Source organism: Vipera ursinii (genome assembly GCF_947247035.1).
Source record: "Vipera ursinii genome assembly, chromosome: 12".
In the NCBI taxonomy this organism is placed as follows: domain Eukaryota; kingdom Metazoa; phylum Chordata; class Lepidosauria; order Squamata; family Viperidae; genus Vipera; species Vipera ursinii.
This window is the reverse complement of record NC_139525.1, coordinates 9,328,739-9,390,023: the sequence shown is the minus strand read 5'-3', so window position 1 is coordinate 9,390,023 and position 61,285 is coordinate 9,328,739. Positions and strand designations below refer to the sequence as shown.

The 61,285-nt window shown below is 44.3% G+C and overlaps 5 protein-coding genes across 6 annotated transcripts; 3 read left to right on the top strand and 2 right to left on the bottom strand.

Annotated features, from left to right (window-relative positions):
* Positions 1-15,313: 15,313 nt before the first annotated feature.
* FUNDC2 (FUN14 domain containing 2) lies at positions 15,314-26,353 on the top strand. Its single transcript, XM_083371990.1, has 5 exons — positions 15,314-15,553; positions 20,734-20,884; positions 21,435-21,510; positions 22,122-22,259; positions 23,467-26,353. Exons 1-5 carry the CDS (start codon positions 15,379-15,381, stop codon positions 23,542-23,544), a joined length of 618 nt encoding a protein of 205 aa, XP_083228116.1. The 5' UTR covers positions 15,314-15,378; the 3' UTR covers positions 23,545-26,353.
* A 1,543-nt stretch (positions 26,354-27,896) lies between these two features.
* On the bottom strand, positions 27,897-30,401 carry CMC4 (C-X9-C motif containing 4). The gene is made up of 2 exons (XM_083371834.1): positions 29,598-30,401; positions 27,897-28,330 (listed from the first exon to the last, which is right to left on the bottom strand). The coding sequence occupies exons 1-2, from the start codon at positions 29,842-29,844 to the stop codon at positions 28,161-28,163; spliced, it is 417 nt and encodes a 138-aa protein (XP_083227960.1). The 5' UTR covers positions 29,845-30,401; the 3' UTR covers positions 27,897-28,160.
* Positions 29,599-35,780, bottom strand: MTCP1 (mature T cell proliferation 1). 2 transcript variants are annotated; one of them, XM_083371833.1, is made up of 6 exons: positions 35,692-35,780; positions 31,678-31,856; positions 31,390-31,560; positions 31,221-31,272; positions 31,079-31,097; positions 29,599-29,665 (listed from the first exon to the last, which is right to left on the bottom strand). In XM_083371833.1, the coding sequence occupies exons 2-4, from the start codon at positions 31,792-31,794 to the stop codon at positions 31,225-31,227; spliced, it is 336 nt and encodes a 111-aa protein (XP_083227959.1). In that variant the 5' UTR covers positions 31,795-31,856; positions 35,692-35,780; the 3' UTR covers positions 29,599-29,665; positions 31,079-31,097; positions 31,221-31,224. The 2 variants fall into 2 exon arrangements, with proteins under 2 accessions (XP_083227959.1, XP_083227958.1); XM_083371832.1 differs by lacking the exon at positions 35,692-35,780 and having other exon boundaries at positions 29,600-29,665; positions 31,678-32,492.
* A 114-nt stretch (positions 35,781-35,894) lies between these two features.
* On the top strand, positions 35,895-44,712 carry BRCC3 (BRCA1/BRCA2-containing complex subunit 3). Its single transcript, XM_083371827.1, has 8 exons — positions 35,895-36,156; positions 37,723-37,843; positions 38,202-38,288; positions 39,120-39,208; positions 40,232-40,287; positions 42,462-42,593; positions 43,465-43,508; positions 43,779-44,712. The coding sequence occupies exons 1-8, from the start codon at positions 36,052-36,054 to the stop codon at positions 43,928-43,930; spliced, it is 786 nt and encodes a 261-aa protein (XP_083227953.1). The 5' UTR covers positions 35,895-36,051; the 3' UTR covers positions 43,931-44,712.
* A 5,177-nt stretch (positions 44,713-49,889) lies between these two features.
* Positions 49,890-59,703, top strand: LOC310645812 (transmembrane protein 47-like). Its single transcript, XM_083371831.1, has 3 exons — positions 49,890-50,190; positions 58,998-59,138; positions 59,239-59,703. The coding sequence occupies exons 1-3, from the start codon at positions 49,989-49,991 to the stop codon at positions 59,418-59,420; spliced, it is 525 nt and encodes a 174-aa protein (XP_083227957.1). The 5' UTR covers positions 49,890-49,988; the 3' UTR covers positions 59,421-59,703.
* Positions 59,704-61,285: the final 1,582 nt, after the last annotated feature.

Genomic DNA, 61,285 nt, shown 5'->3' with positions numbered 1-61,285 from the left:
GGCCGATTTGATGAAATGTTGGCAAGCCTGGTTGGCATTGTGCTAAGCAAGCCACAATCTTTCTTAGACACCAACCACAGTTGACGAAGAACCGTTTGGTCAAGTAGAATGGAAAGGGATGAAAGGGGCAGGGTGGAAGAAAGTGTCCTTCAAGTCCACAAGGAGGTTGGCCTTTTGAGTTTTCTTTTCTGCATCGGATATTTAGATATCAAATTAGATCCCGCCTGTCTCAAAATGTAGATGTTCTGTCTATCTGCCAACTGATCTCTCCTTATCTGAGTTACTCCCTTCTGATATATGAGCACCAGGGCTAGATAAAAATCATTTTCAAAAGATTTGGTATCATGGGGCTTAATCATTCTGTAAAATGAAGAGCAGGCAAAAATGTTGGGTTGTGTCTGTGTAGGTCAGTTTGTTCCATGCCCCTGTTCTTAGAAAGATGAACAAATGGTGTTTTTTTAATTGTATCAAAACTAATCATCTACTTTTATGTTATTTTACATGATGCTTATGATTAAATGTGTTTTCAGTCGCAGTAAGGTGGCAAAATAAGCTAACACACAATTAAGTATGGAGGGAGAGGCAATGCACAAATCGTAGACATCATGGTTTATCATCACAAAATGGATCTTCTGGGTCAATGAGGGCAAATGAACTGCGAATGAACCCTTGTAAAGGACAGCGCTAGTGAGTCACAGATCGAGAATGGATCTCGGAGTTTGTTTCATTGACCTCACTGCTCAGGAGGAGATCCATAATATCAATTGAAAATGCAACAATCCTCAGCGTTGTGCAGATCAGGGGTCTCTAACCTTGGCAATTTTAGGACTTGTGGACTTCAACTCCCAGCATTCCTCAGCCAGCATGGGATTCTGGGAGTTGAAGTCCACAAGTCATAAAAGTTGCCAAGGTTGGAGACCCCTGGCATAGACAATTCCTTTTATAATGCCAGTCTGGCCCTTTACTCATCATTAACATTGGAGATTATGTTATATATTTCTACTCACTTAAATGTAGTAGTTGGCTGTCTTGGGAGTGTTGCTTAGACTGAGTGATGTCCTTCTCTCTTTTTTTTAAAAAAATATGATCTTATTAAGTTTCAACAAAAGATAAAATGCAGGGAAATGGAAATGAAAAATTAAGAAAAAAAGGAGGTCAAGGAAAAAACAATTTGGAGTGCAGAAGAAGAAAAAATATATAGAAAAAGAGTAACTTTCAACTTTCTTCGGTACAGATATAAAAAGAAGCTATAGTACTCTTTTGCTCTAAAACTAGCCCTAATGGACAATACTTCTATCATCACAAGCAGTTCTAATCTTCAGATCCCAAAGTTAAAATTTCATTTCTTTGAGTTTCAGGCAAAAAGTCTCAAAGTGGTATCCAAGTCTTTTCTTTAATCAAAGCAGCCAGTTTCACTATCTCTGTCAACTTCACCATCCATTCATCCATTGTGGGACTTTGTAAGGCCTTCCTGAGCAAAGGTCTTCTCAAAGACATTCATAGAAACCGAAAAATAACTTGTTGAATATTTCAAGTGTTACAGCATTATAAGGTCCCATAATTGTGACTGACTTAAGAGTAATTTTTTGCAACTCTAGGAAAAATGCAGTTGAACTTTCAAGGTATTGGTCCAACTTCCCTATTAAGGAGGTGTACAGTGTTATGGGCTTTTTAACTTAGGTGGAAAAAACCCAAGACATTTCGGGGAGGAAACCTGATTGTTGTTGTTGTTAGCTGCGAAGTCGTGTCCGACCCATCGCAACCCCATGGACAACGTTCCTCCAGGCCTTCCTGACCTCTACCATCTTCTGGAGTCCATTTAGGCTCACGCCTCCTGCTTCAGTGACTCCATCCAGCCACCTCATTCTCTGTCGTCCCCTTCTTCTCTTGCCCTCAATCTTTCCCAGCATTAGGCTCTTCTCCAGTGAGTTCTTCCTTCTCATTAGGTGGCCAAAGTATTTGAGTTTCAGCTTCAGGATCTGGCCTTCTAAAGAGCAGTCAGGGTTGATGTCCTCTAGGACTGACTGGTTTGAACGCCTTGCAGTCCAAGGGACTCGCAGGAGTCTTCTCCAGCACCATAGATATATAAAAGATTTTATTTCACGGAGAAAACCTGATCAGTTATATAAAAGTTTTTATTTCAGGGAGGAAACCTGATCAGTTATATAAAAGTTTCCCCCCCCTCATAATGCAAGATCAGGCACGAAACTGAATGTTGGGAGATTCTGGACCAATAACAGAAATACCTTGGCTCACAATGAGCAATTAAAAGATGGAATTTAGCAAAGTCATGATGAAGTGATAACTACACACTTGGACAGCTTTAAAAAGTCATTAGACACATTCCTGAGTGCAACCATTGCTTAGGGCAAGTATTAGAGTACATTAGCATGTACAACAACAGCATTAATTAATGAAACGTGTAGCAGCGTATTAATGCCTTTCATTATAAAATGCCTCACCTAGTAACAATAACTAGCTTTATTTCAGTGAATGGAAATGTACAAAAGACAACCAACAGAGTCAGTTCGAGTTGAGGGGCATCAAAATCAAATAAAGCGAATCAACCTACCAACCAAAAGGGAAAAAGTATTGCTCATGTAGATTTTCGCTTATGCAACATTGAGGAGAGGATGATTTTTAAAGAAGACTCAAATCATGATGGTCAAAAGAAGCAGAGTCTAATGAACTGGATGAAGCAAGAGCTCCATGATGAAAAAGGATCAAGAGGTATGCCCACAGGTGCTTTTCCAAAAGGCAACTGGTCTTTCTTGGGGATTTTTTTTCCCCTTGAAACCCTTTTGCTTCTCATCCAAGAAGCTTCCTCAGTTATATTCTGATCTTTAGCTTCTTGGATGAAAAGCAAAACATTTTCAAGGAAAAACCAAAAAAGTCCAGTTGCAAAGAGCACCATTGGGACAACTGTGACTGGATGACTGAGAACAACTGCATTTGAATAGTAATCCTTGGGTACCATCACATAAAACATGGGTTCCAGGTATACAGTATGTCCTACCTTGATTCTTCTGGAACTTGGTACATGCTTAATCAGGCTAGCTAAACCTTGGGCTGGACAGTTATGCATGAATGTGCAGATAAGGGCATTCTGACTTTAGGAAGTCCTCAGTAAATATTGTAAACCTGGGTTTGTTTCTATGCCTCTGGATTCCTGGAAGAAAAGGTATTGGAGATGCTTTCTGGCCATTAATGGGGTGGGAATAGAGACCAAACATTGCCAACACTTTGCTGTTCAGCCTCTGCTGCTTGAACACATCAAGACAGAGGATCATTCTATCTCATTCAGCCACTAGTTCTATTGTTGAAATGCTCATATCCATAGGAACGTTTTCTAACAATCAGAATTTGCCTTCCTGTAAGTCCATTATGTCATATCCTATGGTCTCAGATGATAAGAAACCAGCCATCAAGATTCTTCCATATTGTAGGAGGTCAGCCCGCTCAGAGAAGGAAATATTAAAAGGGCAGAAAAATACATTTCCTCAAAGGATCTTAAAGAGGCAGAAAAGCATGCCCAGTTTTTCTTAATAGCCCCAAGTCTCCCTCCCCCAAGCAGAAACCAGCTCTGTAGAAATGCAGATGTAAATAATCCAGGAAGGTTGGAGGCCCCAGCCAGAAGATTGAGAAGACAAAGACACCTAAAATCTACCCACCCCACCCAAACTCTAAGACAGGACATAATAGGATTAACCCACCACCATCAGAATACCAGAAAGGCACACTCAGACTCAGGCAAAAAGTTCATGCCACAGGAACAACTCCAAACAAAAGGCTCAAGAAGGTATAAAAACCCACTCCCTACATGTGCTCGCTCTCTTTTCTTCCAGAGCCATCTTACTGTCTGGCTCTCCTCTTCAATAAACTACAACCTTCTTTCTAAAGCAGTCGCCATGTTGTTTATTCCCAGCTTGGACTGAACCATGATGAAGACTTTTCCTTCAACAATATGTAAAGGTAAAGGTAAAGGTTCCCCCGCAAATGTGTGCTAGTCATTTCCGACTCTAGGGGCCGGTGCTCATCTCCATTTCAAAGCTGAAGAGTGAGCGCTTGTCCGAGGACGTCTCCGTGGTCATGTGGCCAGCATGACTGGACGCCAAAGGCTGTTACCTTCCCACCGTAGTGGTCCCTATTTTTCTACTTGCATTTTTACGTGCTTTCGAACTGCTAGGTTGGCGGAAGCTGGGACGAGTAACAGGCACTCACTCTGCTATGTGGCACTCGGGATTCGACCTGCCAAACTGCCGACCTTCTGATCGACAAGCTCAGCATCCTAACCCACTGAGCCACTGCATCCCCTCAACAATATGATATCTCTTCAATTGCTTATGCAGGGCATCCTTTATCTCTCTCTCCCTCTCTCTCTCTCCCCCCACCTCTGGTGTTCTCTCCCCAGATCCAGCTGTAATTTGCAGAACTTCTCATTGCTTCTACTTCTGTATCTGTTTACAGATGGTTTCTAGAGTCTTCCTACATGGATTGGCCATCATGAGAACAGAGATGTTCTTTTGATTTGATTGGTTTGGGGTTTTTTATGATCCTTTGTTTCCAAGAATCAACAGCTTGTGGGTTTTTGACATACCCGATTTCCCCTTTCTTCAGTCTTAAAAGATATTCTCTCCTTTGGGCTGAATTACTGAATTTTTCTACATGTTTTGCAGTCTCTGGAAGATTATGTGGGATTGGGCTGAGTTTACCAAGGCCACCGCTATGCAGAAATTCTATCTGCTGGTTAGAAAACCCACTTCCTCCACACTCCTGCTTCCTAGGTCAGAGCTCTCAAAAGGTGTTTATTTTGTAAATGCAGTCAACACAATTGGAAATTTCACAGATGTTGTTTTGCCCATTTGGTCCCTAGCAAGGAAACATCTGGGTCTGGAATTAACAGGGGTTTTTGAGTCATTCCTCAGACAGAGACAGAAGAGAAATGAGGAATTTCCCTCACAATCTTTTCACTTTTTACTTGATCAAAACCCCTTTTTCCTCCTTCAGACTCAGCAATGGGTGATGTGAGATGATTCATTCAAAGTTTTATGTAAATCACATGCTCATGTTAAAATGACGGTGGAAACACAACTCCTTGTATTAAAAGCATACCTTGGTTCTTAACTGTATAGGACAAAAAGATTTTGTATTCCTACGCAAAACAGACGCATTACGCAGTCCCAGGATGGGGACGTGTTAAAACAACGTGGAGCATTGTTCTTTTTGGTCTTCTGGTTTATGTCAAAAAGAATCCCAGTGTTACAGATTGGTGTAGAAAACGTATGCCCTTGTTTTGAGCTACACAACCTTAGAGATAATCTGTCAGGCGAGTCCAAAGTCATTTCCTCCCTAAAGACTTGCAACATTTTGCCAGACCCTGTCCCCAAAATAACAATAACAATGACAGGGTTGACAAAGCCACAACCAAGAGCTGCTGGTGCAAGCTGCTATAAATCACTAGTGACAGAAGGGCCTTGGACTTTTTTAGTTTTACAGTCCAAAAGACAAGGCAAGAAAGGAAGGAGGGAAAACAGCAGATTAGACACAATTTGTAAAGCTGTGTTCTAAAGGTCTAATGATCAGGTTGGAAGGAAGTTACCGTAAATGGTTGGAACATCAGGGTCCATAAACAACAAGGTCCATAAAGTAACTTTACTTTACATTACTTTATCACACAAATGTTGGAACTGCCTTGGCCCATCCTGGGTCTGACACAAGCTAATAAGGCATGGTGTTGTGTGATGAGGTCATCATTTCTACCCTTGTCCCTATTGGTTCGATGTGACGGCTATCCCTAGATAATAGATGAGGAACAGGGAACCTCAGACCAAACTTGCAAAAGGGTACTAGATAAAGTTACTTATCCAAATCCTTTACAGTCAGAGCTTAAATCTGGATACAGATAGTCCTTGAATTATAGCCATTCTTTTAGTGGCCACTCAAAGTTATAACAGCCCTGGAAAAAGTTACCTACGTCTGGTCCTTGCACTTATCTAGACTAGACTAGACTAGACTAGACTAGACTAGACTAGACTAGACTAGACTAGAACAGAACAGAACAGAACAGAACAGAACAGAACAGAATAGAATAACAGAGTTGGGAGGGACCTTGGAGGTCTTCTAGCCCAACCCTCTGCTCAAGCAGGAAACCCTATACCATTTCAGACAAATGGTTGTCCGATCTCTTCTTAAAAACTTCCAGTTTTGGAGCATTCACAACTTCTGGAGGTGAGTTGTTCCACTGATTAATTGTTCTAACTGTCAGGAAATTTCTTCTTAGTTCTAGGTTGCTTCTCTCCTTGATAAGTTTCCATCCGTTGTTCCTGGTCTGGTCTTCGGGTGCTTTGGAAGATAGGTTGTCCCCCTCTTCGTGACAGCTCCTCAAATATTTGAACACTGCTATCTCATGTCACCCCTGGTCCGTCTCTTGACTAGACTAGCCATGCCCAGTTCCTGTAACTGTTCTTCATATGTTTTATCCTCCAGGCCCCTAATCATCTTCGTTGCTCTTCTCTGCATTTTTTTTAAGAGTCGCAACATCTTTTTTATATTGTGGCGACCAAAACTGGTTGCAGTATTCTAGGTGTGGCTTGATAGGGCAGTATTAGTACCTCATGTGAGCTTGATTCTTATTGGACATGACTGCTGCACATTTTATAAAAGTTTTATGAGGGTTTTATGGATTTTTCGAGTGATGTGGTTTTTGATTTGGGTGTCTGTTTGTGTCTAACTATCCAGAATAATTGGACTGAAGCAACAGACAAGTCCTGAAAATAAGCAAGGGAAGATATGCGAAGAATATGTGATTGGTCCGTGACTCTCTAGATCTCTTTATTTTTTATTTTTTTTATTTTAATTCCATTTATATCCCGCCCTTCTCTGAAGACTCAGGGCGGCTTACAAGCTTAGCAGTAGCCTTCATTCTATGTATATGCCTGCTTATTAGGGCTTTCACACACACCCCAAGCGGCATTATTACAAAGTCAGCTTAATTGCCCCCAACAATCTGGGTCCTCATTTTACCTACCTCGGAAGGATGGAAGGCTGAGTCGACCTTGAGCCTGGTGGGACTCGAACCTGCACTAATTGCAGGCAGCTGGTGTTACTGAAGGAGGCATTAGCCCACTGCTCCACCAAGGCTCCACCAAGGGTCTCTTGGTGTCCATTCCTGCAGTCATCAAGATAATGTACAGATTGGCCTTTCTTTTTTTTAAAAAAAAGATAAACTCATCCCCCAACTGCTTTGTCGAACAGACAATCTATTGAAATTTATTTAAAACAGCCGATGGTGATCATGTTGGCACTTATTTAAAGCCTAGTTTGATTCTCTGGTTCCAGTTCTTTGCATTCTTTTGATAGTTCTCGTAAATAGTTTAAGGAAACCAGTCAAAACTCCAGAGAAAACTCAAAATATGAATAATTTTAAAAAAAGAAAGAATCCCCCTCCATTTCTTTCTTTCATAGGATTGCCAGTAAACATCTTTTTAATTTGGTCTCTGGTTCCACATTCAGGACCAGAAAACCCTACCCCCCACCCCAAGCTTCTTTCCCTGAAGAATGAATGATGGTTACAGATACTGGGTATTATTTCCCCAGATAATAAGCAGGAAAGTGTAGGTGGCTTGTGAAACTTGATGTTTCTGACTACTCAGATGGGACAGTCCCTAGAAAAATTTGAGGGGCCCTTTTGGGGAGCCCGAAGCAATGACCCCATGGCCTCTGCCAATTTCCCCCTTGGTTTCCAAAACCTCATCTTGGTCATGCATGGAGTATACTCTGCTGAGAAGCAAAGAGGTCAAAAAGAGGGGACTGGAGGCTAAAACATGTAAGGAATGGCTGCTGGAATTGGGTATGTCTAGTTTAATGAAGAGAAGGACGAGGGGGGACATGATAGCAGTCTTCCAATATCTCAGGGGCTGCCCCAAAGAAGAGGGAGTCAAGCTATTCTCCAAAGCACCTGAAGGCAGGACAAGAAGCAACGGATGGAAATTAACCAAAGAGAGAAGCAACCTAGAACTAAGGAGAAACTTCCTGACAGTTAGAACAATTAACCAGTGGAACAACTTGCCTCCAGAAGCTGTGAATGTTGCAACCTTGGAAGTTTTTAAGAAGAGACTGGCCAGCCATTTGCCCGAAGTGGTATAGGGTTTCCTGCCTGAGCAGGGGGTTGGACTAGATGACCTTCAAGATTCCTTCCAACTTATTATTATTAAAAATAACGTCTGTCATTTTTTTTCAGGTGATTTCTCCATTTCCTTAGCTTTAGCACAGGAAATCCTCATGGCTTAGTTTGTATCCTGCAATGTTCCACGAACAGATGAAAAAAGAGAGGACACCAGGTAGCCAAGCACCCTAAGGCACCTTGCCACCTACGTCAGTTCTAGGCTTTGGAGATGATGGAACACAATCCCACCTGTAGCCTTAGTTGAAAAAAAAAAAGTTGCTTAAGAGAGAGAGAGATTCCAGGCAGTAAAGTTTATATGACGGGTTTATATCTCCCGAAATCCTCTTTTTTCAACTGAGCTATTAAAAGTCTGGAGATATGCCCTCCTTTATTCATGTATCTCCTTGTCCAACCAACCCATTCAGCCAACAATTCTAAATATTTATATATTTATATCCTGCCTTTCAGGAAGGAAGGAAGGAAGGAAGGAAGGAAGGAAGGAAGGAAGGAAGGAAGGAAGGAAGGAAGGAATCCTGCCTTAGGCATGAATGTTGGCTGGGTGACTTTGGGCAAGTCTCAACAATCCATACATGATGGTTGTCGTGGGGGAAAATAGGAGAAGGAAGGTGTGTTGAATATGTACACTGCCTCGAGTTATTTATAAAAATAATAAGGTGGGTTACAAATTAATTGCTGCTGTGTTTCTGAGAGCCAAAAACTTGGTCAATGGACTACAGGGAAGGGCCTGATCATAGGAATTTTGAATCCAAGTGTAAGTAGCACCAATGTAGGCCCATTGTAACTTCAAACGGTTGCTAAGCAACCAATCACATATAGAGGATTACCTGTAGTACATGACTGTCAACTCAGCGAAGAATTGCATCCATCCTTTTAGCTACTGAATCGCAAAATGTATTCCTAGCCTAGCAGCCCCCATCATACAATCTTTCTGAAACGGCAAAGCGGTTGCAAAGTTGAGCTTTGCAAACATCATCCAGGTATCTCTATGGAGATTCTCGATCATCCAGATCATGGTTGACCCAAAGGTGATTTGCAAAAGGCAACTGGACTTACTTTATTTTTGTTTTTGTTTTTCTTTGAAGACATTTTGCTTCTTATCCAGCAAGCTTCTTCAGTTCTGAGAACTGAACTGAGCCAGAAATGAAGAAGCTTCTTGGAAGAGAAGCAAAACGTCTTCAAAGAATAAAGAAAGTCCAGGTGCCTTTTGAAAAAGCACTTTTGGGTCAACATCCATGTTATGTATGCAGGCACCTGCATAGCAACAGCCACCAGGGGACGTTGGCCTGAACGGTTTTGGCGGGAAACCCAGTTTCGGCGGGAAACCTAGGGCCAAGCCCATTGGCTGTCCGCTTACCTGGCTAGGTATTTAAGGAGGCCAGGTAACCCTCATTCCCCAGTACGCTACCCCCTTCCAATAAAGAGCTGAACACGTACTCCAGCTGGCGTCTCTTCCTTGCGTCGGACCCACTACACAATAATCCATGTGTCATTTTGTGTCTGCTTGCTGTTTGTTTTCTGGGCAAAAACTGGATAGCAAAGTCATTCCCTGTGTTAGAAGCAGCCATAACAACAATAGGAGCAGGAAAAGGGGGCAAGGGCATCAAGATTTTCGCTCCAGATTTTTGCTCATTTCCCCGATTGCTCAGCCCAGCCCTGAAGGAACACAAAAGGGAATCAAATCGCAAGTCACAGCCCTGGATGTGTCATGAGTGACTCAATCGTTGCATTTCTGGAATAGAACCTAATGTCCAATTTTACAGAGAAACCCGTGTTTTTCAGTTGAATGCGGTTTTACTCATCCAGTGAATTTCAGTTCTAAGAACCAGTTTTTTCAGGCAGAAAATAGTCTGATATGTGTTTTTTTCTAAATTCAGGCATGGAAGCACGGCATGGCAGACACAAGTAGACCTTGACTGACCAACCAATTTCTGTTGCTGAGACAGTTGTTAACTGAGTTTTGGTCCGTGGTATGGTACCTTTCTTGCCACAGTTGTTAAATGAATCACTGCAGTTATTAAGTTAGTCACACGGCTGTTCAGTGAAACTGGCTTCCCCATTGACTTGGCTTGTCAGAGGTTTGTAAAAGGGTATCTCACAATCCCGGGAGTGTGCAGCCGTCATAAATACGAGTCAGTTGCCAAGGGTCTGAATTTTGATCACAAGACCATGGGTATTTTGCAATGGTCGTAAGTGTGAAAAAAAGGTCCTAAGTCACTTTTTTCTCAGGGTGGCTGTAACTTTGAGTGGTCAACAAATGAATTGTTGTAAGCCGAGGACATCGTGTACTATTTTTCCAGCCAGCAAAGCTCACCAAGAACAAGTGATCAAATCTTCCCAAGAATTGAGAGCTGTCAAGGGCAGAGGTGGCAAACAAAGTTCCTCCCTCTTCCCTGTCTGGTATTGTATGATGCATAATTTAATTAAGAATCCCGCCGCACCTCTCCAAGCATTACCTTCCCCTTTCTGATAAATAGCAGCTTAAAAAGGGGGATTAAATGCAGTGTCAAGTTAAAAATTCAATTTGAGCACGATTCACCTGCGTCTCCGGATCACATCAACTTTCTGAACCAGATGGAATCAAATAAATGTAACCGCTTCCAACTGTTTCACCTCAGGTCAGATTAACCAGTCCGTTAGGCTGGAGCATAGCCCTATTAAAAAAAAGCATGTGGCTTCAGGAGATGCTCTGTCTCCCTCAGAAACCTTGGGAGCTACGTCTCATTTGATTCAAACAGTTTCTCACCTTGACAACTCGAAGAGATGTGCACTTCAACTCCCAGAATTCCCCAGCCACTTTTGCTGAATTCTGGGAAATGAAGTCTAATCAGGCAGGGCAACACAAAAAAAAATTAGCTACCGGTTCTGCCGAAGTGGTGCAAACTGGCTGAATCCCACCGCTGCCCGTAGTGCTCTTGAAGCCGCTATCCAACACTCATTTATTTATCAGATGTACTTATCAAGGAAGGAGTGCAATGGCTCAGCACTTCAAGACACTAAGCTTGTCAGCTGGAAAGCAGACAGCCCAGGCTGGAGACACGAGCGCCACGAAAAGGGGTGAGCTCCTGTTCCTTGCCCCCGCTCCTGCCCAATAGCAGTTTGAAAGCATGCAAATGAGAGTAGATCAATAGGTACCAGTTCGGGTGGGAAGGTAACAGCATTCCATGTGCCTTTGGTGCATAGAGGTGCTGGCCACATGATCACAGAAAATGTTTTTGGATAATGCTGGCTCCTTTGGCTAAGAAACAGAGGTGAACACCGCCCCACAGACTCGGAGAAGATTGGACGGGCGGCTGGGGGGGGGGAAACTTTACCTTTTATTTATCAAGGACTTTAAAGCCAACTTGATCCACAGACCCCTGAAAATCCCCCAGCGACATCAGGACGAAGCATGTTCATTTCCAGAAAATGAAAGAAGAGAAAAACTCCGCGAGCTTCTTTCTGTTGGCTGTTTTGAAGATCACACTTTGAGGTGTCTTAGAAATGCTCGGCTAGCAGTTGTGAATAGTAGGGGCTGTCCCCAGTAGGATGAGTAAGAAGAACAGAGATGGCCTAACCAAAGAAGGGGAATTCACAAGCTTTGGGCAGCCCTACTAATACCCTGGCTCTGTCCTGACATTCTGGTCACAAGAATCAGAGCAGGATGATGGTGACCGGGATGGGATCAGCAGAAGCTTTCACGTCTTCCTTCTCTTGGTACACGGTGGGATGGTCTACAGTTCTTCGGGCTGAAACTGGAAAGCCAGCACCAAAAAGGCTGCAGAAGAAGATGACCTAGGAGGGCTTCAACCTCTCAAAGTCTCTCTTCCTGGACTTTTCTGCACTCAAGATTTGAAGAAGCACTACTCTACCCTGAGGTTAGTTGTCTCCCCTAAGTTGGCCAGATGCCTTCATAAAAATGTAAGTTCTCGCTTGCCATCTGTAGTGCTGCAGTTAAGAACAATATGAGGAAAAGTGGCAACCTGGGAAAGATAGTTTAAGAGCCAGCCCTTGGTTTCTGTCATTGCTCCCCACAGCTGAGGAAGCGCTAGGCAGGCCAGCCTTGACCCACAGATCATGCATCCCCTTCTTACCCTTCTTTCTTCTTGCAGCAGGAAGGAAGACCCTCCCACCTCATCTGTGGCTGCCAGACCACAGCCGAGCAGGTGCATTAATGCTTCCTCTCTTAAACCACTTGAATGGAGCACTGTTATACTCCATGAGTTCCAAGCTGGATGGATAATCTGTAATGTTCTCTGTACTGAGAGAGAATGGGCATTTACATCAAGCAAACAGAAAAAGGCTGGCTCTTGCAACCTTCTGAGGGTAGTCCTATGTCTTGGGATGTCAGAATGGTCTTGTGGGTTTATGGCTAGAGCTGATATGTTGCTCGGTAGCCAGAGAATCTGGCTGGAGAATCTGAGAAATGGTCCAGGTTGGGCCACTGCAGGCAAGCTTTGATTGTTAGTACAGTTGAATCCAGCTGCCCAATATGCTGGAATTTCTAGATCAGGAACCAGTTAATTCTGCCTGCTGTTGTAAATTTCCAGATGGCCTGGGTTAAATCAGCAAGGTTTGGGGGTTCCTACATATGGAGGCCAGATCCTGAAGTGGAAACTCAAATACTTTGGCCACCTAATGAGAAGGAAGGACTCACTGGAGAAGACCCTAATGCTGGGAAAGATTGAGGGCAAGAGAAGAAGGGGACGACAGAGAATGAGGTGGCTGGATGGAGTCACTGAAGCAGCAGGTGTGAGCTTAAATGAACTCCACAAGATGGTAGAGGACAGGAAGGCCTGGAGGAACGTTGTCCATAGGGTCGCGATGGGTCGGACACAACTTCGCAGCTAACAACAACAACACATATGGAGGTGCCATTCCACTTACTCAGACCTTTCCCATTGGGGAAAGGAATGAAGTTTGGGTGAACAGGAGTAGGGGGGAGGATTACATAGGCAGTTGATATCTCTGTTGAGTTAGCATTTTGATCTTATCTTGATTTAATTTCATTTGAATTTATCTTGATTTTATTTTAAATTTAATTTAAATATCTAGTTTGGATTTAAGGGCTAAAGATTGTTGAATTCTAAGCACAAGCACCAGGTCCATTTGCTGGGATTGGTGTGGGTGGGGGTGGTCTACTCTTTCTGTTTCAAAGTTAAAGTAGACCTTGTTGAAGTGTCTTCCATACAACTTCTAAATAAGGCATAATTTTTTAGATGTTCATCAAGCTTATACATATCTACCCTCTTGAGGGATTTTCAATCGACCAAGCAACACTTGTTCATTGGCAGTCATGATTTATTTTCTCCTTCCAAGCTGAATAGCCTGATGAGCTTACAGGAAGAGGCTAGCACTTAATGTTGGTACCCCGACTTTGCTAGAAAAAAAATTGTCATTCATATTTTTAAAATCCACTGCTGTTATTTTTCAGAACTGTACCATCTCTTCTGGGACTTAGGAAGTCAGCATCTAGTACAAGCTTTCTAGAAATGCCAGGGCAGGAACCATTGACTTTCTTCTACCAAGCGGTCTCTCTTTTTAACCAGGAATGTTGTTTTTTGTGTTTTGGGGGGTTTTTTTGTTCCAAAAGCAGTGGAGAAAACTCCAGATCCTGATGTAAACAGGCTGCTCAGTAGTTGGTGTAGGATCTGTCCGATAATACCAACAGCTACATCTGATTACTGGGTCTCCTGTGGCATCGCAGCCTACTGCAATCCTTGAGACACCAAACAACTGGATTTGTTCCTTCCAGAAGTGACTTTTCAACCCCTGTGTTTCTCAACCTCCAAGCAAGGAAAGAGGGGCAAACTTAAGAAATGTGTCCCGTCCACCGTCCCATTGGAGATCCTCGTGGTAAAGTGGATTCCCCTGAAAATGTCCTTCGGGAAGAAAGGTGCAGTGTTCGGATATGATGTGAGCCATCAGTGGACTTGATCAGTAGAAAAGACCACAGTGTCATCCCAGTTAATGTTTCTCAACCACAGCAACTTTACGATGGGTAGACTCGGACTCCCAGAATTCCCCAGTTAGCATGCTTCATAAAGGATGGGCTTCAGTTCCCAAAATGCTGGGAGTTTAAATCTACACAATTTAAGGTGACTGAGATTCAGAAACACTGTTCTAGCCTAGCCAGGAACTAGTTGACTAAGCATGATAGAACAATTAAGCAGGAGTTTCCCGGAGAATCTGATTTTTCCATCCATGGCAGCCAATCATGCTTTATTTTACAGGCTGTTGAATAAGCCAACTTAAGTGCCCTGCATCCCTGGAACTAACAGGTCCCGATGCCATAAACCCATTTAATGATTAGTATTATTCACAGTTAGATATCCTTGCAGAAGGATAAAGTAATTCTTCCTTTCTCACAGGATACGACACTAAAATCTTTTTTGTGTTGCACAGGCCAGGACTTGCAAATGTCATCATGCTGCAATAAATTAACTTTTTCAAAGAATGTTGCTTTGCCTTATTTACTCCCCCCCCCCCCCCGCAGCCTGTAGATATTGTGGGATGTTATTTGGATCTGGCTGGGGCCTTTCATGAAATCGGATGGCATTGGTTAATTCTACATATTGCGTAAATCATTCCACACATTAATGGCACTTTTTGAGGGCTGAATACAATGAAATTTCATGTTAATGTATGCTGATTAGCGTACATTCAAAGTGACAATAAAGGTCTATTCTATTCTATTCTATTCTATTCATGTCAAAGTTTTTAAAAAAAACTCTGCATATGCAGAGAGATAGGGCGGGATATAAATCCTAATAATAATAATAATAATAATAATAATAATAATAATAATAATAATAATAATAATAATAATAATAATAATAATAATAATAATAATAATAATATGCTCTGAGCCAAGCTAGTTCAGTGAGGCTGCTGCACAGTTAAGGAGGGCATTCAGCGGCACAGGTCGGTGAAGAGAGAGAGAAAAAAACAACAACAACTCTGCACACGCTCAGAGACACCATGTCGCCCAGATCCGGCTTCAGCCCCGCTTTCCTAGCCCCGAGGGGGCGGAGCCCAGCCCGATGACGCCACAACCCCACCCACGTCAAGCGCCGCCCACGAGGCCGTCGCCTAGGAGGTGATCCACCAAAAAAACCCCAAACAAAAACAAAAAGCGCCGCGTCTTGCCGGGCGGCGCGTGCTACTCCGCTCCCTCCAGGCGCAGGCAAAAGCGCGCATGCGCCCGCCGGAGCGCGATGGAGGGCTCCGCCTACCCGGGGGGGGAGGAGGAAGAGGAGGAGGAGGAGGAAGTAGGGCCGCCCTACGGCCGCGAGGCCCACTCGTGCTCGTCCCTCATCCGCCTCGAGCAGGAGGCCAAGCGCAGGAAGCGGGCGCAGCAGCAGCAGCGCCGCCTCTACACCACCATGCCAGGTGAGGGCCTCCCGCCGGCCCCTTTCCCGTTTGGGGTGGGGTAGGGTGGGGTGTAAAGGAGTGACGTCACCGCGGGAGAGGGAGGAGGGTCTTCGGCTGGCTCCGCCCCCTTAGGCTTTCCTCCCCCCTCCCCTTGAGGAAGGAGTCCCTTGGAGGTGGGTTGGCTTTGCTGCTGCGTTCTGCACCTGTTGGGACTCCATTACCCATCTTCCCCGGCCTCTGGGAGGGAGGGAGGCGCGCCTCTACCCCTTGCTGGCTGGTCCTACCTTGCAGGGGTGTCAGGAAGATGCCACGAGGGGCAGGGAATGGAATCAGGGCGGTTTCCCTTGAAAGCTGCTGGAGGAAATCCATTTCCAGGGATGGTTCTAGAGGGGCATCGAAATTAGTATTGCTAGTATTGCTTTTATTATGCTATTATTACTAGTATACTATTACTATTAGTATAATTATTACTTTTTTAAAAAAAAATCAATCCCTGGCTGGGCAATTCTGGGAGTTGAAGTCCACCTGTCTTAAAGTTGCCGGGTTGGAGAAAAAAAAAACACTGAAGTAGACAATTGTCCTAAATTTGAAGCTTGTGCTACTCTGAGATCTGCCTAATAGTTTATTTGGAATCACCTTACTATTTTCCTTTTTTTTTAAAAAAAAAAAGCTTCTCTCCACTAATGTTTACTTAATATAGTAAGTGGTGGAGCAGTGGGCTAATGTCTCCTTAAGTAACACCAGCTGCCCGCAATTAGTGCAGGTTCGAGTCCCACCAGGCTCAAGGTTGACTCAGCCTTCCATCCTTCCGAGGTAGGTAAAATGAGGACCCAGATTGTTGGGGGCAATAAGCTGACTTTGTAATAATGCCGCTTGGGGGGGGGGGGCGAAAGCCCTAACAAGCAGGCATATACATAGAATGAAGGCTACTGCTAAGCACATTGATTTGTGCTTTAGATTGTAAGCCACCCTGAGTCTTCGGAGAAGGGCGGGATATAAATGGGATTAAAAATACATATACATATACATATACAGCCATGGACAGGAAAGTATTACAGAGGGTAGTGAGCACAGCACAAGACATTGTGGGCTGTTCCCTGACACCACTGGATGACCTCGCCAGGGCTCGTTGCCTTGGAAGAGTGAGGAAGATTCTCAGGGACGACTCACACCCTGGACGGTATCTCTTTATTCTCCTACCATCCGGTAGGAGATATAGGAATATAGCCAGCCGTACCAACAGGCTGAAAAATAGCTTTTATCCGTGGGCTGTTAGGCTTTTAAATGGGACATAATCTTATGCAGAATTGACTTGGGAGGCCGGTGTGTGATGCAGTTGGTTCACATAGTGTGGTGGGATGGAGGGTTTGTTGTCACTGTGTGTTGGGGGGAGAGAGCACAGGGGGAGGCTCAGCTAATCTCAATATACACATGTTGTACTTTGACAATAAAGGTTTAATATTATTTATTATATACATATACATATATAAAACTATATCCCACTTTATTTTGTACATTTGTACAACATCAACATTAAGCATCCAGGGAGGGTGGGGGTTTTTTTGCATTTATTTAATTGCCCAGAGATTTCTCATGGCAACTCAGAACATTCCCCAACTCATTTAACCCTCACCATAACTCTGTAGGGCAGCCGTCCTTAAATTGTAGGCAGTTGCCCTAAAGGGCAAGTCTGTGGGTGTGCACACGCGCGTGTTGGGAGTAATGACAGTATTGGAGACCAGGAAAAGGGATAATTGGATCAAACCATTTAGAAACCACTGCTGCAGTTCTAGGAGTTCTAGGTTTCCTTTATACAGGTCTTGCGTATTTAATATCAGTTGTGTTGAACCAGAGCTGTGACGTCCTGCTTGTGGCTTTGCCACATCCAAAGTGGAGTTGGAATTGGGAAGAAGCAGCAGCCGCCATCAGTTCAGGACTGCCCTAAAGCCCAGTTCATTCTTAGTCTGTTTCAACTCGGCTATCAGATTTGTAGCTGGAAATAACAAAAGCCTTCACTTTGCTTTTATTTCGCTCCCCGCTCATCCTTTTGGCTTGTACAGTAAAAAATAAAACGGTGTACTTTCCTTAGTGATTCAAAAGAAGAGCCTTGGTGGAGCAGTGGGCTAATGCCTCTTTAAGTAACACCAGCTGCCTGCAATTAATTTTAATTTAATTTTAATTTAATCCCATTTATATCCCACCCTTCTCCAAAGACTCAGGGCGGCTTACAATCTAAGCACAGGTTAGTGCAGGTTCGCATCCCACCAGGCTCAAGGTTGACTCAGCCTTCCATCCTTCCGAGGTAGGTAAAATGAGGACCCAGATTGTTGGGGGCAATAAGCTGACTTTGTAATAATGCTGCTTGGGGGGGGGCAAAAGCCCTAATAAGCAGGCATATACGTAGAATGAAGGCTATTGCTAAGCACATTGGTTTGTGCTTTAGATTGTAAGCCGCCCTGAGTCTTCGGAGAAGGGCGGGATATAAATGGGATTTTTTAAAAAAAGCCATTCTTGGTGAGATGTTGCTGTCCTTTGCATCAACCCAGCCCTATCCTTTTCAGAAATTCATTTTACTCATTTATATGTACATTTTCCTGGGGGGGGGGCAGGGCTCAAAAGGGATTGCTCAGAAAGTCCTGCCCAGTGTGTTTCCTTCAGAGTGTGTGACTGATGATCAAATGTTACTCATCTCTGTGTATAAATGGGGCATCTGACGTACCATAGCTGCATCCTAGGTATCGGTTTACACAGCCTTGGCTGCACTAAAAAAAATACTGCTCTTGAAAATTTCTCCACTCAACTAACTTACGGGCTCTTCGTATGATTTAGCTGGAGACTAAGCATATGAAGACCGCTTGCAGGAATCGGGCATGGCTAGTCTAGAGAAAAGAAGGACTAGAGGTGACATGATGGTGTGCAAATGTTTGAGGGGCTGCCACAAAGGTGCGTGTGTGTGTGAGAGAGAGAGAGAGAGAGAACCTATTTTCCGTAGCACCAGAGGACAGGACAAGTAGTAAGGTGGAAGCTCATTAAAGAGAGAAGCAACCTAGAACTAAGAAGAAATTTCTGACAGCCAGAACAATTAATCAGTGTAATGGTTTGCTTCCAAAAGTTGTGGGTCTTCCATCACTGGAGGATTTTATGAGAAGAGTGGACAGCCACTTGTCTGAAATGGTATAGGGTCTCCTGCTTGATTAGGGGGCTGGACTAGAAGACCTCCAAGGTCCCTTCCAAGTCTGTTCTTCTCTTAAGTTCTGTTAGAAAGCAGAGGTTCTCAATATGTCTCTTTGTGGTTTTGCAACTTGAAAGTAGATTGTGGGAAGCAGTTCAAAATCCATGATTGAGTAACATCTTTAATAGCGACAGACCAAAGCAGAATAAAAGAATGTGCAATCTTCCAAATTCTTCAGAACACCTATTTTTTCCCCTGTTATTCCTTTGCGCCTACTTTTTCTCTAGTGTTTTCCTTTTTTTAAACGTTTTTCTTTTTTATATAAATTTTCTCTTTGGCAGAAATGTACCAAAGTGTATTTTTAAAAAACTGAGACACTACAGAGGGAAGGAAACATGCATAGCAAGAAATACAAAAATAACAATACATTAGGTCACTTGCAACAAACAATACTGCAAGTTTAAAACCATTAAAAAGTGTGGCAATGAGATCAATATCAAGAACTCTGACAAATTTTAGGACATGCTCATTTAGATTTATCGCAGCTAAATTTCTTATTGAAACCTCAGTGAAAACAAGCACAGTGCAAAACAGCTCAAAAGCTGTAATCTTTAGCTAATAGTAACTCTAAACTAAAAGACAGTGATTCCTTTTATAGTTTCAGACATTTCTGGATTTCAGTTTACATTCATTTTCAGTACACATAGTTTTAGATGTAATGTTTTGGAAAGCAAAGTAGCGAATGAATAGAATAGAATTAGAATAGAATAGAATAGAATAGAATAGAATAGAATAGAATTAGAATAGAATAGAATAGAATTAGAATAGAATTAGAATAGAATTAGAATAGAATAGAATAGAATTAGAATAGAATTAGAATAGAATAGAATTAGAATAGAATAGAATAGAATAGAATAGAATAGAATAGAATAGAATAGAATAGAACAGAATAGCAGAAACAGGAAAGAATAGAGTAGAATAGAATTAGAATTAGAATAGAATAGAATAGAATAGAAATGGAATAAAATAAAAACAGGAATGGAATAGGAATAGAATAGAGAAGAGAAATAGAATAGAATCTTTAAATGTACACTAATCAGCATACATTAAAATGAAATTTCGTTGCATTCAGCTCTCAAAAAAATGAAACTTGTGTTTCCATTCTGGTCATTAATATATTTGCATTCCATGTTAGTGGATACAAATAAACTCTGTACAAAAACAACAACAACTAATTGTACCTTATGAATTGTGTTCTGGAGAACACAAACATTTGTGCACTTGAGCTATTTAGTTGGTCCTCATTAAGTATTCAGCATTTCTGGATTTTTCTCTGTCCCCTTGGCTTGCATTTTTTTGTTTTGTTATGAGCTAACACTTTCTGAAAGGAAGTTGAGATGAAAAGTTCTTTTCTATACCAGTCTATAATACTGGGACCTTGTGCCCAATACAATTGCAGGCATTGTTGTTATTTAAGAGGATAATAATTGAACATGTTTAACAGAAACAGATGCACAATGTTAGAAATGGAAAGTCCCATTTAGAGGAGCCTATGAAATAAGTCAACTTATTTATTGCAGTTCTACAAGCTCCTCTGTTAATAGATTCATCTCTATTAAATTCATACATTTACAGACAGACATAATAGGGACCTTGTAACTCCTGACAGCAGTGAATTAGCTTGCAGTGCTGCATTCTGACCATTGCATCAACATCGCTAAAATAAGCTAGGCTAAAATATGCTTGGCTTGTTTGTGATTTGATTATGATTCATTAATATTTTTGCCAGTGAGGCAAACCATTGCTTTTTTTTTGCAAATGATGTCATTTTTCATTTACTCAATAAATTATGGGGAACAATCCACGGATGAGAGCAGGGTGTGAGTTGCATCTGTGAAAGTAGTGTCTGCCATTTTGCTTCTTTATTGCATTATTGCTGCAGAGTAAACTTCCCTCTCCTGTCAGTCACAGACATTTTATTTTCTTTTTCTGTAATCACCTTATGGTTTCACCCTGATTTTTTCAGGGAGGCAGAATAGTGATGATGATGTGCTGGACCTGGCTGAATACACAAAGAATCAACCGTGGTGGCGCAAACTATTTGGGCCGAGTTCAACTTCCAGTGAAGAAAAATACAACGTGGCCACCCAGCTGGCGATTGGAGGCGTCACAGGATGGTGAGGCTGTTCTGTGTGCTGGCTGTCCTTGGATTGAATGATGGGTGACAGATGGCTTCATTCCCAAGCCAGGATTAGAACTCACTGCCTCCTGGTGATTGGCCCAAAGTCACTCAGCTGCCTTTCATGGCTAAGGCGGGACTAGGATTCCCAGTCTCCTGGTGATTGGCTCAAAAGTCACCCAGCCGCCTTTCATGGCTAAGGCGGGACTAGGACTCCCAGTCTCCTGGTGATTGGCTCAAAAGTCACCCAGCCGCCTTTCATGGCTAAGGCGGGACTAGGATTCCCAGTCTCCTGGTGATTGGCCCAAAGCCACTCAGCCAACTTTCATACCTAAGGCAGGAGTAGAACTCACTATCTCCTCCTAACTGGCCCAAAATCACCCAGTTAGTTTTCATGCTTAAGGTGGAACTCCGGGTGATTGGCCCGCTTTTCATGCCTAAAATGGAACTTCAGTCTCCTGGGTTCTCTGCGGCTGCTCTGAACCACGACATCAAACTGACTCTCATCTAGCATGGTTTTATTTGACACTCTCTCTTTGGATTCGCAGGTGCACCGGGTTCATCTTCCAGAAGGTGGGCAAACTAGCAGCGACAGCAGTGGGCGGGGGCTTCTTCCTGCTTCAGGTGGGTTTGTGCTTGGGCTTGCGATTGGTGGGCAGGCAGCATAGGGGGCATCCGATCTGTCTTCAGCAGGTTTTATCTCAGTACTGATAGTCATTAGGATAGTTTAACGGAGCCTCACGTCCCTTGCATTTTGTCTTGGACGTACTGTGGCCCATTCAGATCTGACGTACTCCCCTTTGACTGCAGAACTTCTTTATAGACATATTCAGGCCAGGGACAGCCTCATGCTACTGTATGTCATGGGATACCCTGCTGTTCCCGATAGGACATCTTTGCTTGTAGAGATGAGGAACAGGCTACACGTGGCTCTTCCTGTAGTTCAATCACATCGGGACAGTTGCTGTCGTTCATACCGCAGCCAGTTTTGCACTTTGATTAGATAGAGATGGTGGCATCCTTTGGAGCTGCCGGCAAGGGTCAGGGATTTGAGATCCTGATCTGCAGTCGTCCTGCTTCTTCCTGGGCAGAAAATGTCCGCCTTGCATGCCTTTCTTCCTTTGTCATGAAGTGAGTCAACTAGGGAAGTGAGCAAATTGTCCAGGAAACCCTGGCTTTACCTGCAGACCTTTGCTTCATGAAACCTTCCCCTCCCCCCCCCCCCCCCGCTCCAGCTTGCAAACCACACAGGATACATCAAAATCGACTGGAAGATGGTGGAGCGAGATGTAACCAAAGCTAAGAAACACCTGAAGTTTTCCGGTAGCACCTCCAGCAAGCTGGCGCCAGAGATGAAGAGTCAATTTGATGAGGTGAGGCTGAAGGCCAAGCCCGTGAAAAGGTGGGCTTGGAGGACTGACTGCTGGGGTGTAGCAAAAAAAAAACGGAATAATTGTGCAGTAGAGAAGGTTGAACTGAAGAATTAGGGTGAGCAGTCTGCAATCCTCCCAGGACTTTGCTTTCCTTCCTAACTAAGCAACAGTTACACAGTCGTTGAATATCGGTGGCACAGTTTTCTCTAGCATAAAGGCAAGATACCCAGACATAGAATAGAGCAGGGGTCTTCAAACTTGGCCCTTTTATGACTTGTGGACTTCAACTCCCAGAATTCCTCAGCCAGCAAAGCTGGCTGAGGAATTCTGGGAGTTGAAGTCCACAAGTCATAAAAGGGCCAAGTTTGAAGACCCCTGGAATAGAGAATAGAGCTGGAAGGGACCTTGGAGGTCTTCTAGTCCAGCCCCCTGCTCAAGCAGGACAACCTATACCGTCTCAGACAGGTGATTATCTAGTCTCTTCTTAAAAATCTCCAGTGATGGAGCGCCCACGATTTCTGGTGGCAAGCTGTTCCACATGTCAGTGAATAAATAACCTTAACAAAGTTTCAAAAAAAAATCTCCTTCCCAAATCTGTGTACCCTTACACCATCACCTCCTCCTCCAGGCAACTTTGACAAAGCTCTGCTAGGTGACACGTGGCCTGTTAGATCACCTTTTGAGGAATCCGCTAGATTAGACAACTGCCAGTAGTTTTGCTCAATTCCCTTTGCTGACTTTTTGGGATCTTATCTTTTCACCTGCTACCGTAAGTCTTCCATGAGCTGATCAAGTCGGGTTATTAGACAGGACTTACACGTGTCAAACCTCAGCCTGTTTAAGCCCCAGAATTTTGGAGAAACCATAAACGTTGGTTCTGCAGCAGCTGCTCAAGTGCAAATGATGGTTTGTGAACCAGAACAGCAGGGTTCGCCCGACACGCTAAAAAAATGTCACTAAAGTTTACCTAAAGGGTCCCAAACTGCAAAAGAGTTGAGGCATTTTCTAAGTTGAACGAGGGAAGCCAATTCTGGAAGCAGGAGAGTTTTGCTGAGTGCTGCTTTTGGTCCAAGTGCTTTACTTTGTCATTTTATCTCCCCGCTGTTCCCAAAGAAATACTGATTGGCGAGGACTTTTAAACGCTCTAGCAGCGGAAGTACAAAGAGCCCAAGCCCAGCCCTTGTAAACTTTTCCTTTCTCACTCCAGGCCGTCAGTTTTCTGAAGAGGAACGTTCTGCTGTCCGGAGGCTTCGTCGGTGGGTTCTTGCTTGGCATGGCTTCTTAGGAATCCTGACCAATCTGCCTTTCCACCTGCTGGTGCTCCGGCCTTCTCCCGCTTGGTTCCTCCAGTGCCCGGTTAGCCCACCGAAGCATTCAGCCTCCTGACTTGCCTTTTTAATTATTTTTTTGGATGCCTGCAAAGTAGCACCTAGAAACACCACCAGTAGCCCTTCCCCCCCACCCCACCCCCGTTTGTTCCTCCTTTTTTATTCGATACAGGAGGGAAGTTGGATTAATCTTCAGGATGCACTCGATCCCTGGCTGAGATTCCAGAATCTGCAGAATTCCCCTTCCCTCCCACGACATTTCCCCCCCCCACCTTTACTGGCGTAAGCTAGACACCTTACTGTGGAAGGACCCCCCCTAGCATCTGCTTTTGCGTTCATCTTCTCATGAAGTGTCAAAGAGAACTTCCTGCGCCTCCTAGCAGACCACCGAAGCAAGCAGGTCCACAGGATGGGATGAGAGCATATCCTGAAATAACTGCCATCTAGAAATGGCTGCTTCTTCCTGGCTTCCTAGCAAAGTCAGTGCCCGAGAACAACAGCCCCTTGGACTCATCCCGAGTGTTTGTTTATGCTACAGGATTACTGGAATAATCTGTGGAAACTCTTTTGACTGCTGTGTGGGATTCTCTGCAGTCCTCCACGTCTTGACTGGAGGCCTGGAAGACGTGGCAGGGCTGCCTGTCAAGGAAAATTGATCTTTCGTGGTAGCCCTGCGAAGACGGTCGAAGTAAAACTGGCTTCTCTCTGGTGGGATGGCGGCAGGATTAGAGTCCGGCACTTGCAGCTGTTAAGATAAATTCAAGTCTTGGTAGCAACTGCTTGTGAATCACGGGAGTGGAATTGTGTTGATGGTCTCAACTCTCTGGTTGTCAGAACTCTCGAGCGGTGGGTTGCAGGGTGAAGAGGGAGCTGGATAGGTTCCCTTTCGCCCTGCGTTGGAGGAGTAACTTTAGCTCAAGAGTGAAAAGGGCAGAATTTGCCTGAACTTTGTTGCCCTTTATAGGAATGGATACGGAGCGGAAAGATATGACGCTTTAGGTCTGCTTTCTCCTGAGGCTCTTGCCATTTTATCCGTGGGATAATGGCATTAGCTCATAGACTCATCCTATTCCCCCCCAAGCCCCCAAATCCCTATAAATGCATGCATTATTGAATAGCGGAAGCTTTCTTGGCCTGAGACATCTTTCATAGATCTTAGGTAGAACTCCGTGCCGTAAAAACGTACACTGTCCTAACGAGTGTTTATAGCAATAGCATTTAGAATTATATACCACCCTGTAGTACGTACAACATTTCTCTGGGTGGTTTACAAGGTAGAAGCGTTAGTTGCATGTTGCCCCCATCAGTCTGGGCCTTCATTTCACCAGCCTCAGAAGGATGGAAGGCTGAGTCAACCTTCAGCCCTGTCAGGATCGAACTGGCGGTGGCAGAGTTGGCCTGCAGTACTGCATTCTGACCACCATCGGGGCTTATCATTGTAGGCGCCACCAAGGCTCATCATATGTTTCTAAGAACATGCAGGACTGTGTTTCACCTTGAAAAACTCCGTCCTCTAGCTTTATGGGACTATCGGAGGAAACAAACCAGCTTGATATTCTGACAACTTGGAATCTCCAGAGTTAAAGGCAGCCTTGCTTTCACGGCAAATCATTGATCTCCTGACCTGAACCAAGGCAACAAGAAATTAGCGTTTCTCAAACTTGGCAACTTTTTAAGGAACGAGGGTTTTGCCTTCCAGAATTCCCCAGCCACTATACCAACGTGTCTTAAAAATCGCCACGTTTGTGAAACACGGGTCTTGGAATAATGGCCTTTTCTAGTAGTTGAGCAAAGATTAAGGGCCTAAATTTGTGACTGCATGTATTCCTACCACGTGTTTTGTCATTCCTGTTTTCCAAAGGAAATCTATGATCACTGTAGTCCTTGGGCAGTAGAATTCTGCGTACTTGCAAGGTAGGTTTTAACGATTTCAAAGATCCTCAGAACTCTGGTGGATTTCACTGAGAGAGAGGTCAGTTTCAAGGTTTTTATTGTCTACCAGGAGATGCCTAAAATAATTTCCATGCTAGGAAGTCTTTAAACACAAGAGGGAGCTTGAATAAGCCGACTGACCTATTGAGAGAGAATAATATCGCCCTTTGGGGGGATACAGAATGGATGCAGGAAAGAAAAATCTTTTAAAAGCCTTTCAGTAGAAGACACTCAACTGACGGTTCTTTTATATAGCACTTTGGATTTAGTCTTCTGTATAAATGATTTTAAAAGATTTTTTTTCCCCTGCAGGAACATAAATGGCTCACTTGTCTGCAACATTTTAAAACCGATGCATCTTTCTCCCAGAATCGCACAACTCTTACTTACGATGCAAAGACACAGTTGCTTTGTGGTGTTGCAATTAGATACCATCTACATAATCCAAGCGCATCTTTAGATAATTGAAGATAAAACATTATAGAAAGTGGGTCAAATTTAACTGGTTGGGCCACAGTTGCAAAACTGAATGCTGAATCCTATCAGCTTTGTGTGTCAGACTTAGAGGAATCTATGGTTCTAGGTTTTTTATACAATATTCAAATATTTTGAAGTGAGAATTAAATGGTTTTTTGCAGTCTTATTTATTCAATCTGTATACCGTCAGATCTCTTGGAAAATGGAAAATCTCTAAGAAGTGTGAGGTTTGTGTATTTTTTCAATTAAGCCTAGAAGAATTAAAAGGAAACGTTGACAAAGGTTACGATTGTTGTTATTCAGAATAATTTTGTCTCGTGCGGCAATTGGCATTTGCTGAATAGTGGGCAACCTGACGCTTTGCTAGTTAGTTTATATGATCGATTCATATCAAATATTCTATTGTGTGTCCTACAAAGCAGTTGGTCTATTTCTTATACCGATCTCTTTCTTATAATTTGCAATACAGACATTTGTTTTTATGAAGTCCAGGCTGCATAGTATCCTACCACAAATAACTCTTTTCCTGAACTTGGAAAATTCCAGTCAACTCAGATCACAGCTTCATATGATCATTGTCTAGCCTTGAACTGTAACTCGCATGATTCTGGCTATGCTAGTTAGGGCACACACCTATATCTGGTTTATACTGGGCTGACAATAGGAATACAGGACTCCATCCTAGAGCATTTTTCACTTTACTTGGAAGAGCTAAAAAATAAGCTCCAAGCCTCATAACTACAAAACAGGCACCGTTCTGCTGAGCTATGGCCCCTCCCTGCAAACTTCCAACAAATCTGATAACTTGTTCAAGTTGCTGAGAGAGAGTTGCAGACATAAAATATACATTTTGAGGATTTTGTGGTTTGACTTCGGCTACTGAAATGTCCTGCCCGTGACATTCATCGGATTTGAATAAGGGATTATCTCTGCAATTACTTGGACCGCTAATAACGATGCATTTCTCAGGGACCAAGACTTCACTCTTAAGATGAGAAACTTAACTTGGTCCTGTCTTCAGCATAATTCTGTCCAAGAAAAGCAATTCAAAATAAGCTAATTCTCTCGGGTCTTAAGTATTAAGATAACATGACCATGCCCTTGGATGGATTGTGTATTTATTGAATTGCAGCAGCTTGTTCCACCGGCTTTGCCAAAGCCCTCTTGTGGCGTACACAACATTGCATTTATTTTGCGACGGTTTCAACACTGGGGAGGCACAAGATACAGAACAGCAAGAGTTGTAAAGGGTGCTCAAAAATCCCTTGGGAAACATTTGACTAAGTCTAAATTGGGGGGGTGGGTTAGGGTGTGTGTGAAGAGGAAAGGGGTGCTACCCTTAAACATCCTTATTCCATTCGTAGAAATGGGATTTCATCTGCATAAATAGCAAAATGTTGAATTTTAAAAATAACACTTGCAACTCTGGCTTTCCACAAAGTGCCTATTGCTTTACAAATAGGGGAAGGAGGTCACACAGCACACAACGTAACTATCCCTGAAATCAGCTGCTTCTACCACAGCATTACATAAATCAATATTGTGCAATTGGATTTGACCGCTACTGAATCAAAGTCCAGAGAACTAGGTGGTTTTATCTTTTCCCAGTGAGAAAACTGGCACCTTCCGGTGACCTACTGACAAGCTAAAAAGCTGGCTTTACGGGCTTTAGTAGTTGCCAACCTGTTCCTGTTTAGCGGGAAAGGGCAACTTTTGAATAAAGCGAGAAACGACCGACTTGCATGAGCGTAAAGTCTTTGCGTTTCGACGAAGGACCCACTTAACCTACCACACGTAACAAAAAGATGGCCTGAAATTTGACGCCCAGCAAAACGGCTGGATTTCACCTTCCAGTGGAATATTGCTCTTCTGGACAAGAGAACAAAACGACACGGGACTATTCACAAATCAAGGTGTTCTACTCCAAATCTACTTTACAATAAGGCTACAGCAGTAACATCGTTTGGACAACCAAAGTGCTAGGAGCTCTACTCTTCGGCAGACGGGCTTGTCGTCGTCTTGGGTTTCCGTGGGCGTCTGGAAGAGGAGCTGGCTTGCGTTGTGGGAGCAGCTGTCCCATGCAAGAGAATAAATTGAGGTATAGCGCGGTAGCTACGAAGAACGGCAGGTAAGGCTACTCAGCCCTCCCAGACAAGGGGCTTCCTCAGGACTGCAGACTGTGAGATTGGTTGGGATCCGGTACCTGCTTCTCCCTCTCTCTTTCCTCCCCCTTAAAGCCTGAACAAGAGAGGGATATGCCCTTGGGATACTGGGCACAACACCGTCTCATCTCCTGGAAGACAGCTTCGCATCTAGACTCCAAGTATTTGTTTGCTGGAAGGAAAGAAAGACCTAATGGTGAATGGTCTGCAGGAGTGGAAGGTGGGCAGGCAGAATCCCCTAGGACAGTGGTGGCGAACCTATGGCACCGGTGCCAAAGGTGGCACGCAGAGCCCTCTCTGTGGGCACACGCGCCATCGCTCCAGTCCTAGGCCTTCAGCTGGGTTTTATAAAAACTTTCCGCCACCGTGTGCAAGAAGAAAAAAAAGGTTCAATCAATCAATTTAAAAAAAAAAGAATCTCGCAAAGTTGGAATTGATTGATTGAACTTTTTAGTCCCACCCAGTCTGCCGTTACCACCACAGCCATGCCCACCCAATGGCCCACGCCCACCCAAAGGGCCACACCCACCCGGCACCCGACGATACATAAGTGTCTTTTGGGTTGCAGTTTGGGCACTCGGCTTCTAAAAGGTTCGCCATCACTGCCCTAGGACCACAAAATGAACACACTCCACGCAATTTCCAACAGTCGTTCAGATCTCCAGCAGATGTCATCAAATTTGCAATTTTTCAACAAGGCAAGGAAACAAAACCCAGTTCATGACGACAGTAACTACGTTTAACATTAATGCATGCACGTTTAATGGAAATGAGATCAGGAAACTTGGGTTTCTTCAAATTTTAGCGATATCAATACTTGGTGTTACATGTCGGGCAGGAGGTTGGACTACAAGACCTCCAAGGCCCCTTCTAGCTTCTACGATTTTCGGTCCATATCTGGGATGAAGGCTTTAATTAAAGGCTACAATTTAAGCTGGCGCTCAAGAATTGCTCTCGGAGCACCAGAAACTCACACAAATATAAACCAGATCTGACATCTGTAGCATTTTGTTGTTCTGAAGAGCTTCAACGTTATTAAAACGCAGCGGGTTGTAAAGGAAAGAGTACAAAGTAGAAAAAACATGGCAAAAACTATTTCCTCTGCACAATTTAGGGTAAACGTGAATAGCTAAATTTGGAAGGAAACCTTGTTTACTCCAGAAGCAATTGCTTTCACCATCACCCCCTCAGCAAAGCAATAAAAAATGCACACGGGCTGCTGGGAAGTCATATGCAGTCTATGGATAGGGGTGCAATTTAAATCATTTCTGCTAGTAAGTATGAAGTTTAAAATTAGGCTTTTCTGTCCCCCCCCCTTTTATTATTATTTTGATTTCGTTGAAACTATATTTTCTAAAAATGCTTTGAAGGGCATGGAAACGGAATCTATTTTACTTAACAATAATTCAAATACTACAAAATCAAGAGAAGCCACTTACCTTGCAAACATTTCTGGATTTCACAGGCATGTTTCTTACAGGGGTCTTTTGCAGCCATGATCAGGGAACTAGTGCAAAATTCAGAAAGGAAAATATTTATCCTGGCAAACTGGAGGGTCAACGTTCCTAAGGCCCTATCTAAAAAAAAAAAAACAACTTCATTTCTCCTCCCACCCATCACCCATCTGTAATTTGGTAATAGAGGACCCAGCCAGGCAAGGGGTTTCTTAACCCTCTTTAAGTCCATTTTCTTGCTCCTGAAAAGGGTTACCTGCCAATCTCCCACGTGTCACAGAGAGAGAGCTGGCAGAGTCCAGGTGAGTTCTGCCTTCCCCAAAGCTTGCCAAGCCAGAGACAACATAGAACGGAGGCAGTTCTAAGAGAATTACAATGCGCTTAAACCCAGCTTGCCAAAATAAGATCTGATGGATTCATGCAAGAAAACCAAAAAATCACCATCACAGTAAATAGCTTCGTATCATAGATTAAGTCGTAATCGGACTTTGTTAGCTTAGTGTGATAAATAAACCCAGCCAGAGAAAGATGATCTCTCCTGAATAGATCCTGGGATTTATCAACCGCTAAGCTGCAAGTTCCGTTTCTAAATTTTGGAACGACGCTTTGGAAAGGCACATTGGCACCACAGACAGCCTTCCCTTATTACAAACACCATTAAACAAACTTGTTGGATAACATGCGCTCAAAGGATGAAAACTAAAAGATTGCATGCGTTGAAGAAATGATGCCGCCTGAGTGGAACTTGAATGATAGTTCCTTGTTCATGAGAGGAAGGAAGGAAGGAAGGAAGGAAGGAAGGAAGGAAGGAAGGAAGGAAGGAAGGAAGGAAGGAAGGAAGGAAGGAAGGAAGGAAAGGGAAGGGAAGGGAAGGGAAGGGAAGGGAAGGGAAGGGAGGAAGACATTTTGAAAACTAAATTCTCCCCTCTGAGTCACTGGTCTCGTAAAAACATGTCGGGAACAGTGTAACCCCTGGTGATGCTGCCAGAAATTAATAAGATGAAAAACCAAACACACAACATCCTTGGTCGGTAAAAGAACAGCGTATTTTTCAAGGCGGTTCATTCAAAGAAGAAGCTAAGACCTGCTTTACTGGATCAAGCCCAGGGTCCATGGGGCCCAGCCATCCATTTTGACCTTCCCCTTGCCCCCCCCACCACCACCACCAGGCTTCTGGAAGCTTTGCAAGCAGGAGGGCCGAGACCATTGCCATTGCTTGTTACTCCGCTCTTAACCGTGGTATTCTGACCGGCTTTCCAGCAGGGGAGGGGCAGGCCCAGTCTGCCTACCTAAAACTGCCCCTTCGCTTTCAAGTGGCCCATGAGACTCTTCTCTCGACTGCCTGTCCTAAGCTTTTGAGTGATGCTGCTCTGGGTGGTTAAGAGAGTTGCACGCCATGGTCTGCCTCAGGGGCAGCGGCATGTTCCGAGTGCTAGGAGTTAACACATAAAAAACAAACAGGACACCATCCTACAGTTGCAGCTCCTGAAAGACAAAAAAAAAGGCACGAAAGAAACCACCGTGAGTAAAAGAACGCGGAAACTAAAGAATACGAACGCAAGGGAGGTTTGGGGGGGGGGGAGAAGACCAGAAGAGGGAGAAGCTCACCAGATTAATTGCTCGTCAGGAGTTTCAACAGCAGCTCTTCCACTCCCATGATCTGCAAGGACCCAAAGAGGCGTCTATTGTAGCCCAGCCAAGGGACGATCAGGGGGAACTAGAGTTCCACCAATTCTCCCCTGGGCGAGGCTTAGTTAGTTTGCTGAAGGCAACCTACTATTAGGTGGTGTTCGATGCCCCAGATGCGAGAGTTACTATCCCGGTACTGCAGCCCCTCCGAGAGCTGCCACATGTGGGGCAGCTGAGAAGCAGGAAGGCGGCTGGGGCGGACGGCTTCACCCAGGGGGACTGGGATTCTTCTGACCCGGGCTTTCAGCGTCCCTCCTTCCTAAAGGAAGGAGAAGCACAAAACGCAGTCACGACAAAGCTCAAGCCAAAATCAGTCTAACCAACCTGGGCCGGGAAGCCAGGAGAGAGAGAGAAGAAAAAAAAAAAGGGCGCTTACCTCTTCTGGCGCCACCAGCCATGTTGCTTGGTTCTCATCGCAGTAGACACCCATCCGTCGCACCCAGAGGCGGACAGGTGGGACCTGGGCGTCGCCACCTCCCTCACATTCCTCCATGCCCTGATATTGGCTAGGAAGGCCCGCCCTGGGTTCCCATGTCTACACGTCCACCTTTACCTCTGAGCAAAGATACGCAATTGTTAGTCTTGCAAAGAAGCGGCGCCGGGAGGAAGGGAGGGCCAGGTTGCATGCAGTGTCCTAGCACCGTGAAGACCATGTTAAAAAAAAGGGGGGGCGGGGGCGGGGGGAAGAGTTTAAGAAATGTCACTGTCCCTTTGGAGAGATAAAAGTGGAAAGGTCTTTCAAGAAGAAAAGTGCGGTCGGTCATGGCATGATCTACCAGTAGCTTTGATCCAACAGTTAGGACCAAGCCAGTCTTTCTCAACCACGGCAGCTTTAGGAGGCGTGGACTTCAAATCCCAGAATTCTCCAGCCAGCTGGGAATTGAAGTCCACCCATCTTAAAAGTTGCTGAGGGTGAAAAACACTAATCCAAGTGAGTCTGCAATCTGGCTGTGGCCTCGTGGGCGCTTCGTACTTTATCTCCTCGTTGATATTATCCCAGTTTGCCTTCCCGTTCTTTTTCTCTCTTTCTTTCAGCTGATCTCGCCACAACCATGTTAGACCATTTTGGGAGGAGAAAACAAAATAAATCTACAAAAATCTGAAATCAAGAATAGGGTACCACTGGTGATTTGGGGGGGCATTATGTTCCCTGCTGCTGTTACTTGAAATGCTTTTAAGTGCTGAGTAAAGTAAGGTAAAGGTAAAAGGTAAAGGTTCCCCCACACGTGCGTGCTAGTCGTTTCCGACTCTAGGGGCCGGTGCTCATCTCCGTTTCAAAGCCGAAGAGCCAACACTTGTCCGAGGACGTCTCCATGGTCATGTGGCCGGCATGACTGGACGCCAAAGGCGCACGGAACGCTGTTACCTTCCCACCGGAGTGGTCCCTATTTTTCTACTTGCATTTTTACGTGCTTTCGAACTGCTAGGTTGGCAGAAGCTGGGACGAGTAACAGGCACTCGCTGTTACGCGACACTTGGGATTCGACCCGGCAAACTGCCGACCTTCTGATCGACAAGCTCAGCGTCCTAACCCACTGAGCCACCACATCCCTGCTGAGTAAAGTAGACATATGAAATAGCAGGAAGGACAAAATCTCTCTCAAAAGACACATTATTTTGCCTCTTTGGGGTCAAACTGAATTGCTAAAGAGTTGGCAAAGCACAGCAACATGAAAATTATTTAGTATCCCCATTGCATTAGTTGCATTGGTGTCCCATAGATCTTACAGTATAAGGACAAACGAATTTAGCTCTTCTTTTTGGCAAAAAAAACCCCAACAACAACGAAAACCACAAGACGCAAAACAAGCATAACGTACTTTTAAGTGAAATTCTTTTTAGCATTTTGCTTTCATATGCAGGACAAAGCAGGAAACAAAAATTCAGTAGTATAAGCAAAGGGGTGAAAATGTTGGGAAAGGAATACATATTTCTAGTATTATTTTTTTTAATCTAGCAAACTAGTGTTGCACTGAGTGGCTGAAAAATAAGGGTGTTCTAAGCTGCCAGGAAGAAGAAACACACATCAAAACTCCTTGGGTAGCAACAGAAAAGAAAGCTGTGTGGTTATCCACTTCGGTGGCAAACTTTTGAAAGACCATTTTGCATTTAATCCCTGCAAAGAAATGCCGAGAAGGCCTAACAAAGTACAAGCTGTTCCTATGAGCTTAAAAATTCCTCCACAACCTCTTGGGCTCAAATGACTAAATATGCCGAATGTAACAAAAGCTGCTCAAATTACACAATTAAGGGCAAAATCCACACTATTGTGTGGAATTTCCCCCAAGAAACATGTACTCCATATAAGACACCCCTCCCCTTCTCTCACACATGCGTATACACACACACACACACCGGTGCAGCAATGTTGGGGCTGCAGAGTCAACATTCAAAAGGCCAATAAAATAAAAAATGCTCATGGTTCTATTCTGGCAGCACTCGGTGTCCTAACTCTCACCATGGAGCTATATTTGAGAGTGACTCAGAGAGGAGAATTTTGCCTACGTTTTGTTTGAAGAAATAAAACTTTCCCAAACTGCACCTTTGGGCCCTTTCAAAAAAAGTCTCCTGTCCACCCGGTAAGAATCAGAGCATTATGCTTGCATCGCTGCAACAGCCCCCTCACATTCCATTCGTACAATTAATTCTGACGTCGGCCATTTGCTTAAAAAAAAAAGAACATTGAAGACTAATGCTGAAGTCTGTTAGACTCCCGGTTTGTGCACAGCAGTAAGAAAATATAACCAGAGGGGTAGCTGTGCTGCACAATCTGGTGATGAACTTTTTTGTAATACCACCTCCAGATCTGGAGACAGCAGCTCATTCCCACACTTCCCTCCCCCCCCCCCCGTTTTCTTCTGAACTGCTGAATTTGACTTGTTATGGAACACAAGACAGACGGCTCAGCGTACAGAGGATAGCAGAACTGAGTCAAAAGATAGATCTGTCATAACCAGCATTATTAAGCCATGAATCATGGCTGCAACATGCAGGCTTTGCAAGCCTCTTGTGACCATGATTTGTCTGTTTCCAAGTAGTTGTACTGAAATTCAGCTATAGCATGCCAAGATTCCTGCAGTCTGCTAAACATTTATCTGAGACTGCTTACTACTTTTTCTTGTCATCAGTGAGAATTTGAAAAAAAGAGCAACGGAAATTACCAATAGAAGATATCATTACAAGGAAAAGAACAAGACAGAGATGGAACACAGCGGAAGAAGTCAACAACTCCAAACTGCACCAAAAGGTGGAGACTGTAGCTCCTATATGCTATTACATTTTATAAAGTCAATTCTAAGCAATGGTGGGTTATTTTTCTTTGTAGCCCTCTTTCCTGTTTTTTGCAGTTCTGCAAAATTGGTATCCATTTGTGCAGTATTCCAGAATTCCTATTCCTTGTCCTGATTTCCTTGAGTCTGGGACAAGACAAGAGCTCACTTTCTGCATAATGACCTACGGAGGCAACCCGCAATTGCAATTCCATTTGGATTTTGGAAGCCTAGAGGAAGAAGGACCCACACTTTCCCACAATTTTAATAGAAGCCTTGCAGCCAAAATCTTTCCCATCAACGTATCCCCCCCTCCCGAAGATGATGCTATACCCGCTGGGGATGGTTTCCAGTTTATCACATTCCAATAAAGAGAGACAAGGGGAAGGCAGACTTAGCTGGTCCAGCAGCAATCTAGGGACTGCAGTGTGTCACATTCACACACTGACATCCAGCTAGTTCAAGGCCCAGCAACTGTATACCACCACCCCCCACCCCACTTGCTAGTTAGTGTTTGACCGTAGTTGGATTTCTTTCGTGTGTGTGTGTGTGTGTGACTTAGCATTCTGACCAAACCCAGATACTTGCATTAGTTTCAAGCTGAACATACTGCAAACCTGGAAAGCAGGTATGTCCACTAGTTGGGAGCCAGTGTGTCATGTGAAACCAGCCATAGGGGGGGGGGGTTCCCTGACTTAGGTCACCCTCGCCTCTTTCTGCAGGTCCTGGCTCCTTGCCCCAGAGTAAAATCAGACACACCCCCAAGGTGTGTGTGTGTATGTATGTATGTATGTATGTATGTATGTATGTATATGTGCACACACACACATATACACACTGAAGCCCCCATCAGGCAGAAACTCAACAGGTTCGACCTTCCCTATCAGAGAAGGCGCCCTGCCTGTTGAACTGCCGCCTGCCACCGTAGCCTGGGAGAGCTTCCCTCGACCCGGGGGGCTTCGTCCTCTCCGCTGCCCCCCCCCCAAGACCAGCCCGGGGGCGTCGCCACAGCCACGCACAGCCCAGCCCTCTTTCCCACCCAGAGGCTGAACCAACTGCCTGCCTGCCTTCCCGGGCACAGACCGACCCTTCGCCAGCCACACGCACACACACAAACACACCCAACACAACCCCTTCCCGGCTGAAGGGTGAGCAAAGCAGGTGGGGCGGCCGCGTCTCCCTCGCCCCACGGCCGGACGCACACAGCTCGGGCTGCCCGACTCCCCCGCCCCCCGGCCGGAACCGACCTGGTGGTGCAGCGGCGCCGGCGGAACCCACGAGCGCTTCAGCCGAGGCTCGGCCGGGCGCTTCCGCCGGGACGGACCGGAAGTCGGCGTTGTCCGGGCAACGCGGGCCTAGGCGGAAGGGCTGCCGCACTCGAGCGCAGCGCGCCGGGCCAGGCCGATGAACGGCTCCGCCGCTGGCCCGCCTCTCCTCCCGCCTTGACGGTCGCAGTCGGAGGAGGAGCGAAGCCGGCCGGGATGGCGGTGCAGGCGGCGCACTTGGAGGCGGACGCCTTCCTGGTCTGCTTGAACCACGCGCTGAGCACCGAGAAGGAGGAAGTCATGGGGCTCTGCATCGGGGAGGTACGGCCGCGGGGTCGGGCAGCCCGAGCGGAGGGGGAGGCGGTTCTTCCCGCGCCGCCACGGGAGCCGGGAGGCAAGCAGAGGCGCAGAAGAGGACGGGCGACGGGCTCGCCCGGCCGGGGCCGCGCGGGGCGGGGGCGAAGCCGGCCTTGGCCCGGATCTGGCGCCGAGAGGGAAGCCGACGTTTCTGGAGTTGCTTGCTCTTTAGTGCTTTGATTATTGTGTTTTATCCCGCCTTTAATTTATTTTATTTATTTTATTTATTTTATTAGATTTATATACCGCCCTTTCCCGAAGGACTCAGGGCGGTTTACAGGGCATTTTAAAATCATAATCATGTTTAATTATAGGGTATTTATTAAATAATATCGAATGTGTAATCTACTAGGTATTTTAAGTATTAAAATAATGTTATACGTTTATATAACGTCGACTTATATACACATACACGCACACACACATACATATGTATATGTACACACACATGCACGTATACATACATATATACATATACATATATACATATATATAAATACACACACACAGTGCTTTTTTTGTAAAAAAAAAAAAGTGCTGGAACTCACATCCTTGCCTACCCTACAAGGTTTCATCCAAAAAAGGTGCCGGAACTCCTTTCTGAGCGTTCTATGAGAAAAAAAGCCCTGTGTATACACACACACACACACACACACACACACACATACATTTTTATGCACTTCTCCTATACTCCCCATAACAACCTTTACTTCCAGTCTCCCAAGGCTAGGCACCACAGCATCCCTTTCTGGCTATATTGTATAGGGAAGGCCAGATTATATGACTGGTCTCTAATCATACTCTAAACTGTCTATCTGCACCATTACTTTTGCGAAAAAAGGAGAGTGGTGCCTAGGACAACAGTTTCCATGTGTTGCCAGTGCAATTATATGCACTGCAATTATTCCGTCCACAGTCGAGCCCAAAATTTCTGTTGCTTAGTCAAACATTTGTTAAGTGAATTGTGTCCCATTTTACGACCTTTCCTGCCACACTTGTTAAGTGAATCGCTGCAGTTGTTAAATTAGTGACACAGGTGTTCAGTGAATCTGGCTTCCCCATTCGCTTTGCTTGTCAGAAGGTTGCAAAAGGGGATCACACACGATCCTGAGACACTGCAACAGTCATAAATGTGAGTCGGTTGCCAAGCTCCTGAATTTCATCACATGGCCATGGGGATGCTGCAATGATTGTAAGGGGGGGGGAGAGAAATGGTCATAAGTCACTCTTTTCAGTGCCATTGTAACTTTGAACGGTGACTAAACAAACTTGTAAATTGACTGCATGTACCCACAAACTGAACAGAGTAGCTGCTCTAAGCTTGTGCAATGCATAACTGCAGGGACATGTCAGCATTTTTAAAAAGTCACAGAGAGGTGAGATGGAGGCAGATAAGGTGATAGCTTATAGGGATCTCTTTACAGTAACTTGATGCAGAGGCTTAGTGTATCATGCAGATAGCAACGGTGAAATGTATCTTGTGTTGTATTGCCTGTCCATGATTTATTTTTCCTTCTTTGTTATCCTCAGGTTGATACAAGCCGAATTGTCCACATTCACTCTGTGATCATTCTGCGTAGGTCAGATAAAAGAAAAGATCGCGTGGAGATTTCTCCTGAGCAGCTCTCAGCTGCTTCAACAGAAGCAGAGATATCTTTTTACCAAATTTATAGATTAATGGTTGTTTCAAAGCAGATATATATATATTTGCAATCTAGAAAAGAGACTTCCAGATAGGTAGCTTTAATTAATTTCCTTTTCTGTACTGCAAGAGGAGTTTACACTGAAGTGTGTTTACTTTGATTATTATCAGTATTTGTTCCTAATGACTTTCCTTGCTTGTTTAAATGTGAGAAAAGCTTTATTGCAGGGATTTATTAAATTACTGTTTTGATGAGGCTGCAAAGAAATGTGATTTGGAGCTGTTGAACCGCAGTATAAAAAAATAGGCTTACTGTCGTACATATTTTTTTCTGGTAGTTTTTTTGAAAACCCTTAACTAACACACAGATTGGCTGAATTAACAGGACGGCCCATGAGAGTTGTAGGCTGGTACCACTCTCATCCTCACATAACAGTGTGGCCATCACATGTAGGTAAGACACTCTGTCCTGTAGGACTAAGGTTCTCAAACTGAGTAGGTAACCATTTTTCAGAAGGGTAAGATCGGACGCTTGAAATTATGTTCTTTCCCCCTCTTTCCCAAGACTATTTGAATGAGTAAAATGTTCTAGTGAGAGCCTTTGCTGATTTGGATAAGATTTGAAAGGAGTCACTTAAGCTGTTCTTTATGCTGTACTTGATAATTAGCTCTAATTAAATTAGCTGTACTTGGCTGGCAGAAAAAAATGCTGGCAGTTGGGACTGAATGTTTGACCTTCTGCTAAGCTGTGGCTCTCTGTCCAACCTGATTTGAGAAGACTGAAGTACAGAAATATTTCAGCGAAGCTAAACTGTGTGTAACTCTTCTACGGTAATATGCATGTGTTGATCCAGCACTGATTCTCACGTGTAGCAAAATAGTAGTGTATTTTCACCTATTTGGAAAGTTTACTTTATGGAACCCTTATCTAGAATTGATTGTATTGTCTTTTGGGAAGTGAGGAATATAACTGCTTTAAATGCACTTGGAATCAAGTGTTTTTCAAGATAATTGAGGCTAGGATTGCAAGCAGACAAGCAACTGATTTCTAGGACTCTGTCGGTACAGTCCTCTTGCTTTCACTAGTAGCTTTTAATGCTCCCCTTGATTTTGACTTTCAAAAGTCCTCTATTTGAATAGCGTCTTTCCTGAAGCTTTCTGCTGTTTCTGGAAAAAAGGAACATTTCTTTGACTCGATCATCTGGGTGCTGATAGTCCCCTGACTGCCATTTCTGTGCAGGAGAGATGTTTGAAATCTCATACCTTTGTTGTTGATTTTCTACAGATGTGCGCACACAAGCAATGTATCAGATGATGGACCAAGGTTTTGTGGGGCTCATCTTCTCTTGTTTCATTGAAGATAAAAATACAAAGGTAAATAGAACACAAATAAATGGCATGTGGTCCTCTGATGGGACAGGTATTTTGTTATCTGACCTCATTCTGGAATAAGTGTTTTGCTCTGTTTCTAGTCAGCCTAGCCAGAAGCTGTTAAAATGTAATGACACTCCTGTACTTTTTATTTCAGCATGATTTGCGAGAGGATTGCTTTTAAAATTGGGTTAAAAAGTAGATCCTCTGGATATTTATTTTTCTTTCCATGCATGATGTTGCCATCCTGATATGTAAATTGGGTGGGTCAGTGACTCAGTACAAAATTATAAAGTTTAAAAAGTACATGAGCTCAGCTAAACAGGATGGTAACTTTGCAACAATCTGTTCAACTGTCTGGCTTTTTTTCCCACCTCAAAGCATATGTCTAGATATCCAGGGTTCCTAGAAAAAAACAAAATTGCTTGTGTAATTTAGCTGTGGATTTCAAAAATGATTGATAAATCATGGAAGACACTATAAAGATGCCTTGAGATAAGATAATGTTTCCTCAGGTGAATCTCTTGAATACTTCGTTGAAGGTTGAAATTAATGTCTCTGAGCTTCACTGTGCCCATGGATGAAATTGGTGAACGCTGATGAAAGTTTGTCCGTGAATTTAATCTGTTTCTAGCAGATACAACTGAACATTAGGAAAGAAACAAATGACAGGAGACCTTTGGTTCAAACTAAACAGAGTGTGGAATATGTGGTCACATCTCAACTATCTGGTTTCATTCTGGCTAGAAAGCAGCGAGATGAATATCTGATCAGAGTGCAGATTGAGTATTATGACACTAAACTTTTATTTGATAATAACGTGTCCCTCAACAATTTTTCCTCCTCGTACTCCCAGAAAATAATTTTTGTCAGTAGTGGGAAACTGGATTGGGTGGATTTGAAGCAAGCATCTACACTGTTTGTATGGGGGGGGGGGCGAGAATGTGTGTGTGTGTGTGTGTGTGTGGAGAGACTCACTAACATAACTTCACACCATCAACTATTATTATCTTTCATTTGACACAGACCGGCCGGGTCTTGTATACCTGTTTCCAGTCCATTCAAGCCCAGAAGAGCTCTGAGTAAGGATTTTGCTGAATGTCAGTTCAGCAAACTTAAAACTTCTCTCACACTTTTCTTCCAATTTCAGTTTTAGTCATTCTCTCCAGTGTATGTAATTGTGTTGTCTCTATAGTAAACTATGTGAAAAGAAAAGAAATCTCATACGCTTTACCTAAAAGATGTTCTTTACAATGTTCTACTTTGCCAGTTACTGATCACCTTTATTCAATTCCTTGTGTGTACGATCACACTTGGCCAATAAAGAATTCTATTCTGTTCAGTTCTGTCCTAATCTTCATTTCTCTATTCTACTCTACTCTACTCTACTCTACTCTACTCTACTCTACTCTACTCTACTCTACTCTACTCTACTCTACTCTACTCTACTCTATTCTTCATTTCTCCTAATTTTATTCTATTCTATTCTGTTCTGTTCTGTTCTATTCTATTCTATTCTATTCTATTCTTATTCTATTCTGTTTTGTTCTATTCTATTCTGTTTTGTTCTATTCTATTCTGTTTTGTTCTGTTCTATTCTACTCTACTCTACTCTACTCTATTCTATTCTATTTTATTTCCTGTTTCTGTTATTCTATCTATTCTATTCTATTCTATTCTATTCTATTCTATTCTATTCTATTCTATTCTATTCTATTCTATTCTATTCTATTCCTAATTCTATATTCTATATTCTATATTCTATTCTACTCTGTTCTGTTCTATTCTGTTCTGTTCTGTTCTGTTCTATTCTATTCCTATTCCACTCTACTCTACTCTATTTCCTGTTTCTGTTATTCTATTCTATTCTATTCTATTCTATTCTATTCTATTTCCTGTTTCTGTTATTCTATTCTGTTCTGTTCTGTTCTGTTCTATTCTATTCCTATTCCACTCTACTCTACTCTACTCTATTCCCTGTTTCTGTTATTCTATTCTATTCTACTCTACTCTACTCTACTCTACTCTACTCTACTCTACTCTATTCTATTCTATTTTATTCCGTATACCGTATACCGTGTTCTGTTCTATTCTATTCCATATACCATATACCGTGTTCTACTCTACTCTACTCTACTCTACTCTACTCTACTCTACTCTATACTATACCATATACCATATACCATATACCATATACCGTGTTCTGTTCTATTCTATTCTGTATTCTATCTGTCTCTGTGACAGCTGTTTTGCCCCACATTTTATATTATGAAGCAGAGTTGTAAAACAGTTGCAGTAAGATGATCTATTGTGCACACATACACAGACACATGGAATAAGTATCTTTTACTGACTTTGATAACTGTTTAAGATGCCTCCCTTTCTATAGAACTATATATTGCCTTGAAGGGAGGATAGAAACAGGGCACATTGGTGCACCTTTTTTCTTTTTTCTTTGAATTGTTTGGTGAAGAGGAAGTCTCTGGCAGAGGGTTGAGGGAGGGGAAAAGAAAGAGAGAGGGGAAAACAACAAAAGAAACGCAGAGGACAGAGGAGAAATGTAGCCCTAAGTGGACACCAGGAGAACGGAAAGCTGGGATGAAAGAAGGACATTGTGGGTCAGAGACTTTAAGATTTGCACTCTGGCTGTAAAAGACCAAATACAACACCGATGGGAGGAGAAAAGGAGAAAAATGCAAAGTCAGAAACAGTTCCTGTTTATACAAACCATGGAAGAGACGCATTAGCTTAATAAGGAGCAGAATATTATTCTATTAGCTGAGCTGAAGGAGGGCCCAGCTTTTTGGCTCCCTCATTTCAACAAGGTGCAGCCCTCAGTGGGATAATCACGAACGTGCTATGTACTCACGTTCCCGCTAACAACGGTTAACAAAACATGGTTTCTGACAGTTGTTGAGCGTCGAAAAGAAAATCTCGTCTATAACAAAGCAGACAGGCCTCTACATTCGCATAGGCCAGGGGTAGGCAGCCTCGACTCTTTTATGACTCGTGGACTTCAACTCCCAGAATTCCTGAGCCAGCACAGAGGTTGCCTACCCCTGGCATAGGCAGTGCGTATGCAGAAGTAGGACACCTTCTTCCATCTGAGTCTCCTCTACCAAGCTCTTGCCCAGGACCAGCAAATAGGAAAAGACAGTTACCCAAATGGCCTTTAGAAAGCATATAGTATTGCCCCCCCCACACACACACACACTGAATTGTGTTTGTGTGATGCGTACACATTTTCCTCTCTTAGGTACGAAAGGATTGAAATCCCTATCCACGTCGTCCCTCACAATACCATTGGGAAGGTTTGCCTTGAATCGGCTGTGGAACTGCCAAAAATCTTGTGTCAGGAGGAGCAGGATGCGTATAGGAAAATCCACAGGTGAGGTGAAATCCAGCTTCCTTGTTTGTGTAGGGCGGTTCTCAGTCACCCAGGTTGTGGTTGTCCCCAAAAGGTGCTTTTTTCAAGAGGCACACTGGGCTTTCTTGGTTTTCCCTTGGAAGACGTTTCACTTCTCATCCGAAAAGCTGCTTCAGTTCTTGTCTTCAGAACTGAAGAAGAAGCTTCTTGAATGAGAAGCAAAACGTCATAGATAGATAGATAGATAGATAGATAGATAGATAGATAGATAGATAGATAGATAGATGATAGATAGATAGATAGATAGATAGATAGATAGATAGATAGATAGATAGATAGGGTCCATTTGCATCTTGAAAAAGCACCTTTGGGACAGCTTCGTTTTCCCCTTTCCTTTTTAAATCACCTGGGCAGGGTGGATAGTCTACACCAGGGGTGGGAAACCTTGGCTCTTTTATGACCCGTGGACTTCAGCTCCCAGAATTCCTGAGCCAGCACGGCTCAGCTTGGAAACCTCTCCCTTTCCCCTCAGCGTGGCTGGCTCAGGAACTCTGGGAGTTGAAGTCCACGAGTCATAAAAAGAGCTGAGGTTGCCTACCCCTGAACTAGGCCAGAAGGTAGGAAGACTTTAGACTCATTTTATCTGTCTCTTCTCTCTCTCTCTCTCTCTCTCTCTCTCTCTCTCTCTCTCTCTCTCTCTCTCTCTCTCTCTCTCTCTCTCTCTCTCTCTCTCTCTCTCTCTCTCTCTCTCTCTCTCTCTCTCTTCCTTTCCCTTTCCCTCCTTCTCCCTTACAAGTCCCTTCTAATTAGGCTGAAAACATAGCTGTGATTTTTGAGGATTGCTGTCAGTGTTTCAGTCATGCAGTTGTATCTTTTCTCTTCCCTTGTTTAGCCTCACCCATCTGGATTCCATAACCAAGATTCACAATGGCTCAGGTATGGTTTTCCACCTGCCCAGAGGTTTTTTTTGGGGGGGGGGGAGGGTTGTGCTGCTTCTCAAGACTCAAAGAGAAGCAATTGGGCTTCCAGGTCCTTAAACATCTGTCAGCTGTTTACGGTGTAACTAGTGAGGAGGAGCTAACAGTATTTAATACCAAGAGGTGGCATGGTCCATATTGAATGGGGCTGAAAGTTCCACAGGCCTATCTTTTGACACTCCTACATGTTCAAAGCTGCTCCCCCACACACACCTTCTTTCCTTGCCAGTCTTCACGAAGAACCTCTGCAGCCAGATGTCGGCCATCAGCGGTCCCTTGCTGCAGTGGCTGGAGGACCGTTTGGAGCAGAACAAGCAACGGATGCACGAACTGCAGAGGGAGAAAGAAGAGCTCTTAGAGGAACTCGCTGCCTTGGAGTGAAGAAGGCAAAGGCTTCAGCCCCATCCTGTCTTGCTGCTGCTTCTCCTGTCCTTTCCTTCCATCTTGACTGCTAGAGAACGCCAAGGCCCCTCTGCTCAATGGCATCCCAGGGCAGTGAGGATTCTGTTGAGCAGGACAGCAGATACCGCAGAAGAAGGAAGGAAAAAAAAACTTTTTTTTTTACATGGTGGACTTCATTTCCCCTCCCCTTTCTTTAACATAACAGGTCTTGAAGTTGTCAAGGTCAGAGAATATAAGCACAGCAGCCATTGTCCTTATTGCATTTGGTAGCAACTAATTCTTGATTTATCTCGGGATGCACCGTTCTGGTGAGTCTTCGGAGACACGCGTTCATTCTTTTGCCTCGTTCTTGTTTCTATCATGTTTCTGTCTGCAGATCAAGGATTTTGCACGTCTTTCTCTTTTCAAATGGAATAGTCAAACAATTCGATTCCTTCTGAATGTTGTCCCCTTGCAGCTCCATTCCATATAAAGGAGAGAAAAAAGGCAAAAAAATGCAGGCGAGTCAGTGAATCTAACTGACTTTGTAACCCAAGTTTCATTTTTAATAAACCTTTGAAAACCTCAACTGGACAAAACCATGCTAGATTTTCTTTCCAGGACATTCTATAATTGGAAGATCTCAAGGGAGCAAAATGAGTTGATTATGAGAAAAAACTTTACAGTTTTCAGACGGAAAGGGAAAAAGTGAAGAATCTGTATAGTCAAAACTGCTCAATCTGTTTGTTGCTAGTATCCAATAAAGGTAAAGGTAAAGGTTCCCCTGCACATGTGTGCTAGTCGTTTCCAAATCTAGGGTGCGATGCTCCGTTTCAAAGCCGAAGAGCCAGCGCTTGTCCGAGGACGTCTCCGTGGTCATGTGGCCGGCATGACTAGACGCCAAAGGCGCACGGAACGCTGTTACCTTCCCACCGTTGTGGTCCCTATTTTTCTACTTGCATTTTTAACGTGCTTTCGAACTGCTAGGTTGGCAGAAGCTGGGACGAGTAACAGGCGCTCACTCTGCTACGCGGCACTCGGGATTCGACCCGCCAAACTGCCGACCTGATCGACAAGCTCAGCGTCCTAACCCAGCAGTGTACAAATAACCTTTTTTTCAGTCTTCCGCTAGTTTCCGCCTGCAATATCTGGAGATGGTGTTACCATGCCACATGGCTTGATTCCATCTCTATACATCTCTTTCAGGGTCTCTCAGCTAAACTATCTTAATATATTTTATACTGTACCTGGCAAAAATCAATACTGCACCCATGTGACTCTTCCTTTTAATTGAAGTGATTAAACAAATCAGAAAGACCCCTGTCCTTGGCTTGTGTAAGGTTTAAACTGGGATCCCTTGTTTTTTCCCTTAGCAAGCCAAAATTGAGAGTACAGACAAACCATGCGCTGAAAACCTTATTAGAACAATAGGATCAATTAATCTTGTTTGGCCATAATGCTATGGACGGAGAGAAACCCCGCGTATTAGGTTTATGGGCCCCGACAAGAAACAAAAATGAGTTTATAACATCTGAATTGGTGCATTGGTAGTCACTTGGTGGGATTAGTGTTGGCCACTAGACAAATGCTGCTATTCTGATCAATGCACGGACGTTGACCGGGTTTCAGAGGATGCCAAACATGAGAGACCAGGAGTCAGCAGAAGGCTGCCTGTGTCTTTTTGTCGCTTGCCTTCAGACTGAAAATCTTCGATGCCTCCCTTTTGGCAGTAGCATTCTCCCATTTCATCCCACAACCTGCCGGTGCTGCAGAATGCTCAGCCTTGAAATCCCCTTGCCAGTGGTCTAAGCAACTGCTTTCATCCCCACACACACCCCCACTCCCCCCCTTGATGAGGATCAGAGCCTGGCCTTGAACTGAAGGGCCCCCGAAGTGTCTCAAAAGAGCGGCTGCAGCTGCAAATTCTCACCGCGCTCTTCTCTTAACAAAGCAGCCGTGTTGTGCGGGAGCCCCTATCAGCCATTATCCAAGACAAAGCAAATCCGGCCCTAACTGGGTTTCCATCTTGCCCTTATCTCTTGTTTTAACTTACAAGACCAATGCAGCAACTTTAGCCCTGCTGCCTACCGCCTAAAGGATTCCTTTCCTGGAGGTTACGATTCTACTATGGTCCTTATCTCCAGGGGACTGGTGTGTGTCCCCCCCTTTTTTGTGGTCTTTTCCCTGATGCGGTTGTCAAGGAAGCAGCTTCATTAAGAGATGGAGGAAGACAAGTGGCATTTCAGAGTGTTTTTCATGGCTGCGAACCTGTCGGTGCGGCCGGTCAGGGGTTAATCTGCCTGCAAAATTCAGCAGACGCTTCAGCCAAGACCTGCTTCATAAAATGGCACAAACTTGACCAAATGTTGAAGAAAACAGCTGCATTTCGTTCCCAGCTATACGGGGAGTCCTCAACTTACAAGCGTGGTTGAGCCCAAAGTTTCTGTTGCTAAGCGAGACAGTTGCTACGAGTGACCTCCCCCCCCCCCCGTTTTACAACCTCTCTTGCCACCCTTGTTAAGCGGATCACTGCAGTTGTTACTAACATGGTTAAGTGAATCTGGCTTCTCCTTTGGCTTTCCTTGTCAGAAGGGGATCATGTGACCCCTGGGACACTGCGACCGTCATAAATATGAGTCAGTTGCCAAGCGTCTGAATTTTGATCATGCGATCACGGGGATAGCCGCAACGGTCATCGGTGTGAAAAACGGTCACCAGCCGCTTTTTTCCAGTGCCGTTGTAACTTTGCACAGTCTTTTAAGTGAACCGTTGTAAATCGAGGACTACCTGTATTGTAACATCCGCAGGTCTGGTTGAGGCTAGAAATCGGCTTGTCCAATTTTCGCCAGACTCTCTATTAATATGCAGAAGCGCTCTTGAACATACCTTTGGGGGTTAACTCCATTGCAACGGTGATACTATAATCTACAAGCGATGCTGCAAAATGCCAACGGAGCAGGAAAAACAAACCCACGTTTTTGTACACGTCCCATTTATTATTGCTAAGCACATTTGATTTGTGCTTAGATTGTAAGCCGCCCTGAGTCTTCGGAGAAGGGCGGGATATAAATGGGATTAAAATAAAAATAAAAAAAATAAATTATTGCCGAGTTTATTTCGCCAGTTTTTCCCGAGCTAAATCTCTCCCTTCGCTCACTGGCTGGTGCCCCTTGTGTGCCTCGACAAAAATGCAAACAATTGAATTTGCTATTCCTGCCTTTACTGGAACAATCAGTCCTGGAGGCACCTTTTTTTTTTCTGGCCAACACGTTCTGTTAGCATAAACTAGAAGAGGAACTCTTTATTTTCCCCCACACATGCCACTGGCATCGGCTGACAGGGTCCAAGAGGCTTTTGAAATTCCATTTGTTTCCTCGGCCTTCCTGGATAATGTTTACAGCCGGCTGGCTGAGTTCATGGCAGCTGGCCGGCCTATTTATAAATTCCCCGGGAGGTGGAGGGAAATGTGATTCACGAGCATAAAAGCACCAGGCTGGACAAAAGGGTGCATTCCTCCCTCGTGATACAAAGCTTACACCTGTCATTTCTGAACATTAGAGGGGGTGGGGGCTGCGAGAACCACAGAATCAGTGGACCCTTTATTAATCGCCTCTTGCTGTTCGGCCCTTAAAAAAAAAGTTTTTAAAACTTTGAAAGTTTCAATCAGGTTGTCCATCCACAGGAAAAAAATGAGCTATCAAAAGTCCTAACGCTAATACGAGCTTTGTAAAAAGGTCCACCCGTTGTCTTCCTTTTAAATTAGTGTGTCTCTTTTCTCTGGAACGGATGGAGTTTGAAAACACAGCTATGTCCCCCTTTTGTTCTTTAACCACTTTACAATTCAGTTACCTAAATCGCCATCCGATGTTTCTAGTTTTGGGGTGCAATGGTTTTTCCAAGTAAGGAGAAGTGTTATTGTGCGTTTGGAAAAGTTGATCCAGCTCATTCTGCAATATTTGAGTCTGAATATCTGGGCTAAAGTCCTGTTCAAGGGGTCCCCTTGCTCCGGAAGATTATCCAGTCTTTATTTTGTCCTGCTGGTTTGCATTCAGATCATGTCTTCTGTGGGTAAACTGTTCGTCCCCAGTAGACAAGAGAAGAATGTAACCACAGGGGAGCTGGATTAGACCACGGACCAAAAATTCCCACAGTGGCCAACCAGATGGTGGTTTCAAGTCGCCCTGTGTTTATTTTGTACACAATTTAATTTTAATTGCACCACTACAGCCTGTGCAGTACCTGTTGTTGTCCTTTAACCTCTTCTGTTTTTATCATTTTTAGTGGCCTCCGTCCCCACGACATCTTACATGTCAAAATAAACAAGCGAAGGCCAGACTTGTTTATTTAAAGCATTGACACTCTACCCTTACCTTAACTCATTTATTCCTTTGAAGCATTTATAGTCATATAGTCATATATAGGCATATACATAGAATGAAGGCTATTGCTAAGCACATTGGTTTCTGCTTAAATTGTAAGCCGCCCTGAGTCTTCGGAGAAGGGCGGGATATAAATGGGATTAAAAGAAATAAATAAATAAAATAGTCCACCCGTTTATTCATTGGCTTCCACTTCTTTACATTAATTTATTCCTTGATTGAAAACACATTCGTTAAGTAAACGTTCGTTTACGTAAGTCACTTCTATTCCACCTCTTCGCTCCCATTCAATTCCTTCGAAGCATTTCCACGCCACCTTTCCCTGGGGGAAACTCCAGAAACCGCACCCCAGTCCCTCTCCTCAGCAACAACAGCCCTTTGAGGTAGGTTGGGCAGAGAAAGGGAAAGGAGGAAAGGGAGCTGGCCCAAAACCAGCCAGAGAGTTCCAGGATCAACTGGAGCCTTGATCTACTGGCTCCAGTCACTCCACCGCCCAACATCCACGCTTGCCAAGCCAGGAATCCTCTGTGCCTTGGGGGCAGGCTTCACCTCCTTCGCCGGCACGGGAAAAAAAGAAAATTTTTTAATTTTAATTTTTAATTTTAATTCCATTTATATCCTGCCCTTCTCCGAAGACTCAGGGCGGCTTACAAGCTTAGCAGTAGCCTTCATTCTACGTATATGCCTGCTTATTAGGGCTTTCATACACCCCCCAAGCGGCATTATTACAAAGTCAGCTTAATTAAGTCAGCTTAATGAGCCTTGGTGGAGCAGTAGGCTAATGCCTCCTTAAGTAACCCCAGCTGCCTGCCATTAGTGCAGGTTCGAGTCCCACCAGGCTCAAGGTTGACTCAGCCTTCCATCCTTCCGAGGTAGGTAAAGTGAGGACCCAGATTGTTGGAGGCAATTAAGCTGACTTTGTAATAATGCCGCTTGGGGTGTGTGTGAAAGACCTAATAAGCAGGCATATACATAGAATGAAGGCTACTGCTAAGTTTGTAAGCCGCCCTGAGTCTTCGGAGAAGGGCGGGATATAAATGGAATTTAAAAAAAAAAATTGCCCCCAACAATCTGGGTCCTCATTTTACCTACCTGGGAAGGATGGAAGGCTGAGTCAACCTTGAGCCTGGTGGGATGCGAACCTGCACTAATTGCAGGCAGCTGGGGTTACTTAAGGAGGCATTAGCCCACTGCTCCACCTAGAAATCCTAAACAAAGAGACACAGAGACACAACAGGATCGCGTCGAGGGAGACCCCCACCTCTTGGCTAAAATGAGCCCAGCTCAGAAGCCCCCTCCCCACGCCCCAGGTAGGGGGGTGCGCAGGGCCGTCTGACTCTCCGGCGCTGAGCTCCGACGCTCGTCCAGATTTCCTCCCCCCCCCGCCCCGCTCCCCCCTTCCCCAGCTCTAAAGCCAACCGCACCCGCCGGCGGGTCTCCCCAGTCCTGCTCGGGGGTCTCTAGGATCCGACGGCCGTCCTCCAAGGGGCTGGAAGGGGCGGACCCTGGGGCGGGCGGGACCCTCGCCTGGCCGGCTGCCGCGCTTCCCTTTGGCCAACTTCGCCGCCGGAGCCGCGCAAGGCGAGGCGCTTCTGGGCTCCGCTCCGTCGGTTCTTCTCCCTCTTTCTTACCCCGCGGCTGTCGGAGGTGGTGGGTGGTGGGGGTGTCCTCCGGACAGGATGTCGGGGACCGAGGAAGGCGGTTTGACGGTGCGCCCGTTCCAGCTGATCGCGCTGCTCTGCGCCTTCCTGGCGCTGGCTCTGGATGTGGCCGCGCTGCTGAGCCCGGCCTGGGTCACGTCGGAACGCTACTCGCTCTCCCTTTGGAAGGAGTGTCGGCAGCTCCTGGACGGCTGGCAGTGCTTCTCCACCTTCGGAAGCGGTAAGCGGGGTCCGGGAACAACGCGGGGGGGGGGAAGGGGGAGAGATGAGGACCCAGATTGTTGGGGGCAATTAAGCTGACTTTGTAATAATGCCGCTTGGGGTGTGTGTGAAAGCCCTAATAAGCAGGCATATACATGGAATGAAGGCTACTGCTAAGCTTGTAAGCCGCCCTGAGTCTTCGGAGAAGGGCGGGATATAAATGGAATTAAAATAAATTAAAAAAAGAGATCGGGGCTGCCGCTTGGAGAATGCGCGCACCCAAGTCCGGCTCGTCGGAAGCGCTCCGCTGCCTGCCGGGTTGCTTTAAGGTTAGGTGCAGCCTGGTCGTGGGCAGCAGCAAAGCCATACCAGAGCATGGCGTGTGAAAAAACTTCGCTTCATTAACGTTGATGGCGTTTTTATGGTCTTCCTTATTGTTCTAAGCGTACAGGATAGGGGTCCCTTTAAAAAGCCAGGCTAGGATTCATAACCAATTTGCTTAACCACAGCTATGTGACTTAAGCACAGTGGGTGAGGTTCACACATTGCTCCAGGTCATAAACCACAAGCTTGTAAACCACAATATCCAGATTCACCTCCCACATCAAGCCCTAAGCCAGGACAGCATGTGATGCTTTACAAGTATTCCTTGAATTACAACCCCAGTTGGGATTCACATGATAGTGTGAAGAATAGAATAGAGTAGAGTAGAGTAGAGTAGAGTAGGGTAGGGTAGGGTAGGGTAGGGCAGGGCAGGGCAGGGCAGGGCAGGGCAGGGCAGGGCAGGGCAGGGCAGGGCAGAGTAGAGTAGAATGGAGTAGAAGAGAACAGAGAAATGAATAAGAATGGAGTGGAGTGGAGTGGAGTAGAGTAGTGTAGAGTAGAATAACTTTGTTGTCACTTTAAATTTACACTAATCAGCATACATTAAAATGATGGTTGTAAGTGCAAGGATTGGTTGTGACTTTTTTCACTGCCATAATAACTTCGAATGGTGGCTAAATGAATGGTTGTAGGTCAAGAACTACCTGTAGTTTGATCAGTGAATGATACTAAGGTCAGATCTACAGGTGCTGCAGAATCAATCAATAAACACATAAAATGGGCATACCTTTGGCTGCGTGAACATTTTAAGGTCAGAAAAGCATCCTAGTAGAAAAGTAACTAACAGCTGGAACAGAATCAATTCCATTTTTCCCTCTGGTTTATCTAGCAGGGGGTGATTCTGGAAGTGGGATTTCGACTGGTTTGCAACTTTTTCCCAAGATTTTATTTATTTTATTTTTAAAGACAATGTCCAGTTACACGCTTTTAGGACCAAGGGCATTGTTTGATATTTTTAGACTCTGGATTGAATAGGATTTCTATTCTACCTTTTTAATGGTAATTTTCATCCCTTCATTAACTTCCATATACAGTATTCCAGTTCCATTCTGGTTGGGGTTTTTCCTTTGGAGCATCTCCTCTTTATTTTCCTGGTTGATCCCCGGGGCCACTCCATTGCTACTAGGGTAGATAGAAACTCACTGGTTGCGGGATCTGCTCTTCACATCAATATGGGGGGAATATTCTGTCTGTCTGTTCTGCTGCCATTAAAAGTGTGACGTCTCCATCAGAGAGTAGGAGAAAATGAACCATCATCTGATCCAGGGGTCTTCAAACTTGGCCCTTTTATGACTTGTGGACTTCAACTCCCAGAATTCCACAGCCAGCATAAAAGGGCCACGTTTGAAGACTCCTGATCTGATCTAATGGGTTGGGTTCCAGAGCTGAGTATTATAAGACCCCAGTTATCATTTTTATCTTTGGAAAGTGCACTAATTTTTCTTTAAGGTTGCACGTAATTCCTATATTTCCTCCAAAGACGTGTAGCCTTCCTCATTTCCCCTTCCAGACTGATCCTGGCAATAATCCGATAAGCTAGGCAAGAACCTTCCTTCTTCATGACTTTGTCCTCCAGGAAACCGGAGTTCTAAAGAGATATTTTATTCTTTGTGTGGAGTCAGTTCATCGCTGCTGATTCACTGATGTGTCACCCAACACATCTGGATAATCATGAGCTAGGCGAAATAGCCATGCCGTTGCCTTCATGTCTAGTTTGCGGACGTCCCATGACTAGAAGACACAAGATGCTGCTTGGGCTCTATATGTGACCCACCGAGGTCTCCTAGGGTCTTCTGCTTGTAGCTGAAAGGAAACTTTGCATATGGAAATGGTTTACCCCTGTTTGTCAGGATGTGAACTAAATAAGGGAGAACATCCTTTACAACAGGGGTCTTCAAACCTGGCCCTTTTATGACGTGTGGACTTCAATTCCCAGAACTCCTCAGCCAGGCACACTGGCTGAGGAATTCTGGGAGTTGAAGTCCACACGTCATAAAAGGGCCAAGTTTGAAGACCCCTGCTTTACAACTTGAGAGCTTCCTAGATAGAAGAAACAAGTTGGATGGAGGTGGATCTTTGGTCTTATCCAACAGGGCTTTGGGGATAAAGGCCTGGTTCTTTGCGCTTGTTAACCATAACCATACTTCCTGAGAGTTGTTGACTAACCATCATTCAGGGGCTATGGTTTCCCACCCCATGAAAGCACTGTGTAGAAGAGAGAGGGGAAATAACCCCACTGTTTTAAAAGTAGTATTAATTTGGAGCTTTAAAAAAAACCCTGGTTCTTTGGTTATAAAATGGTATATGCAGTCAGTTCAAAAGAAGACACTCCAAAAATAGCCTCTGTGGATTTGGGGAAATTCAAGTGGTGCTTATTTGTTCCCTAGTCGTTCTCTGGAGTCAAAGGGACCTCAAGTGAAAAAGAAAGCTCTGCCAGGAATGGAAATAATTCTTGCTTTACAAGCTGTTAAACAAACTTCTGTTGCAAAACCATTTCCAAGGATGGTAACTAGTGATTCTTGGAACGCCGAATGTTTCTTCTTCCCTGTCCCGGATGAACTGCTTATACATTAAAAAAACAAATTCCGAGAAACTGGTGGGGACAGAAAGGCAAAGAAAACACGTAGCAGACATGTTTTGCCTCTCTGTTTTAAGGGTCTTCAAAGCAGCATCTGTTCACCCCTCCTTATCCCCTCTGTTTAATCCCAGACAAGGGCGACATTGGTTGGAGACATCCCAGTCATGCAAAATTGGATCGGTTTGGCTTTGTTTCCAGAGATTATTTGAACCCAGCAATTGTGGCTCATAAGATGTGCTTTATAGCCTCGCAAGTTATGCAACCTCAAGCAATTGTGGCTAATTCAGGAAATATGCTTAAACTGTCACTTAGCTGCTTCAGGTCAGGGGAAGAAAGACTGGATCAAGATGACTGAACAAAACATCTAAAGAAGGGTTGAACCCATCTGTCTCCATTTATAATTCACCCCTAGCCAGCTCTTCGAGGTCAATCCAACTTCCCTAGGCGGCTGGGTGACAAATTTGTGAATTGTCCAAAGAGCCTTCAGTGTTGTCCCCAGCACATTGCAGTTATCTAGCTTTAGAAAGATACAACGATGATTGGCCATTGGGAACAATGTGGGTCTTTTCTCCAAAACACTTTGCTCCTGTTGCGACAATGTTGTCAGTGAAGCTCGGGCAGATTCGGGAGTTCGGGCCTTCAAAGTTGAGCGTGGACTTTGAGATACTTTAACCTCGGTTGTGACACAGTTGTCCCACCTCGCGTTGTAACATTCTAGGCGACTTTTGGTGATCTTTGAAAAGCTAGGCAAGCTTCAGCTGGTGAGTTTGGAGGTGGGAGACCACGAGAAAGTGCCCCCATCTGTAAGTTAGAAAGTTGGAAACACATCTCAGAAGAAGACGACAGCAAGCCACACCCATGCTATTTTCAGAAAAACTACACGCACAGCTTGCCTCCAGAAGCTGTGGGTGCTCCATCACTGGAGGTTTTCAAGAAGAGACCGGAGAGCCACTTGTCTGGAATTCTATAGGGCTCCTGCTTAAGCAGAGGGTTGGACTAGAAGACCTCCAAGGCCCCCTCCAACTCTGTTATTCTGCATGAATGTATGCAAGAATTAAGCTTGAGCGTTTGCTCTAACTAACATGCTCTTGTTTACTCTACTCCTTCACTACAAGATGTTGGTCTCCGTAACAACTCTCCAGTTCAAGTTTGTATAATAACAGTTTGAGCCAAAACCCACATGCAAACATCTTGAACAAGAGGACAAGGGTTGGCATTCCTGTCTATAAATCCTGCTTTCTTGGAAGAAAACCAGGAGATGTGGTCCAAGCAGTAGGGACTGCTCTAGGAGCCTGCTGCAAACTTTTATTTTTCTTTCTCAGCCCGCAGTCCAAGCGTGCAAATTTGAACGTGGGACAGAGGTCAGTGTGCCGATTTGTCTTGCATGGAGGCGGCTGTTGTTTAGACTTGCCGACGGGGAGCAACAGATGTGTAGATTGGCTACACTGCCCCCATCCCCACCCCGTGCTTAAACTGGTGATTTATCTGCAGTTCATTGGCTTCTCAAATCTTCTGCTAGCTCCTCTGATGTTTGCAGCGAAGCACAGAAGACTTCTTATTTAAAGAAGGCAACAGCCGTTAGATAATGTTTCTCTTGGGGGTCCTTGGTGCTCCCTGAGCTGGGCTGTCTCCTTGCAGACATTTCATTACCCAACTAGGTAACATCATCAATGCTGGAAGGGAATGAGGCTTGCATGGAGGAGGAGGAGGAGGAGGAGGAGGAGGAGGAGGAGGAGGAGGAGGAGGAGGAGGAGGAGGACTGTGGATTCCTTGGTGCTCCCTGAGTTGGGTTGCTTCCTTGTGGACGTTTCATTACCCAACTAGGTAACATCATCAGTGTTACGTAAGGAATGGGGTTTACTTTCAGTTGATATTCTAACGGCTTGCCCTGTCAGTGTTGGTGGAAGTGGCCTTGGAGGTTGTTTGGTCGGGCTGTTTACTGTTGGCTTGTTTGGCAGTGTTGTTTACTTGGTCTGATGAAGGAACCGCCAAACAAGCCAACATTACTGGTCTGATGAAGGAACTTTGCATTAAAAGAAAACTTTACATAAGATTAAAGAACCTCAGAAGCCTAAAAAGAAAAGCGGAAAAAAGAAAGAGAAAAGAATAAAAGAGAAACGAGAAACGAGAAAAGAAAATGAGAAAGAAAGCTAAGTTAAAGAAGTGAACTTTGCAACAATTGCAAACCTAGAAATTACTGCTTCATCCTCCCAAATAACATATGATGTGGTTCCCTTCTTTTTCACAAACAGACCGTTTCAATCAATAAATCCCGAAATCATCAGTTCACTTTTTATCGATTTTCAGCGAAAAGGGCTTCCAGTCTTTCATGAAAGTCACTTGTTCCAGCTGATGCTTTGACATCCTTCTCTGTGAGAACACGGAAGAGCAGGCAGAATGGTTTGAAAAACAGCCAAGGGACTGAAATAGGAAAGCCCGTTGACAGTGAGGAATAGGAATGTGCAAGGCTGCTCCTTCTTCCCTTTTGTTTTCTCACCTTGAATTTAAAACCAACAGGAGGTAAAGCCAGGTTGAGATTTGAATTTCTCCATTTCCATGCCCTTACAGGAAGCGTCTGTTTAGACGAAGTCTTTTCCAGCCTGTCTCACTGCCTCTCCTTTCAGACAAAAGAGTCCCTGTTCTTTAACTCCCTTGCAAGCCAGTGACCGATTTTCTTCGTTTATTCCACAATTAGCAAGACTGACCCTTCCTATAAATCTTGGATTGGTTTGTGAGTGGTGTGTTCAGCCAGACATATGGTTGGTTGGCAGAGCCCCGAGACCACCACCTCCCCAGTTGAGAAGAAAAGAGAATCAATAGAATAACAGAGTTGGAAGGGACCTTGGAGGTCTTCTAGTCCAACCCCCTGCTTAGGCAGGAAACCCTATATCATTTCAGACAAATGGTTGTCCAATCTCTTCTTAAAAATGTCCCGTGTTGGAGTACCCACAATGTCTGGAGGTGGGTTGTTCCACTGTCCAATTGTTCTCACTGTTGGGAAGTTCCTCCTTAGTTCTAGGTTGCTTCTCTCTTTGGTTAGTTTCCATCCGTTGCTTCTTGTCCTGCCTTCAGGTGCTTTGGAGAATAGCTTGACTCCCTCTTCTTTGTGGCAGCCCCTGAGAGATTGAAAGACTGCTGTCCTGTCCCCCCTAGTCCTTCTCTTCATTAAACGAGACATACCCTATTCCAGCAACCGTTCTTCATATGTTTTGGCTTTCAGTCTCCTGATCATCTTTGTTGCTCTTCTCTGCCCTCTTTCTGGAATCTCAACATCTTTTTTACATCGTGGTGACCAAAACTGGATTCAGGATTCCAAGTGTGGCCTTACCAAGGCATTGTAAAGTGGTATTAACACTTCACGTGATCTTGATTCTATCCCTCTGTTAATGCAGCCTAGCACTGTGTTGGCCTTTTTGGCAGCTGCAGCACATTTGTTGGCTCATATTTAAGTGATTGTCCACTAGGACTCTGAGTTCCCTCTCACTACTGTGAGAACCGAAGGAACAGAATTGTTAGTTTTGAGGAACTCAGAGGTTCCCTGGAACTTTTAACACTTATTTTAAAAAGCAAAAGGTCCAGGTCTAAAAGTCCCGGGAATCTTTTCTTACTAGAAATGCTCTCCAGAGCTGATTCTAAGGGCAGATCATTTGGCCTTATTGGGACCAGGGTAGGATGGGGATGGAGAGAATTCCACGTTAACATCGCACAGCTGACAGCTGCTTCCAAATTGTAGAACCAAGTGTCCTGTTCAGACAAGCCTGGTCCTGATTTTACTGATTTCAAAAGTGGGCATTAGGAAGTTGTGCTGGACAGAAAATTTGTAAACATGGTTAGATCTTTCCTCTATCCTCCCCTCCCGTCTCCTCTCTTCCCTTCCTCCATCCCTTCTTCCTTCTCTTCTCTTCTCTTCTCTTCTCTTCTCTTCTCTTCTCTTCTCTCCTCTCCTCTCCTCTCCTCTCCTCTCCTCTCCTCTCCTCTCCTCTCCTCTCCTCTTCTTTCCTGAGCTTAAACTGTTTCTGGCATAATCTAGCTTCAGTTAAAAGACTGATGGTCAGAGCCAGGAAATCAGTCCTTTTGTTACAAAATGCGACCATGAAAGGGATAGTAATTCCAGATGGTTCCATTGGTGCATCACACGTGTTGATCTAGAATCATTCACAGTCGATGATACTCTCGCACTTTCTCTGAGGCTGAGTTTGGAATTTAGATTCATTCCCCACACTTTCTGCCTCTCCTTTCTTCTTTGCCTTTCTCTTTTTTTTTCTCTCTCTCTCCTTTATTAACAATTCTTGAATTCTGGGCCCTGAGAGGTTTTTCAGGCCGGTCTTTTGCCTTAGTTCAAGGTCCGACTCAAATGAGGGGTAAATAGCAAATCTGAATCAGTTCAGATTCATGTTTGTACAGGATTTTGTCATGCAGAAAAGAATATTTGATTCATTCAAGAAGGTGTTTAGAAGCAGATGGGATCTCCAAGTCTCTGAACCTTGATAAAGGTCTTCAAGATTTGGTGCTGACAGAAAGACTTTCCAAGATGAGCTTTTTATCTCACCAGACAAAACTTGTAGGAAGAGATCTGAGGTACTGGTCTCTTCATTTTTATGGGGAATTGAATAAACTGGCTGTTTGTAGCCCGTGTGTGTGTGTGTGTGTGTGTGTGTGTGTGTGTGTGTGTGTGTGTTTCATGCTAAGGTATGTTATGGACATATCTGGGGATGTTGGAAAGATCTTCTCCAGGAAAAACAAAAACAAAGACATATTCTGGCATCCAGTTGCTTTATTGTATTAGAGCCTTGCCATTTGGTGGCATCACCTGAAACAACAGTTTGTTTGTTTTTTTAAAAAAGGCCCTCCAAGTAGCATTTGCTTCAAGCCCTTTCTTAAAGAAGAAAATATTTTTTTAAAAAAAAAATATGGGGGATGAAAAACTGAAATTAGTTTTGGAGGTTCCGAATAGCTCAGTTTCCAAGAAAGGTGGTGAACAGCTTGCTGGGATGGAAAAGTAAAAGCAAGCGAATGGTTTCTCTGGAGGCTAAAACGTATGAAGAACAGCTGCAATTGGTTATGTCTGGTTTAATGGAAAGAAGGACTAGTGTGACATGGTAGCAGTGTTCCAATATTTGAGGGGTTGTCACAAAGAAGGCGGGGTGGGTGGGGTGTCAACCTATTTTCCAAAGTACCCGAAGGCAGGACAAGAAGCAAAGGATGGAAACTAATCGACGAGAGAAACAAACTAGAACTAAGGAGAAATTTCCTGACAAGTAAGAACTAATCAGGGACGCGGTGGCTCAGTGGGTTAGGACGCTGAGCTTGTCGATCAGAAGGTCGGCAGTTTGGCGGGTCGAATCCCGAGTGCCGCGTAGCAGAGTGAGCGCCTGTTACTCGTCCCAGCTTCTGCCAACCTAGCAGTTCGAAAGCACGTAAAAATGCAAGTAGAAAAATAGGGACCACTCCGGTGGGAAGGTAAAAGCGTTTTGTGCGCCTTTGGCGTCTAGTCATGCCGGCCACATGACCACGGAGACGTCCTCGGACAAGCGCTGGCTCTTCGGCTTTGAAACGGAGATGAGCACCGGCTCCTAGAGTCGGAAACGACTAGCACGCATGTGCGGGGGAACCTTTACCTTTACCTAAGAACTAATCAGTGGAACGCCTTGCTTTTAGAAGTTGTGAGTGCTCCGACACTGGAGGTTTTAAAGAAGAGATTGGGAAGGCATTTTTCTGAAATGGTGTAGGGTCTTCTGCTTTTATATATATAAAAGCAAACTGAAAGAACCTAATCGTCCCAAATAACATTTGCCTACTATGGTTACTGACTGCGACTTAAGTTCCTTCTTCATTTGGTTTTTCTTCTGCCTTTTCTTTTGCAGACTGGCAAATCACCACTCTGGTGTTAATCCTGACAGCTGCCACCATCACTCTCCTGTCGTTCCTCATGTCTCTGATAGCCTTCTGCCTGGGGAACTATAAATACTATTATCGGATAGTGTCGTTTCTTCTCTTTGCGGCAGGTATGTCTCCCTTTTCCCTAGCCACCCGTTTGGGTAAAACTTTTTGCCCTGGCCAGTGGTTTTAACAGAACTTGTTTCTCCTATTGTTCCCTTGCTCCAGTGGTTCTCCAGATCTGCGCCTTGATTCTCTACCCCATCAAGTTCATCGACAGTAGCCCGTTGAGAAGCTACCATGAGTTCAACTGGGGATATGGCTTGGGTTGGGGTTCAGCCATCTTTATGCTGGGAGCAGCTATCCTTTACTGCCTACGCAACGATGCATATGAAGATGCTTACTACTAGGACAACTTGAAGGAAGGTCACTGGGTTATCAGTTCTGGAAGGCCTGTTCAGTAAACAGAGAGCAACAGAAGGGGAAGGACGATGGGATTCATGGGGATTCTCGGCACACTCAATCTTTACGGATGGACCTATTGGACAGCCTCTTACCACCAAGAGGAGAAGACATTAAAGGCCTTCAGCTGGACACTCTTCCATCATTGCCAGGACCCATCACTGCCAGCCAACCACGTTTCTCTCTGGCACAACCTGCTTAAGATCACTCGTGCATTTTTTTCTTTTTCTTTTTTAAAAAAAATATTTTTCTTTATTTTTATCTTCTGCGTATGAAAGGTTGTTTTTATTTTATTTATGAGAGGGCAGCTCCTACGGTGAAGAGCAGCTTGGTTTAGCTTTTATTGAGTGATATCTTGAACACAAAGAAGGGGAGTTGTCTGAATTGAAAGGGTTCTATAAATGCACTGATGGGCGCTAAATTCGTTTGATATCAAGAAGCCTGAAACACAGAAAATATAAGTTTATGGACTGCTGACGAATAAAACCATGGAAGAAATGAGATGGGTATCTTGCATACTTCTATGTAATATGTGTGTGTGTGTGTGTGTGTGTGTGTATACAGTATAAAAAATTTGGATTGTTAAAGAATTAAAGGGAGACTGATATAGCTAGTTTGGGCTGATACAGGCAAAAAATTTCACCCATATTTGTGTCGATGAGGTGCTCAAAACACTCAAGATATGTGTGTGTGTGTGTGTACACACAATATTATATATATTGTGTGTATACAATATTACATATATACACAAATATATATATATATTGCATCTCTACCTCTACCTATCCACCCATCCATCATCTATCTATCTATCTATCTATCTATCTATCTATCTATCTATCTATCTATCTATCTACCTACCTACCTACCTTAGTATAGATCTTATCAAATCAGGATTCTCTACGTCAGTGGTTCTTAAACTATGGGTAATTATCCCAAAGAGGTAATTAGGGCATATTGTGGTGGTAATGGAGCAATTAAGGTGGAGTCCTTGGTGATCTCTGAACTTGGTTGGTTTCATGCAGACATTTCATCACCCAAACAGATAACATCATCTGCGGTGGTTTTTCTACAGACCTTTCATTGCCCAACTAAGCAACATCATCAATGTATTGCACTGATGATGTTATCCAACTGGTTCACGAAAATACCTGCAACCAGGTTCAAAGAACACCGAGGAATCCCTAGGCTACAAGTATTCCCTTCTGCTGGGGTGCGCTTTATAACTGCTTGTTTCAGAGCCCTGCAACTAGTGTGGGACTGCCAGTGCCGGTGCCTCTTGTGGGGTTTTGTAGAGGTAATTAGTTATTCAAGGCCAGGGAAGTGGACCTTTGGGTCAAACAGTTTAAGAACCTCGGTTCTCCTGTGCTGAGAAAAGCGGGCAAATCTCTCTCTGTGTGTCTCACTATGCAGCACTGTCAAAGGGAGAATCTTGTCCATTTTCTTTCCTCTCCACGTTTCTGGCTTCAAATGTGCAACAATCGCACCGCACACACCGACACATAACCATTCAGCTGGTAAAACAATGAACGGCTCCTAATGCAGCAGCCCCAGGGCCTTTTTCAAACATCTCTTTGTACATATCCATGTGTATGTTTGTATGTCTTTGTGTGTGTGTGTGTGAGTCTTTGCAACACGCTGACAAAAGAACGAACGTGTTGTGGTGTTTATATCCCATCCTCTCTACTGTTTTATCCTCCGAGAGCAAGCTGCTGACTCGAGAACATTGTAGGAGCCTCTGCGCCAGTTTCTGTTTGGGCTGTCACGTGCAGTGGTGCTATTCGGCGGACACTTTGGGACTCGCAACCAGGCT

Coding starts and splice junctions, on each gene's coding strand:
- LOC310645812 (XM_083371831.1), top strand. CDS start 49,989: ATGTCGGGGACCGAGGAAGGCGGTTTGACGGTGCGCCCGTTCCAGCTG. Junction 50,191..58,997: donor CTTCTCCACCTTCGGAAGCG/GTAAGCGGGGTC, acceptor TTTCTTTTGCAG/ACTGGCAAATCACCACTCTG. Junction 59,139..59,238: donor GTTTCTTCTCTTTGCGGCAG/GTATGTCTCCCT, acceptor CCCTTGCTCCAG/TGGTTCTCCAGATCTGCGCC.
- FUNDC2 (XM_083371990.1), top strand. CDS start 15,379: ATGGAGGGCTCCGCCTACCCGGGGGGGGAGGAGGAAGAGGAGGAGGAG. Junction 15,554..20,733: donor CCTCTACACCACCATGCCAG/GTGAGGGCCTCC, acceptor TGATTTTTTCAG/GGAGGCAGAATAGTGATGAT. Junction 21,511..22,121: donor GGGGCTTCTTCCTGCTTCAG/GTGGGTTTGTGC, acceptor CCCCCGCTCCAG/CTTGCAAACCACACAGGATA.
- MTCP1 (XM_083371833.1), bottom strand. CDS start 31,794: ATGGAGGAATGTGAGGGAGGTGGCGACGCCCAGGTCCCACCTGTCCGC. Junction 31,561..31,677: donor GGCTGGTGGCGCCAGAAGAG/GTAAGCGCCCTT, acceptor TCCTTCCTTTAG/GAAGGAGGGACGCTGAAAGC. Junction 31,273..31,389: donor GCATCGAACACCACCTAATA/GTAGGTTGCCTT, acceptor GGGTCCTTGCAG/ATCATGGGAGTGGAAGAGCT.
- CMC4 (XM_083371834.1), bottom strand. CDS start 29,844: ATGGACTTAAAGAGGGTTAAGAAACCCCTTGCCTGGCTGGGTCCTCTA. Junction 28,331..29,597: donor AATCCAGAAATGTTTGCAAG/GTAAGTGGCTTC, acceptor CTTTCCTTCCAG/CAAACAAATACTTGGAGTCT.
- BRCC3 (XM_083371827.1), top strand. CDS start 36,052: ATGGCGGTGCAGGCGGCGCACTTGGAGGCGGACGCCTTCCTGGTCTGC. Junction 38,289..39,119: donor AGTGTGGCCATCACATGTAG/GTAAGACACTCT, acceptor GATTTTCTACAG/ATGTGCGCACACAAGCAATG. Junction 43,509..43,778: donor CAAGATTCACAATGGCTCAG/GTATGGTTTTCC, acceptor TTTCCTTGCCAG/TCTTCACGAAGAACCTCTGC.